The sequence below is a fragment of the Scyliorhinus canicula genome, chromosome 18, assembly GCF_902713615.1.
Source record: "Scyliorhinus canicula chromosome 18, sScyCan1.1, whole genome shotgun sequence".
NCBI lineage: Eukaryota > Metazoa > Chordata > Chondrichthyes > Carcharhiniformes > Scyliorhinidae > Scyliorhinus > Scyliorhinus canicula.
The window spans coordinates 100,747,406-100,819,494 of NC_052163.1; the positions used below are offsets into that span (position 1 = coordinate 100,747,406).

Here is a 72,089-nt window from a genome sequence, read left to right on the forward strand (position 1 = left end):
GACTGCAGGCACGGAGCCAATGTGTGGTTCACCTAGCGATCCAGTACTTACTCCCAAGATATGAGAAATGTTCCGCAGTTCAACCAGATCCTGCCATTTCACTTTGAGCAGATCATGCCAATCACCAACATGGAAATGTATCTTGCAGTGGCAGTGAAACTATCTGCCTAGGGAAGAGCTTCACTTTACACAACACCTTCTCGTCGGGACATCCCAAGATAATTAACAGACGGTCAGTTACTTTTGATTGCTTTTTGGTCCTGTTTTTATGTTAGCGAACAGACCAACTTGCACACAGCAATTCACAAACAGCAGATGAATTGCCTTTGATGGCCTGAGCCCAAAGAGGGATGGTAGGCCAAGACAGCAGACTTGTTTTCCCTCAAACTGTGCCCGTGAGATATTCTACATCCAACTAAACATATGGAACCCCAGAAAACTGAATTTCAGACAAAGAGACATCCAGACTCGAAACGTCAGCTCCCTTCCCTCTCAGTAGATGCTAGATCATAGAATTTACAGTGCAGAAAGAGGCCATTCAGCCCATCGAGTCTGCACCGGCCCTTGGAAAGAGCACCCTATTTGAGCCCATGCCTCCACCCTATCCCCGTCACCTCACCTGTCCTTTATGGACATTAAGGGGCAATTTAGCACGGCTAACCCACCTAACCTGCACATCGTTTGACTGTGGGAGGAAACCAGAGCACCTGGAGGAAACCCACGCAGACATGGGGAGAACGTGCAGACTCCACACAGGCAGTCACCTGAGGCCGGGATTGAACCCGGGTCCCTGGAGCTGTGATGCAGCAGTGCTAACCGCTGTGCCACCGTGCCCCCCATGACCTGCTGTCAGAGCAGCTGAGATTGTGCAGCATTTTGTCTTTGTTGTAGATGTAACTTCAGTTTCCTTCCTCGAGTGTTTCCAACAATGCAGCAGTCCGGCAGTAACGCGTTGGTGTTGCCTAGATTTTGGGGTGCTTGAATCCATAACGTTTTAACACAGGAGCTAAGATGTTGAACCAATGTTTGCTCCAATCCTGAAAACACCAAACAAATGGTGGTGGTGGGACAAAGATGAAAGGAGAAACAACCCATCTTGGAGTCTCTCGGTAAATGAGCCAGCAGCTCAGAACTGAACCCTGCTTTTGTTGTTTCCTGAAATATGGTGGGTGCTGCCTGAAGACGTTACAAAACGGTTGCCTGAGGCTCCATGATGCCATCCACCATCCAGTCAAGCACTGCAGCTTTTACTGAGACCAGATGCAGTGAAGTATCAGGTCACAGATGATCCTTCCAGTCACTGGATGTGCCAACTCTTTGGTGCACAGTAGCTGCAGTTTTGCTCGCAAAAGTCAATGGACCTGTTGCAATGTAGCCATGTAGGCACATGCAGATATGGATGGTAACATCCTGGCAGAGATGGTGTATCCTGCCACACTAGCTGTGGCTAACCCCTGGCATGTAGTACCACCAAAATCATGATGTACAGTGACGGTGTGCTTCCAAAGCAATCAGTCAGGCATTGATGCCTTAGCGCTGTCACCTAACTGTCACAGGAGCCTGTGAATGCACTAAATATTTACTACCAGGTGGACCCACTGTGACTACCAGGATAGCAGAATGGAACTTTTTATTTGTCCATCAATTGTTAAGTTTCCAGCATCCTGCCCAGCCTGACATCCCTCTTTAGAAATACCTCATGGAGGGTTTCATAGAACCCGTACAGAGCAGAAGAAAGCCATTCGGCCCGTTGAGTCTGTACCGACCCTCTGAAAGAACATTCTACCCTGGCCCACTCTCCCCTGCCCTGTAACCCCGTAACCCTACCTAACCTGGACAATAAGGGGCAATTAAGCATGGCCAATCCACCTAACCTGCACAGTTTTGGATTTCTGTTGGGAAACCCTTCTGTGCCCGTAACGGTGTTTAACTAATTTAAGTGTTTTACAAACTTTCTCATTCACTTTAAGGGAATGAATTTGCCTCCTAAACATTGTGTTGTGCTCCTTGCAGCCTTTGTACATGAAGAGAGTCTGCGGAGTTAGATGTAAAATTGCTTACGGGCACAGTTTGAGGGACAAGAAGTCTGCTGTCCTGGCCTACGTCCCTTCGTGGACTTCAGATCACCAAAGGCAATTCATCTGCTGTTTGTGAATTGCTGTACGCAAATTGATTTGTTCCCTCACATAAAAATAATGACATAAAAAAGCAATCAAAAATAACTCACTGTTTGTAATATAGACAGCAGCTCTTCTGCGCACACATATTACAGAGCACAATTCCAATAGTGGAATTGCGTCGCAGAGAAATATTGACCAATGGTTAGAATGTATTGTCAGCGAAAGTTGATGTATTTTTTTGATGTCTCCCATCATGCTACTCCACAGTTAACAGCCTGTTTATGGTCTACAAGGACAAAAACATTATACAAGCAGAGACTCAGCACAAAGGTCATACTGTGACTGAGGGGACATTACTAATTGCCACATGTACAATTAGCAACCTAGCACAAGTATCTCAACAGCATGTTTATACTTTTAAAAACAAATATATATGAAAATATTTTTGATAGAAAAACCTTCAAAAAAACGGCACATGAGTGGAGTTGCTGAGTAACTCATGCTGAGGGGCCCAGATATCAGGCAACACCCACTCTACGAAGTTTACGAATAACTGACAGCAACGTATAAAAATAAAACAAGCTGTAACTTGCGGCCTCTGCAACAATTAAAGGTTATAAAATGCATTGACGTTTTAAAAATCTTGGGAGGACTGCTGTGAGTGCGAGGTGCAGTTACGTCATAAATACGTCCAAAAGGAACTTGTTCACACAACCCCGCTACACGTAGTGAGAGCAGTTCACTCTCTGCTGGTTTGAGGTCTGATCAGTCGATTCTCCCAAATAACGTACAGGACATTCCCACGCAGAAATGAACAGGCAGAGCACAGGCTAATTCCTGAGTGAGGAAGATGTGGGTGATTGGCAACTGGTCCCCATGCAAGGTGAATGTTGGAGGCATTCGGCTGTTCATTACTGGGTTTTAACCTAACCGGGGTGGGGGGTAGGGGGACGGGGGGACAGGTTTTGCCCCCTTTCCCCCAAAATCATTTGTTCCAAAGGCCCCTGATTTTCTTATAGCGACGGGATTAGATGTAGCTGATTGAGTTATGCTAGCAGGAAGCTGGTTATGCTTCCTTTATGATTAGGAGTCAGAGAGGATGTGGTCCTGGAGACAAGAGACCAGCATTGATCATCGCAAAATCCTGGAGGAGGAATATCCTACAGCACCTAATTCATTTCTGATCCTCCAATATGCGTGGAACAACACAATACTCGGTCTTCAGCTCCGCTATGGTTGTTCAGGTGAGGGTTCCAGCACCTGTGACTATTTTAGGACAAATCTTTGGTGCAGTGGGTCAGGCTATCTCACAAGAGCCTGGGCTTAAATCTAACCCAGACCAGTGAGGTAAAACCAACATCTTGTAAGGATCTTTCCACAACATGAGATTAGGCAGAAAAGATGTTCTAAAGTTTAATGGGGACATTCAGAAATGCTCAAAGTCTGATGCTAAATTAACAGTTTTAGTTAGAAAGTCAGAGAGGATGCAGACCTGGAGACAAGAGACACCACGGATCAACATTGATCATGTGTAACGACAATAATCTCTCCCTCAATGTCAGCAAAACTAAAGAGCTGGTCATTGACTTCAGGAAGCGAAGTATCGTATACACCCCTGTCTGCATTAACGGGGCTGAGGTGGAGATGGTTAGCAGTTTCAAATTCCTAGATGTGTACATCACCAACAATCCGTCCTGGTCCACCCACGTCGACGCTACGACCAAGAAAGCACAGCAGCGCCTATACCTTCTCAGGAAACTAATGAAATTCAGCATGTCCAGACTGACTCTTACCAGCTTTTACAGGCGCACCATAGAAAGCATCCTATCTGGCTGTATCACAGCCTGGTATGGCAACTGCTTGGCCCAAGACCGCAAGAAACTACAGAGAGTCGTGAACACGCCTCCCATCCATTGACTCTAACTACACCTCAGGCAGCCTTGTGAGAGCGAGCAGCATAACCAAAGAGCCCTCCCACCCGGATTACTCACTCTTCCAACTTCTTCCATCGGGCAAGAGATTAAAAAAAGTCTGAGAACACACACGAGCAAATTCAAAAACCACTTCTTCCCCGTTGTTACCAGACTCCGAAACGGCCCTCCTATCGACTGATCTGATCTGTTTACACATCTCCTGTAAGCTTCACCCGTTGCCTGTCCCTATGTATTTACATTGTGTATGTCCTGCGTTGTTTTGTTCCATGTATGGAACGATCAGTCTGGACTGCACACAGTGCAATACTTTTCACTGTACCTAGGTACACGTGACAATAAACAAATCCAAATCCAAAGGCAAGAAGGAAGATTTCAGGCTGGAGCAGCGGGCTATAGGACTAAGACCAGAGGGAACACTGCACTCGTCATCAGGTTCAAAGGTTCAATTGCGAAACTTAAATCTGAGACGTTGACTCGTGCCGTGAACATGGTAAAAGGATTAAGCTGCAAGAGTCATGTGAATTTCTGTGTTGGGAGTCATATAGAATTGGGAACAGCTGCTGTGGCCCATCACCATTTCCTTCAAATATTCTATCCCTAACAAAATCACCAAAGCCTTCAATACCAAATGTGTGCGCTCACTTTCACAATATATTCTTGATCCTCTAACCTCCTGGAGATCATCACCTGCCTTTGTTCTCAGGTAAGCCATGTTAAAGCATGTAAATGGCATTAATCATGGGGTGGCACTGGGTCCTCTCGACCCAGAAAGGCTCCTACTTCAATTAAAATTAGATTACTGCTGGTGTCCACAATCTCGGCATTTAGTTGGGACACCATTTATTACAGGGAATGAAGGAGAGGAGTTGGACGTCCCACCTGCTCTTCAGGTTGAGAGGAGTGGCTCTTCCTGGTTGCCTGGATGCTGAAGAGGGTGTTTCCTCGTGTGGGGGAGTCCAGGACCAGAGGGCATAATCTCAGAATAAGGGGGTGGCCCATTTAAGACAGAGATGAGGAGGAATTTCCTTTCAGAAAGTAGTGAATCTGTGGAATTCTTTACCGCAGGGATGCAGAGGCTGGGTCCTTAAGCATGTTCAAGGCTGAGGTAATCAGTAAGTGAATCAAGGGTTGTAGGGATAAAGCGGGAAAGTGGGGTTGAGGATTATATCAGATCAGCCTTGACCTCATTGAATGGCAGAGCAGACTGGATGGGCCGAATTGCCTACTTTTGCTCATGACGTTGTTACCATAGGTCTGTATTATTCCGGTGGTGAGGGGAGTGTGGAGTCAGTCATATTAGATGTTATAAAATGTAAGAATCACTTTGCAAAGACAACACCGCCCTCTGTTGTTCAATTGACAGAATGCCAGACAAATTACTTTTTGAAAATTAAAGGGCCCAATTTAACCAAACTTGATCATTCTCCCATAGCGTGGGCGTTTAACGTGTTTCCCAGCATTCGCAGCACCAAGATACACCCTGCTAATGTCTATCCAGTCAAATATGGGGCCTCAGCGGGGTATGCACTCCCGAGGCCGCACTCAGCCCCGTTTTCTGCACTGAGCAGCTCCGCTCGCCAGAACTCAGTGCAGCGAGATTGGGATGCCATTTTTAAATGGTGCCCCAATCTCTCGAGATCCCGAACCACCCCCAAACCCCACCTCACTATAAAGGGGTCCCCAGGTCCTTCTGCACCCCCCCCCCCCCCCCCCCCCCCGCACACACACACCACGCAGTGCACCCCCGTCGCAATCACCACTCTGCCAGATTGGCACCTTCGCAGTGCCAGCATTCCACCCTGGCAGTGATCCTGCCAGCCAGCATTGCCAACATGGCAGTGCCAGGCGGGCACCTGGGTGGCACTGTCAGGGTGCCCAGGTGGCACCAGCAGTGGCAGATTGCCACCCTGCCCTGTGGGCAAGTACCTGGGGCCTCCAATCCCCGGTAGACCCCCACATGTGCTGTTCAATTTGGTTCCCATTTGTGGAGATCTCGGGCTCGCCCGAGGTCTCCGAGGTAATGGGGATAGATCCCAACGCCTTGGTTACCTCAGGGAACTGCACATCGCTAGTCTCGCTCAAATGTGCAGATTTGCTAAAAAAGTTATCCCACCAATGGGCATCTTGCGAGATCGCGTTACATCTTGCAAGGCATAGCGAACTGGGTAGGTCCCAGAACGGGGGTCTCCCGCCATGTACTGGAACGTTGCACCACCACGTGCTGCTTTTTGGGTGCAGTGTGACTGGTAAGTTGCGCCCGAAATATCAAATCTTCAATGTGCCTCAAAGCAGGTAAAATGACCCTGCAGTTTCTCCCCTTTGCTTAGCAAATATAATCAAATAATCGGTCAGTATATTTATATCAATCCAAATTCTAAACATTGATTACATTTGGTTGAAGTATTTTATCTTTTGTCAATTTTCTCCCATGTCTACCTCCTCAGCGATAGGTACTGGTTCCTTGACAGAGATTGTTTCTACAAGTTACAGATCACCTTCCACTATCTCTCTCGTGTCCAGATTAATTCAGGAGGTTATTTACTATTTGAGATGGAATAACACAGACGTGCTCTCCTGCTTTGACACACAATGTCTACCTCCTCAGCGATAGGTACTGGCTCCTTGACAGAGATTGTTTCTACAAGTTACAGATCACCTTCCACTATCTCTCTTGTGTCCAGATTAATATCAGGAGGTTATTTACTATTTGAGATGGAATAATACAGACGTGCTCTCCTGCTTTGGCACACAATGTCTACACAACACACTCTTAGTCATAGAATCAATACAGTGCAGGAGGAGGCCATTTGGCCCATTGGATCTGCACCGACCCTCTGCACCCACTCCCCCACCCTATCCCCATATCCTCACCGAACCCTTTTTTGGGGGTGCACTATGGGGCAATATAGCGTGGCCAAACCTCCGGACCTGCATCTTCAGACTGTGGGGGGAACCGGAGCATCAGGAGGAAATCCATGCAGACACGGAGAGAGAGTGCAAACTCCACACAGTCACCCAAGACCGGAATTGAACCCAGGACCCTGGCATTGTGAGACAGCAGTACTAACTACTGTGCCACCAATGTCCTCGATGATATTCCCTTTTCTAATTTGGGGTACTGAGGCCAACTATAACTTGGTATTGCCTGCCACCCAGCTGAAACCGATTCATTCAGCACATACAGGGTAACAAATTGGGACTTTCCTGATGTCTCCTCTCCCACTGAATTATATCTGCCTGTTCGATGAGCCAACATATCTTACTGGCACTGAAACCCAGGCCTCCAACAGTCCTCACCAGCAAATACACAGCTAAATTTTATTTCAGCAAACTTCTTAATAATCTCCCTACATTAAAGTCTAAACCATTGATATATAATCCCAAAATGGCAAGGCACCTAGTACTAATCTCTATGGAACTCCACTCCTGTCACAAAAACACCAATCAACCATTATCCTTCATTTCCTGCCACTGAACCAATTTTGGATCAAACCTGCCACTTTCCCTTATCTCTCATGAACTTTATTTTTTCTGTCTGTCACGTGGGACAAAGCACAGAGTCACAGAATTGTTGCAGCAGAGGAGGCCATTTGGCCCATTGTGTCTCTGCCCACTCTCAAAATGAGCACTGCACCTAATGTCATTCCCAATGCCTTCTCTCCATTACCCTGTCCATTCGTCCTTTCCAAATAATCCAATTCCCTCCTGAATGCCTCAATTGAGCCTACTTATAGAATCATAGAATTTACAGTGCAGAAGGAGGCCATTCAGCCCATCGAGTCTGCACCGGCCTTTGGAAATAGCACCCTATCTAAGCCCATACCCCCACCCTATCCCCGTAACACCCCTAACCTTTTTTTTTTGGACACTAAGGGCAATTTAGCATAGCCCATCCCAATCCACCTAACCTGCACATCTTTGGACTTCAACCGCACTCTCAGACAGCGCAGTCCAGATCTACTCGTTGCCTGAAAACCATTTCTCCTCATGTCTCCATTGCTTTGTTTGCCAATTTACTTAAGTATGTCTCCTCTCATTCTCGATACTTCCATCAATGGGAACAGTTTTTCCCTAACCAGACCCCTCATGATTTTTAAAAAATATAAATTTAGAGTACCCAATTCATTTTTTCCAATTAAGGGGCAATTTAGCATGGCCAATCCACCTACCCTGCACATTTTTGGGTTGTGGGGGCGAAACCCACGCAAACACGGGGAGAGTGTGCAAACTGCATACGGACAGTGACCCAGAGCTGGGATCGAACATGGGACCTCGGCGCTGTGAGGCCACAGTGCTAACCACTGCGCCACCGTGCTGCCCTGACCCCTCATGATTTTGAATATCTCTGTCAAACCTCTCCTCCAAGATCATTCCTAACTTCACCTCTCCATCCATGTAACTAAAGTTACACATCTCTAATAATAGTCTCTAATTCCACTCCAAGCTCCACACCATCTTGACTTGGAAATATATTCCCGTTCCTTCACTGTGGCTGAGTCAAAACCCTGGAAACTCCCTCGCTAACAGCACAGTGGGTGTGCCTACACCACATGGACTGCACCGCCACCTTGTCAAGGGCAATTAGGGATGGGCAATAAATGCCAGCCTATCCAGCAATGCACACATCCCCTCAATTAATTTTTAAAAAATTGATATGGACAAATCATTCACCTGCAGGCACATAAGGAGACCATATTATTGGTCTCACTGAGTAATCCCAAGGAATATCAGAGAAGTGATTGAAATTTTAATGAAATGAGAGAATACTGTTCACTGGATGAATAATAGTGCATAAAACCTATCTTCACCTCAGTCAACATCAGAAAGAATCCACACTCTAAATGGAAATATTCTTTCTGACATGTGATAAGTTAAAATTTTCATCGAATGAAATTAAGGCTCAAATGATTGTATGTGCAGCTTCTGATACACAGTTGAAACAAAGGAATTTGGAAAGAAGATGAAAATATGGAAAAGCCCATCATCTGGAAAGTTTGGGAAAATTCTATAATCATTGGGCAGGATTTCCCGGTCGCCGACGCCGAAATCGCGTTCGTCGATTGGCCAGAGAATCACAGTTACCGACCAAATCGGGGCGGCGCCGCTTTCGGGATGCTTCGCCCCCTCAAAAGTGGTGTCCGCGAAGATGCGTGGTCTCATCCTTCGGGAACTCTGCCTGGCGGCTGCGGACTCAGTCCAGTGCCGCCACAGTAGGGGGAGGGCCGATTCACGGGCAGGGGGGACTTTATCAGGGGCTGGAGGCACTGTGGGGGGCTGGTCCAGGGTAGGCAAGCCGGCCAAAAGGGAGGGGCACTATTTTGTGAGCCGGGTGCGCGAGGGGCCGCTGCAGGCCGCCGCCGTGCGCATGCATGGACACGGACCCCGCAATTCTCCAGGCTGTATCGGCAGCTAGAGCTGGGTGCTCTACGCTGCCGGCATGCTAGCCCCCAGCCAAACGGAGGATCGTTGGCCGTTTTACACCATTTTGTCTGTCGTAAAACGCCACAGTTCACACGCCGGCATGGGGAAAGAATCTCAATATCGGCCCCAAATATCTGATCTTGAGAGAAAGTGCAAACCCCACACTTGAGGCCGGATTTGAATCCGGGTCCCTGACGCTGTGAGTCAGCAGTGCTAACCACTGTGCCGCCCCATATGTAGCACCCAGGAGACCAGCATGGCAAAAGACATCAAAACAGCCCAAGGGAACCAGGAGAGAACGTCCGAGGAGGAGCAAACTCTGCTCTGTAGACAGTGAAAAAAATTGCCCTTAAGACTAGAGCACTTCAACCCAACTTAAAGGTACAGTGAAAGACTGGGTGTGGAAGTCCCAAAGAGATTTCAAAATTGTGGCTGACTAGCAGGCCCAGAGCTGATTCACCTGCGCTGTGACGAACTGTGATAACACTGCTCTTTGATGGGGAGGAACTGTGATAACACTGCTCTTTGATGGGGAGGAAGTTGACGGTCAAGATCTACGGCAGTGTCACGTCAGAAGAAAAAAAATCAGCCAGCCCAGTAACCAGTATCCTGGCAGTGGAGACAGTGAATTTGCAGGGACAGCCAGGTCCGAAGGTCCTCGGATGATTGAAATACACAATTCAGATGGGTGGAGAAGCAATAACCTTGGGCTAACTTGGAAAGCTTGAAAAGCAACACCAGGGTGTGATAGGCAAGAGCACAGTGACCCAGGGACTGAGACGGGGTGAGCAAGGACGATGATGGATAGGAATGGCTACCGGAAAGAGGAATTCAACATGGAGCTCCCATCGCTGGTGATAGTTGGAGTATCTTGCCAAGCTTTCAGCCCGGCACACAAAACCGGGCTGAATTTGCCTCTTAACAGCTGTGGCAATGAAAGTCCAAACCAACACTCATATGCTGGGCAATTTCCACTATGCCTCTCTGGTATAAAATGGGAGAGTCGATGGAATAGGAAATTGTGTGTGTGTGTCTGTGTGCGTGTGTGTGTCTGTGTGCATGTGTCTGTGTGTTGGGGGGGGGGGGGGGGGAAGAGAATGTGGGTTATTTATTCATTATTGCTGGTTCTATGTACCAACCACCCCCGCCCCCACACATACACTCAACTCCCCCAAGAACAATTTTACTTCTTTTTATAGAATCGGAGATTTTTCTTTTGCTGGATTCTGCTTCTTGATTAAGTTGATGCAGACTCCACCATTTTTGCATATTTTAGTATTGATTACTGGGCTCAGCTCTCGTTTTCCAGTTACTGGGAGCCTACTTCAACTGGTCAGTTGACTGCTCCTGCCGAGGTCTTAGCAAGGCCAGCCCACCTTACTGTGCACTGGCATAACCTCAAAATCACAAGTATTTGGGGGTCATGATATCAAAGGGAACAACTATGTTTGATCATCCCAATTTGCGTTCTTATTTTTGAGGGAAGTGTTTTAAGAATAAAATGTGCACAGAATATGAAACGGAATTCAGTTGAGGGAACATAGGGACAGGGATGTGTTCCAATCGCCAACTCTCAATGCTAGGTAGAGAGCCTCAGAGAATGTTTGTTGCTGGAATGTGCAGATCAAGTTTAGCTTGCTGCCTGACACACTGTAAAAGGAGATTATTCCAGCATCAAAATCCACAAACACTCCCACGCGAGAGGATATTCGAACAGTTAGATCTGTGATATTTCCACTGTGCTGGGCTAAAACGGAGCAGGACCCTGATAAGTAGCTCCACAAATTATTGCTGCTCCCTGAGCACACAATCCAGGACTTACTGCTCTCCCCCAGCAAACACTCTTTATCCCGACCCTTCCGCTTTATGCTGCCATAGCAGACCCCAACTGCCCATTTGCCGCGGACGCCTGCAATCTCCACCTCCCAATAAGAGCGACCACCGTTGATTTCTTCAGAGCAGAGCACCTGCCCCCAGCTGTCAAATCTCTTGCGACTGGCAGGATAGGGCTGTCTGAACTGGGATCCAGACGCTACCCTCTTATCGTCTGACAGAATGACACTACGATGAGCGGTGTCCACATCTAGAGTTGGTGTCTGTCCATCTGTGAATAAAGCAACGTGTGAGTGAATACCTTGTCCTCAGCTATGAAGCTCTTCCTATATCAATGCCAATTCGCTTGCTTTTAACAGCTGTCTCAAGTGCACTTATAGTCGCTTCAGCTTTTGCTGTTTATGAGCTAAATTTGCTTTATACAGCTTTAATGCATAACTTACAGGAAGCAGGATAAGACAATGCTTGTAGATTTGGTGTGGTTTACACTGATATAGTCAAAGGCCCAGAAGGATGAAAACCCATGCTGGGCACAAGTGCTTGAATGCAACGAAGTAAGCAGGGTCAGGCGTAGGTCAGTGAATTTAAATACTGCCCACACCGCATCTCAAACCATGGCAGAACTACGGTTAGTACTGCTGCCTCATAGCACCAGGATTCCGGATTTGATTCTGGCCTTGGGTGACTGTGTGGCGTTTGCACTTTCTCCCAATGTCTGCGTGGGTTTCCACAGAGTGCTTCAGTTTCCTTCCATAGCCCAAAGCGGCGTGGGTTAGGTGGATTGGCCAAGATCAATGCATGGGATTACAGGGATAGGGAAATAGATCGGGCTTAGGTCGGGTGCTCTTTCGGGGGGGGGGGGTCAGTGCAGACTCGGTGGGCCAAATGGCCTCGTTCTGCACTGTAGGGATTCTATGGATCTATGGAACATGCCAGCTCTGGGGGAAGGAAACATACAAACGTTGCGGAGCTCCTTCTCCAGAAAGAGGATAAGGCTGTCCTCATTGGCTTTCTGAGTAAGGGAATGAAAAATCCCAAGCTGAATCCCAGTCCTAGACCCCCAGCTGTGCCACATTTCTCATTCCAGTGGCTGCATGCTTGCTTCCACTCATCACCGTAGCCCAATGTATCCCAGGCCAAGCCACAGAAACCTCCAGCCTGGCAAGCCTCTACTTTGACAACACCATCTCCTATCACATAAACCTTGTCTGTGGTTCCACGGCAACAAGGCCCAATGGAAAATCCCGTGAAAGACCAGGATCCTGTGCACTCAGTTGTTAGCTTCATTTGCAGCCCCTCTGCTACAGCTCCGTCTGTGCTACAGCAAGACTTGATTGGAAGTTTCCAGGCCTTCTGGAAATCTAAATAAATCATGTCCACTGGTTCTCCTTTGTCAAACTTCCTTGTTACCTCCTCAGAGAACTGTAACAGACAACCCTAATGGTTTTAGTGCAGCAAGCTGTTTCAGCTTGATATGCGAGGTGCCCTGAGTTACAGTTTTAATTAGATGGACACTTTTATTGGAAAACCTTGATGCAGTTTGGTTAGTGACACAGTGGAGTAAAACAGGATGGACAGCGTTGTACTTACACACTGTGGCCATTATGTCTCGATCCCTCTCGAGCTGGGAAACCGCTTCGTACTGTTTCTGTACCCAGTTGATCTTATCCGTCGTTATCTTATTGACATCGGGAGGAGGTGGCTGTGGTGCCAGCGGTTCAGATGCTTCTTTAATTCTACAGAAAATGTGTAGGCCACGTTAAATTACATGTAGCGTTGCTGCTTAAATAAAAACAAATCTACTGCACAGTAAATGATAATGGTCTCTCCTGGAAAATGAGCCTATTACAATAGACTGGCAGATATAATGAACTGTTACATTTAAAGTGAAAGGGTTCGCAGTGAAGGAACATCCAACCTACACCTAAGGCTGAAATCAAGAAGAGAAATGGATCAGTCGGCGCAATAAGACCATAAGACATAGGAGCAGAATTAGGCCACTTGGCCCATCGAGTCTGCTCCGCCATTTAATCATGGCTGATATTTTCTCATCCCCATTCTCCTGCCTTCTCCCCATAACCCGTATTCCCCTTATTATTCAAGAACCTATCCATCTCTGTCTTAAAGACACTCAGTTAATTGGCCCCACAGCCTTCTGCGGCAAAAGGTTTCACAGATACACCACCCTCTGGCTGAAGAAATTCCTCCTCATCTCTGTTTTAAAGGATCGTCCCTTTCATCTGAGATGGTGTCCTCTGGTTCTAGTTTTTGCTACAAGTGGAAATATCCTCTCCATGTCCACTCTATCCAGGCCTCACAGTATTTTGTAAGTTTCAATAAAATCCCCTCTCATCCTTCTAAACTCCAACCGGTACAGACCCAGAGTCCTCAAACATTCATCATACGACATGTTCTTCATTCCAGGGATCATTCTTGTGAACCTCCTCTGGACCCTTTCCAAGGCCAGCACATCCTTCCTTAGATACGGGGCCCAAAACTGCTCACAATACTCCAAATGGGGTCTGACCAGAGCCTAATGCAGCCTCAGAAGTACATCCCTGGTCTTGTATTCTAGCCTTCTTGACATGAATGCTAACATTGCATTTGCCTTCTTAACTGCTGACTGAACCTGCACATTAACCTTAAGAGAATCGTGAAAAAGGACTCCCAAGTCCCTTTGGGCTTCTGATTTCCGAAGCATTTCCCCATTTAGAAAATAGTCTATGCCTAAATTCCTCCTTCCAAAGTGCATAACCTCACACTCTTCCACATTGTATTTCATTTGCCACTTCATTGCCCACTCTCCTAGCTTGTCCAAGTCCTTCTGCAGCCCCCTTGCTTCCTCAATACTACCTGTCCCTCTACAGATCTTTGTATCATCTGCAAACTTAGCAACAGTGCCTTCAGTACATTCTTCCAGATCATTAATGTATATTGTGAAAAGTTGTGGTCCCAGCACCAGAGGCACACCACTAGTCACCAGCTGCCATCCTGAAAAAGACCCCTTTATCCCCACTCTCTGCCTTCTGCCAGTCAGCCAATCCTCTATCCATGCCAGGATCTTTCCCTGAACACCATGGGCTCTTAACTTATTTAACAGTCTTCGATGCGTCATCTTGTCAAAGGCCTTCTGGAAATCTAAATAAATCACGTCCACTGGTTCACCTTTGTCAAACTGCCTTGTTACCTCTTCAAAGAACTCCAACAGATTTGTCAGACACGACCTCCCTTTGACAAAGCCGTGCTGACTCAGTCCTATTTTACCATGCACTTCCAAGTACTTTGCGATCTCATCTTTAATAACAGACTCTAAAATCTTACCAATAACCAAAGTCAGGCTAACCAGCCTATAATTTCCCGTCTTCTGCCTCTCTCCCTTCTTAAACAGTGGTGTTGCATTAGCCACCTTCCAGTCCTCTGGGACCCTTCCTGCCTCCAGTGATTCCTGAAAGATCATCACTAATGCTTCCACAATTTCCTCAACTATCTCTTTTAGGACCCTGGGGTGAAGTCCATCCGGTCCAGATGACTTATTCACCTTCAGACCTTTCAGCTTCCCCAGAACCTTCTCCTTAGTAATGGTCACTGCACTCACCTCTGCCCCCTGGTTCTCCTGGAGCTCTGGCATCCCACTGGTGTCTTCCACTATGAAGACTGATGCAAAGTAACTATTCAGTTTGTCTGCCATTTCGTTGTTTCCTATTACTTGTCCAGCCACATATTCCAGTGGTGCAATGTCTATTTTTGCCTCTCTCTTACCTTTTATACATTGAAAAAAATCTCTTCCTATCTTCCTTTATATTACTATCTAGCTTGCACTCATATTTCATCTTCTTCGCCCTTTATTGCTGTTTAGTTGTTCTCTGCTCGCTTTTAAACACTTCCCAATCCTCTGGTTTCCCACTAATCCTCGCAACTTTATATGCTTTTTCTTTAGCTTTTATGCTGTCCTTGACATCCCTCGTCAGCCATGGATGCTTTCTCCTCCCGTTGGCATGTTTCCTCCTCCTTGGGATGAATTTCTGTTGTGCCTCTCTAATAACCCCCAAAAACTCCTGCCATTGCTGTTCCACTGTCTTCCCTGCTAGGCTCCTTTTCCAATCAAGTCTGGCCAGCTCCTCCCTCATGTCTTTGTAGTTACCCTCGTTTAATTGTAATACCATTATATCTGATTGCAGCTTCTCCCTCTCAAACTGCAGGGTAAATTCCATCATATTATGGTCACTGCTCCCTAAGGGTTCCTTCACCTTAAGTTCCCTAATCAAGTCTGCCTCATTACATATCACCAAATCCAGAATTGCCTGTTCCCTAGTAGGCTCTGTCACAAGCTGCTCCAAAAAAACATCTCTTAGACATTCCACAAATTCCATTTCTTGGGATCCACTATCACCCTGATTTTCCCAGTCCACCTGCATATTGAAGTCCCCCATGATTATTGTAATATTGCCTTTTTTACATGCCTTTTCTATCTCCTGATTTATTTTCTGCCCCACTTCCTGACTACTGCAGGGGGCCTGTACATAACTCCCATCAGGGTCTTTTTATCTTTGCGATTCCTCAACTCTACCCACAGAAATTCTATGCCTTCTGATCCTGTATCGCTCCTTTCTATCAATTTAACTTCATTCCTTACTAACAATGAAACCCCGCCCCCTTTACCCATCTGCCTGTCCTTTCGATAGGACGTATATCCTTGGATATTTAAATCACAGCCCTGATCCCCTTGCAGCACGTCTCTGTGATGCCCACAACATCGTATGGGCCAATTTCAATGTGCGCAACAAGCACATTTACCTTGTTCTGTATACTGCGTGCATTTAGGCACAACACCCTCAATCCTGGATTGACCACCTCCCTTTTCACACTCTCCTCAGTCACTGTACCCTGTACTGTGGCCCTTTTTGATTTTTGACGATGGCTTCTCTGCCTTACACTTTCCCCCTTACTGCTTTCCGTTTCTGGCCCCGTTTTACTTCCCTCCGACTTCCTGCATCGGTTCCCATCCCCCTGCCATAAGTAGCTACTCGAATGTTACTTTGAAGTGGGAGAGTAAAAGTCAATTGCTCCAGCAGAGGAATTTTCCTCCACTATCCTACCCAAAATCGAGAGGAATAGAGGGGGCAAAAAAATGTGAAATTGGCTGATGAGATCTACTATCTCACTTCATTCCTCCTGACTCGGTCAGGGTTATTATTGCTGCCCTGTCAACGTTTGCCACTTGTAGGCTCAGCAGAGGGTTTCAATGGATGACTGCGTCCAGGCTTTGGGTCCAACGACTGTTCAAAATTATTTTCAGCAAAGCCGTATTGGTACAAGCAAAAGGAATAACTGGAGATTTATTTTGATGTCCTGGCTTGTACTCCTCTCCTAACCCAACCACCAGAAAACAGATTATCTGTACATTTATTTTATTGCTTTTTGTAGGCCCTTCCTGTGCACAGACCAGCTGCTGTGTGTGCCTACCTGATCATTTCTGGAGATCTGCAATCCCAGGTATGGCACAAACTTGCCTAAACAGCTCTGCAACTCAACCACAGGCCAGGAATCAGAAATCAACCTCGAGTTGGGGTTTGGACAGGGAATTTAATGACTGGAGAAGGATTTGGGAGGACATAGCAGGAATATGCAATATCCAGACCAAATCACGAGGAGGCATTATTAATACGCCCGCAGGTTAAATTAATGTATGATTAGGGAGATGGACAGTGTGTGGGCATTCCTGAACATAAGACACAGGGGTCACTCACAAGAGTAGCAAGTAATGGTGAAATGTGTAAGGGGCTGAGCAAACTTGATTAATGAGGTGACTATGCACACATTCTGGTATAATTTAATCAGATGATTATACACACATTCACTCCTTGATTAGTAGCGTAATCTTGAAAATTCACGGGTCAATTTTAACTGTCCTCAGCAAACAGAAAATGTGCAGATCAGCTGTCCACTTCCTATTTGGTGGTACTGATAAACAGGGTGAATTTAGATGAACTCGTGTGCTTAGTTAATGGAGTGATTATACATCCATTCAGATCCCTGGAAAATGTATAATCAAATATGGCTTCTGGTGGCGGCTATGAGGTAAACATACGCATACATGTGGTGGTTCCGCCTTTTTTTTTGGCCCTTTCTGCCCGGTTGACAGATGATTTTTGGGAAGAAATTAGTGCAGTTTGTTTAGAATAAGATCCCCTCTTGCAAATTATGCCTTGTGGATCCAGTACAAGGCAGAAGTCGGGCAAGGGATCCGTGCCAGGTTCAGAAGGTCCTCGAGCCTCAGAAGGGAGAAAATGGCGGAGGTTTCTGTGGCACCGATGCCCCCTCAGTGGACGACTGAGAAGTTGGTGGACTTCTTAACAAGTGAATTTAAGAAGCAGCAACAAGTGGTTGCTGAGGATCTGATGAAGGTGACTGAGGGGTCGTGGCACCTATCTGACATCCTTGCTCAAGCTGGATCCACGGAAAGCGGTATAGGGAGCGCCAATCAAGAAGGTGGATGAGGCGCTCACCAGCCATAATGATCAGATTGTCTCTTTGGAGGCAGAGATGGTGTTTCAGGCGGAAGAGTGAGGGGAGGGCAATAAAGGCCAAAGTTGATGATCTGGAAAATGGCTCCAGATGGTAGAATTTAAGAATTGTTGGGCTGCCAGAGGGCTTGGAATGTACAAACGGCACGAGTTACATCTCTAATAGGTAGAGAGATGGAAGAGAGGATCTTTCCGACCCAGCCTGACCCTTCCTGCCCTTCTGGGCAGAAGCCCAGGTCAGGGGAGCCCACCACGGGAGATCGTTGTCAGATTCCGAAGATACCTGGACAAGATAAGATAGGCGAAGGACCACCGAGCTTGTAGATGGGAGGGCCATGCCACCAGAATATACCAGGACATTGGGGCAGAGCTGGCAAGAAGATGTGCGGCATTTAATAAGGCCAAGGTTGCGCTCTACAAAAGCAAAGTGCGATTTGGGATCATGCATCAGGCTCATCTTCGGGTCACCTACATGGACAGAGACGATTATTTCAATGCATCGGAGGAAGTGAATTACTTTGTTAATAGACACGGATTGGGGAGTGATCTGAAGTGCTCGAGGACTGTGGTCTTTACTGTTTGTTCATTGTTAAGCTCTTTTGTATCTGTATTTTTTGTGTGGAATTGTAAAGTGTGGGAGGATGTGGTGTTATGGGGCTTGTAGCTGGGTGAAATTGGAGATTGTTTATTGTATTGTTGGCGCTGTTTGGGGGAGAGAATTTGGATGTCGTTTTCCTCTCTTCCTATAATGTTTGGTATTGAAGTTGGGCACGGGTGGGGGGGGGGGGTGATTGTTGATTCAATATTTGAAAGACTTTGGGTGGGTTGGGTGGGATCTACTGGTCGTGTTGCACCTGAAAACCAGCGGGGTGCAGCACAATCTAACCTGGGATAAAGCTGGGAAGATGGAGAAGTAGAGGCTGGTGGATTCCATCCTTGAGGTAGACCACCAATACTCGGTTGCTTTTGGCAGAGAGAAAGAAATTGCAGATGGATTTCGATTTGTTGCCAATGGGGAAGGCAGTGAGCAAACTGCGTCGCTCGAGGGGGACTTTTTAATGAGTATGGGGAGAAGACCAGCCGTCTATTAGCTCACTAGCTGAGGGGACAGGCTGCCTGTCAGGCAATTGATCAGGGTCAGGACTTGGGTGGCAGGTTGGTTTCTGCCCCAGGAAAGGTTAATGAGGTGTTTGAGACCTTTTACCGAGGGCTATATAAGTCTGAACCTCCGGAAGAGGTTTTGATAATGTTACAGTTTTTGGATGGGTTGACCTTCCCGGAGGTGGAACCGGAGATGCTGATTGGGGAGGAGAAGATCATGAATTGTATTCGTTGGCACCGGGTCCGAATGGATTCCCTATTGCATATTATCAACAATGTGCCCATATGTTGGTTCCAGTTCTGCGGGATATGTTCCATAATCCTCTGTCCCAGCGGGTGTGGCCTGCCATGCTGATGCAGGCGTTGATTTCCTTGATTCTGGAAATGATGAGGTTCCCAAGGAGTGTGGGTCATACCAACCTATTTCCCTGCTAAATGCTGATGCTAAGTTGTTGGCTAAGGTGTTGGCAACTCGTTTGGAGCCCGGCCTGCCAGGGGTGATTTCCGAGGGGCAGGCAGGATTTGTTAAGGGCTGGCAGTTGTCGGTCAACATCGGAGATTGTTGAATGTGGTTTTGTTGTCCTTCGCATTGACCAAGCCAGAGGTGATTATTTCGATGGATGAGGACAAAGTGTTCGACAGGATTGAGTGGGGTTACCTCTTCGAGATGTTGGGGTGGTTTGGCTTTAGCCCAAAATTTATATCTTGGATTAGACTTTTGTACAGGCCCTCCACTGTGAGTGTCCGTATTAAAGCTCTGAGCTCAGGGTACTTGCAACTGAACAGGGGTTCAAGGTAAGAGTGCCCATTATCGTCGGTCTCAGGCCAATAGCAGCATCGGCAGGATTGATCACGCTAAATTCCACCTTCATTGAAAGAGTGTCCATTATCTCCGCTGTTGTGTGATTGAGCCAGTAACCATTGTGTCGAGGTAATTTACCAGTTGGAGTGGAATAGAGTATGGAGGGAGGGAACATTGGGTGTCCTTATATGTGAATGATTTGCTATTATACACCACGCACCTACTCTGCAATGTAGGGGAGATAATGGAGATTTCTCATACCAGCCTCCCTGAACAGATGCAGGAATGTGGCGACTAGGGGCTTTTCACAGTAACTTCATTGAAGCCTACTTGTGACAATAAGCATTTTATTTATTTATTAAGGGAGTTTAGCTCTTTTTCAGGGTATAAGCTAAACCTGGGCAAGAGTGATTTTTTTTCCAGTTCACACCCCCCCCCCCCCCCCCCCCCCCCCCCCCAACTCCTCCCGGGAGGGGAGGGGATCTGGGAGGCTACTGTTTTATCCGGCCAGGACTAGTTTCTGCTATCTGGGAATGGGATGTCCCATGATTGGTCCTCACTTGCCCAGTGTGGTGGATGGGGTGAAGGCTAATTTGAAGAGATGGGATGCCCTCCCTCTGACCCTGGCAGGATGAGTACAGTCGCTGAAGATGAATTTTCTCCCAAGCTTTCAGTTTCTGTTCCAGTGTCTCCCAGTCTTTCTTTCTAAGGCTTTCTTTGATATGGTCAATGAGTTAATATCTACTTTTGGTTGGGTGGGTCTTATCCATTCTGCAAATGGATCATCAGGGTGATTGGCACTACCTAATCTGCTGTAATGTTACTGGGTGGCAGACATCGAGAAGGCGCGATGGTGGGTTAAGGATCCGGACTCTATATGTGGGTGGATGGAGGAGGCTTTGTAGATAGGATTGAGTCTGAAGGCCCTTGTTACTGTCCCACTCCCCTTCTCTCCAGTGAAATTTTCGTCAAGCCTAGCGGCAACAGCCTCTTTGAAGATTTGGAATCAATTTCAGCAGCATTTTAAATTAGGATATATGTTGCTGTTGCCTCCAATTTGGGGAAACCATAGGTTTGTGCTGTCTGGCTTAGAATCAACATTCAGGGCATGGGAGGAGGAGGGGTTGGAGAGGTTTAGGGATAAGTTTCTGGAGGGTAGGTTTGTCGGTCGAGAGCAGATTTTGCAGAAGTTCGAGCTCCTGAGATACAACGTATTTAGATCCTTTCAGGTGCGTGATTTTGTATGTAAAGAGCTTCCTTTGTTTGTCCTGGTACTGACGTCCTTGCTTATGGATAGGGTCCTGTCCTTGGACAAGCTAGAGGAGGGAAGGATCTCAGACATTTATGAGCAGTTGCTGGTGAGGCACCACTGGAAGAAGAGGAAATGGGAGGATGTCTTTGAGGTGGGGGGGGGGGGGGGGGGGGGGGGGGGGGGATGTGGTATGGAGTGAGGCACTTCACCAGGTTAACTTTACCTTCTCGTGTGCAAGATTAAGTCTGATAAAGTTCAACGTGGTGCACAGGGTACACCTGACCAGGGGGCGTGTGAGTGGGTTCTTCTCAGGGGTGGCGGACAGGTGTGTGCGGTGCTCCAAGGGGCCAGTGAGCCACAGGCACATGTTCTCGTCCTGCCCCAAACTTGTTCATTTTTGGGTCTCTCTTTTTGAACCAATGTCAGGGATTCTGGGTGTTACGCTGGAGCCTTGGCCATTGGTGGTCATTTTTGGAGTGTTGGACTTGCCTGTGCTGCAGGCAGGACGACGGCAGATGTCTTGGCCTTCGACTTGCTCAGAGCCCGGAGGCGAGACTTGCTCGGGTGGAGGTCTCTGGTGTCGCCTAAGGCTTCGGCCTGGTTAGGGGACCTGGTGGAATTTCTGTACCGTGAGGAGACCAAGTATGCGATGAGGCAGTGGGTGGATGGGTTTTTCTCAACGTAGCAGCCGATCATTTTCTTTTCTGGGGAGCTGGTTACCGTCAGCTATTATGGGGGATGGGTGAGGGTTGGTCAATCTATTGAGGTCTTCTTTGCGGGCGGGGTAGACGGACTTGGGAGGGGTCCCACATTCTCCATGCGACATGATCATATTTTCCATTAATATGAATGTGGGTAAAACTGCAGGTTAGCAGGAGCCATTCAGAAGATTTAAATATTTCACCATTTTAAAGTGTGTTCAAAGTCACCTCGGGAAGAATCTATTTGATAAGCAGAGAAGGTAACAAATGCTTTATATCATTTGAGGAGATCTCTCTTCAGTTATTCATTGAATAAATAAAGAATTTGCATTTATGTAGGGACTTTCGTATTCTCATGTTGTTCCATGACATTTTGCAGCTAATAAAGTTAATTATAATTCAGTTAGTGTGATGTAGACCCTGAAGCAGCCTAATCGTACACCACAAAGTCGCATTAACAGCAATCAGGAAACAACAACTTAATCTACTTTGATGGGGTTGGTTCAGAGATAAATCTCAGTTAGGGCATGTTATGAACTCCGTGCCCCTCTTTAAATCGCAGCATGGCATTTTTTTTATCCCCCTCTCAAGGGAAATTATGGATGGGCAGTACATGCTGGCTTAGCCAGCAACGCCCACATCCCATGAATGACTTTTTTAAAAACCCAACCGGCAGCTTGGTTTAACACCTCATCTGAAAGGTAGCTCCTTCAACAATGCAGCACTCCCTCAGTACTCCACTGAAGTGACAATCAGGATACCTGGGGCTTAAACTCATGACAATCTGATCACTGCTGTCGAAGCTTTCTGTCTAGAACTCATCAAGGCAGAACGTGCGAGACTGCCAATCGTAAAGGCAACAACAATTTAGACTGCGTGAGAGGAGAGTGCGGACTGATTGGAAAGTGGATTCTCTGCTTCATCAACAATAACAATTTGCATTTATATAGTCTGTTTATAGTGTAGTAAGAAAGGTCTTAAGTCAGATCCAGAAATGAGGGTGTAGCCATTGAGTCAAGCTGAAACGATTATTTTAAAAGTCTAACATGTAATGTAGCACACACTGCAGCAGCAGAAACAGATAAAGGTGCATTTAAATTAAGGTCTGCACCATAGCTGCTGTAGTTTTAATCAATTTCAGTGAATTACAGCAAACTTAATTTCACTTACCTCAATCCCATTGAATTAAATCCCTGAAATAATGAGATAAAACAAATAATATGAATATTGTATAAGATATAAGTGCATTAAATATCAGTAATACTGTTGGAGAATAATTGCTGAGATTCATTTATATTCTATGGTAAACATTAACCAGGGCTTCTTGTGGATCTAATCATTGCAAAGCAAACAAACTTTTTAAAAAAACTTAAGAGTACCCAATTCTTTTTCCAATTAAGGGACAATTTAGCGTGGCCAATCCACCTAACCTGCACATAGACATAGACATAGAACAGTACAGCACAGAACAGGCCCTTCGGCCCTCGATGTTGTGCCGAGCAATGATCACCCTACTCAACCCACGTATCCACCCTATACCCATAGCCCAACAACCCCCCCCCACCCCCTTAACCTTACTTTTTTAGGACACTACGGGCAATTTAGCATGGCCAATCCACCTAACCCGCACATCTTTGGACTATGGGAGGAAACCGGAGCACCCGGAGGAAACCCACGCACACACGGGGAGGACGTGCAGACTCCACACAGACAGTGACCCAGCCGGGAACCGAACCTGGGACCCTGGAGCTGTGAAGCATTTATGCTAACCACCATGCTACCGTGCTGCCACATCTTCGGGTTGCGAGGGTGAGACCCACGCAGACACGGGGAGAATGTGCAAACTCCACACAGACAGTAACCCGGGGCCGGGATTGAACCTGGGACCTCGGCGCCGTGAGGCAGCAATGCTAAAATCACAGGTTGTTAGATCTTGTGAGGTGTCCCGAGCATCGTAAGTCTTGCGAGAGGCCTCTCACGAGATTAAATGGCCTTGTCACATCCCAGGTCGGACACGACGAGGCTGTTTGATTGGCCCAATATTTCTACTTGAAATGAAAGGTACGACAACGCCATCAGGCACTCATCTTCAGACAAGCCAATTAGTTGTTCTGAAAAGGGAGTGAGGAAGAATGCCCAAGCTGTGAGGAATCTCACTTTCTGTCAACACATTGTCAAAGAAAAACAAGGCTTCACACCAATGATATTCCAATAATTGCTGGCAGGAAATGATGTTCCTCACCACCAGTCAGTAGCGAGAAAATTGAGGATTTGATGTAGTTTGTTTTAGATCCCTTAGGTACCATGACAACCTTTTTTTTAAGTTGCTACCTCATTAAATCTTACACCAATGTGCACTCACTTTTAAACTTCTGGGAAAAGGAAATTTAGAACGGTTAACAGAATTTATTTTCCTTGAACTCTCCCTCTTAAGAATAGTGCCATATCTCAGCTACCCCCAACACCATGACAGTACAACACCATCACCCTTCCCCATTATCCTGGATTCTAAACTCTTTCTCCCCAGTCATTCCTCTCATTACAACCTCCTCCACATCCACCTCACCTACAGGCAGTGACCCCGCCTCTCCTAATGGTCTAAAACCATAAAACAATTTGCGATAGTCCAGACTCGACTATTTCAACATATTCCTGACTCTTCTCTCCCACATTCTCTCCTCCGTAAACTTGAGATCATCTAAAACTCTGTTGCCTGTGACTTAACTTTCAGTAAATCCCATTCCCTTATGAGCCTGTGCCCACCCACACTAGTTCCCACTCAAGCAACATCGTGATTTTGAAATCCTCAGCCTTATTTGCAAACTCTTCCAGGGCCTTGCCGCTCCCTAGCTCTGTAATCTCTTCCAGCCCCACAACCCTTCACGATATCTGTCCACCTCTAATTCTGGCCTCTTCAGTTTTAACTGCTCCATTATTGGTGGCCAAACCTTCAGATAACTAGGTCCCAAGCTCTGGATTACTTTCTCTACACCTCTCCGCCTCCCCCATCCTCCCTGAAGACACTCTTTCAAACCTATCTCATTGACCAACATTTTAGTCATCTGACCTAATGCCTCCTTATGAGGAGAGTGAGCAATGGGGAGGTGATGGCGTAGTGGTATTATAACTGGACTAGTTTTGTTTTGAATATTTGTGCATTCACATGCATACCACTGAATTCCGACACCAGTGGTTTGGGACAGTGTATGTATTTACTCCTTGTCCCTTCCCCAGTAGTTTGTTTTGTCCAAACATAATTGATCACTGCTACAATCCCTCAGTCCTTACCTTCCTCCTCTAGTAATATTTTTCCGATCATTTAATTCAACTGAGCCCTTGGTCTTCCAATTCCAGCTCACAGTCACTGCAGTTCATACCATTCTCCGGAAGCATTACAACGACTCACCAGACTGACTTCAACAGCATCTCCTAAACCTCATGACTTCTACCACTGAGGACAGGAGCAACAGTACCACAGGAACACAAATCACCCCCAAGTCCCCCTCCAAGATACACAACATCCTGACTCGGAGATGGATTGCCATTCCTATATCACTGCTGTGTGGAAATTCTGGGAGTCTAATCATCACTGTGGGATCATCAAGAGCCCAAGAACCGATGCACCCAAGAAAAGGTCCACAAGATAACTAGGAATGAACAATACGGTGGCCTTCCCGGGGAGGTGGTGGAGTAATGCTATTGTGACTGGACTAGTAAACCAGAGACCCAGAATACTGCAGGTTCAAATCCCATCACAGCAGTTGGTGAAATTTGAATTCAATTTTTTAAAAATCTGGATTTAAAGAAAAAAGTCTTGTCAAAGGTCATTCAAACTCATCTGATTCATGAATGTCCTTTATTCTGCCATATTTACCTGGCCTGGCTTACATGTGACACCAAGCCCACAGCAATGTGGTTCACTCTGAGTGCCCTAGCAAGCTACTCAGTTCAAGGGATAGGCAACAAATTCTGGACTTGCCAGTGATTCCCACATCCCATGAATATATTTTAAAGTGAGGTTTGATGTCATACTTTGCTTTATAGTGCTCCTGTGAAGCACCTTGGGAAGTTTCATTACATTTAAGGTGCTGTACAAGTATAAATTGTTGCTGGTGTTTTAGTCCTTTTCCCAATGCTCCCAGAGACAAGCTTGTCTGCTGCTCCCAATCCATGCTCGATTACTTACACATCCCCAAGGCACAACTCCCAGGGCTAAAAGACCCTACAGCACACCTTCCTGGAACTTTTAATATTCCCAAATTCTCCAATACCTTGCCAGCACTCCCACACTCCAATATCAACCCTTCCTTCCCAAAGCCTGCAACTTCCCCGCTCCCAAATTCCAGAAGTTCCCATTAATGACACCTCGGTTCCATGGCCTTTCCCCAATTCTCTAAAACTTCAACACTTCCTCTCACTGCTCCCATATCGCCAACACTCTCCCCAACCCAAACCTCCCCATGCACTGCCTATCTACCAGCAACCTGGAACATCTTCCTCTGAATTTTGATTGAAAAAAAGCTAAGACGTAAAATTCCACAGGTTAAAAAGAGTTCTCAACAGGAGAGGCTGCAGTATAAAACACGTTACCTGTATGAAAATCAGTTTGTCATTCTTCGTTAAGAGATCACTGAAATCAGACAGATCTTTCTCAAAGGCTTCCATTTTGTTTTCCAGTTCAAGAATCTGGGCATCGATTTCTCCAGTCACATGTCTCTGTACTTTGTCGAGGTATTTAAAAGCTTCTTTTTCTTCATTTTCAAAATACTTCCGTATTGCAGTACATTTCTCCTGAATTTGGATTTTGGTCTCCCTGATCAGAGTCTGTTAAATGGAAACACTCTGGTTATTACACTGCAGTTCACTCGACTGCAAGTTGTTTTACTGGCTGAATCTATACAGGCATTATCTACTTTAGTGCTTCGGAGAACATGAGTTGGATTCTCCAGCCCCCCTACCCTCCCTTGGAATACTGCTTCTGCTGACATTTTAATTTTCCTCAAGAATGTCGACGAACGGCTGCCACCTCCGGGTGAACCCAACCATTGACACTCTTAAGGCGAACTTTATCTTCTCGAGACTGAGAAACCCAGCCATGCCACTTACCCAGGTCTCTACACTTGGGGGCTTCGAGTCCCTCCACATTAATAAGATCTGTCTCCGGGCTACCAGGGAGGCAAAGGCCAAGACGTCAGCCTCTTTCGCCCTCTGAACTCCCCTCTCTCCGACACTCCAAAGATCGCTACCTCCGGACTCAGCACCACCCGTGTTTTTAGCACCTTGGACATCGCCTTAGCAAAATCCTGCCAAAACCCTCTAAGCTTCGGGCATGCCCAAAACATATGGACATGATTTGCTGGGCTTCCCGCACACCTCGCACACCTGTCCTCTACCCCGAAGAACTTACTCATCCCAGCCACTGTCATGTGTCCCACTTGCCCTTAAGCTCCTCCACCGGAGTTTCCTCCACCTCCGAAAGCTCCTGGTAAATATCCGATACATGCCCCTCTCCCAACCAGGTACTGGAAACTACTCTATCCTGTATCCCCCGTGGCAGCAGCAGTGGGAAGACCAGAACCTGCTTTCTCAAGAAGTCTTGCACATGCAAATACCTAAAACCATCCCTGCTGCAATTCAAATTTATCCTCCAAGGCTTTCAATCTGGGAAAGCTCCCGTCTATAAATAGATCCCCCATCCTTCTAATTCCTGCCCTTTGCCATCTCCGAAACCCACCATCCAGCCTACCCGATACAAACCGATGATTATTATAAATTGGTGTCCAAGACAATGCTCCCTCCACTCTCTTATATCTCCTCCATTGCCCCCAGATTCTCAGAGCCGCCACCACCACCGGACTTGTGGAGTATCGGGCAGGCGAGAATGGAAGAGATGTCATTATCAGTGGTCCCAAACTTGTGTCTTTACATGACACCATCTCCATCCGCTCCCACACCAACCCATCCCTGCTACCCACTTCCTAATCATGGCTATATTAGCTGCCCAGTAGTAATTGCAGAAGTTCGGGCAGTGCCAACCCACCCTCCCCCTGACTGTGCTCCAGCAACGTTTCTTCACTTGCAGGGAGGCACAGAAAGACAAACAAAAATCTGGGGAGGACCGTCATTTTCACGGTCTGTACCCTCCCCGCCAGTGATTGCGGGAGCATGTCACATCTCTCAAAATCCTGTTCCATTTGCTCTACCAGCCGGGATAGGTTTAACTTGTGCAGTGCCTCCCATTCCCGGGCCACCTGGATTCCCAGATACCGAAAGCTCCCTCCTACCATTCTAAGTGGCAGCTCTCCCAGTCTCTTCTCCTGTCCTCTTGCCTGGATCACGAACATCTCGCATTTCCCCATGTTCAACTTATACCCCGAAAATTTGCCAAATTCCCCCAGGATTTGCATTACTTCCCCCATCCCCTCCAATGGGTCTGAAATATACAAGAGCAGGTCATCTGCGTAAAGCGAGAACCAGTGCCCCCCCCCCCCCCCCCCCCGACCCAAAACCAGCCCTTTCCAGTTCATAGAGGCTCTTAACGCCATGGCCAATGGCTCTATGGGCAGAGCAAGCAGTAACAGGGAGAGGGGGCACCCTTGCCTCGTCCCTCGGTGTAGTTTAAAATACGCCGACCTCAGCCGGGTCGTACGCACACTCGCTACTGGTGCCTGATAGAGCAACCGCACCCAGTCAATAAAGCCCTCATCAAACCCAAACCTTCCCAGCGCCTCCCACAAGTAATTCCACTCCACCCGATCAAAAGCCTTCTCTGCATCCATCGCTACCACCACCTCGTCTCCTTTTTTTTTTTTGAAAATCTTTTTATTGGCTTTTCTCATATTTATAAACAGTTGTTACTTATATACATTATATTTTTCGTGCCCGCGCTAATTTGCTTTATTTTACAGAGAGGTTTGTTTTGTCCTTCATTTGACTAACTATGTATATTTTGCTGCCCTCTGGATCGGCCGATGATATCCCCCCCCCTTCCCCCCGCCCGCCCATTGGTTTCAGCACCCTTCCTCTTCTCTTGTGGTTGTTAAGGGGGATGGGAGTGCTGAAGTGGCCAGGGCCCGGAGGGTTGTTCCTTCGCAGGATGCCTCCTCCATTTGTACCCAATCTGTGTCTGGTTCTTGTACCCATCCCCTCACTTTTTCTGCTGTTGCTGCCCAGTGGTAGTATTGCAGGTTTGGTAGAGCCAGGCTCCCTGTGACTTTTCCTCTTTGAAGTGTCAGTTTGGGAATCCACACACACACACACACAAACGTCATGATTAGCCTGTCTATGTTTTGGAAAAAGGCCTTGGGGTTGAAGATCGGGATGGATCTAAACAGGGAGAGGAACCTTGGCAGTACGTTCATCTTGATCATCTGCACTCTTCCCGCCAGGGGGAGTGGGAGTGAGCCCCATCGTTGAACGTCTTTTCTTACTTCCTCCACCAGGCTGGTCAGGTTCCACTTGTGGATCAGCGTCCAGTCTCTGGCCATCTGGATCCCCAGGTAGCGGAATCTGTTCTGGGCCTTTTTGAATGGGAGCCCCTTCAGCTCTGTCCCTCCACCGGTTGGGTTCACTGGGAATGTCTCGGTTTTGCCCAGGTTAAGTTTGTAGCCCGAGAAGGTTCCAAACTCTTTCAGTATTTGCAGTATTGCCTTCAGTCCCTCCTGTGGATTTGAGACATAGAGGAGCAGGTCATCTGCATAGAGTGAGACTCTGTGCTCTCTGTCTCCTCTCCGGATTCCCTTCCAGCTTTTTGCATCCCGCAGGGCTAGCGCCAGGGGTTCGATCGCTAACGCGAACAAGAGTGTGAACATGGGCAGTCCTGTCTTATTCCTCTCTGTAGCTGGAAGTATTCAGAGCTGGTGGTGTTAGTTCGGACACCCGCTTTGGGAGCGTTGTACAGGAGCCTCACCCAGGCGGTGAATCCCGCTCCTAGCCCAAACCGTTCCAGTACCTCGAGGAGGTAGCTCCATTCAACTCTGTCAAAGGCCTTTTCCGCATTCAGGGAGACGATCACCTCTGATCTTCTCTCCCCCGGGGAGGGGGGTCATTATCATGTTCAGCAGCCGCCTGATGCTCGCTGTGAGTCGCCTACCCTTGACAAAGTCCGTTTGGTCCTCTGCGACCACCTCTGGTACGCAGCCCTCCAGCCTTTTGGCCAGGACCTTTGCGAGGATTTTCACATCCACATTCAGCAGTGAAATGGGTCTGTGTGATCCGCATTCCGTCAGGTAGAACATAGAACAGTACAGCACAGAACAGGCCCTTCGGCCCTCGATGTTGTGCCGAGCAATGATCACCCTACTCAAATCCTCGTACCCACCCTATACCCGTAACCCAACAACTCCCCCCCCCCCCCCCTTAACATGACACTACGGGCAATTTAGCATGGCCAATCCACCTAACCCGCACATCTTTAGACTGTGGGAGGAAACCGGAGCACCCGGAGGAAACCCACGCACACACGGGGAGGACGTGCAGACTCCACACAGACAGTGACCCAGCCGGGAATCGAACCTGGGACCCTGGAGCTGTGAAGCATTGATGCTAACCACCATGCTACCATGCTGCACGGAGTAGTCCGTTCCCGTGATCCCTGTCTTTATCTTTTCTGGGTATCAGTGAGATTGTGGCCTGCGCTAGCGTTGGGGGAAGGGTGCTCCCTGCCAGTGAGTCTGCAAACATGTTCCTTAGGTGCGGGGCCAGGACTGGTGTGAATTTTTTGTAGAAGTCCGCCGGGAACCCGTCGGGTCCCGGTGCCTTTCCCGCCTGCATGGAGCTGATACTCTCCATGATTTCTCCCAGGTCTATTGGTGCTTCAAGCTCCCCCAATCTGTCTTCCCCCACCATTGGCTGTTTCATCCCCGCGCCCCCATCGGAGGTGTACAGTCCCCGGTAGAAGGTCGCAAATGCCCGATTGACCTCCTTTGGTTCTGTTACCACTCTGCCTCTGCTATCCTTAACCTGCGCTATTTCCCTTGTGGCTTCCTGCTTTCTCAGATAGTGAGCCAATAGGCGGCCAGCCTTGTCTCCGTGTTTGTAGAAGGTTCCCCGTGTCTGGCGGAGTTGGTACACTGCTTTCCTAGCGGATAGCAGGTTAAAGTCCATTTGCAGCTTTTTCCTCTCTGTCAGCAGCTCTACGGTCGGGGCCTCGGAGTACTTTCTATCGATGTCCAGAATGGAGTCCACTAGCTGTTGCGTGGCCACCCTCTCTTTCCTTTCTCTGCTTGCCTTGTAGGTTATGATCGCTCCTCTGATCAGGGCCTTCAGTGCCTCCCAGAACGTGGAGGGTGAGACCTCCCCGTTTTGGTTGTTACTAATGTAATCGCCTATGGCCTGCGATATTTTTTGGGAGGAAGCCTTGTCGGCCTGGAGGTCCATGTCCAACCTCCATGTGGGGTGCTGGGCCCAGCCTGTCTCCAACCTCACATCCATATAATGTGGAGCGTGGTCGGAGATAACGATCACGGAGTAGTCCGTTCCCGTGATCCCTGGAAGCACCGATTTCCCCACTGCAATGAAGTCGATACGGGTGTATACCTTGTGCACCTGCGAAAAGAATGAGAACTCCTTTTCTCCCGGGTGCAGGAACCTCCATGGGTCCACCGCCCCCATCTGTTCCATGAAGGCCCCTAGCTCCCTAGCCATGCCCGGCGTTTTCCCCGTTCTGGGGTTTGATCGGTCGGTCAGTGGGTCCAACAAGACGTTAAAGTCGCCTCCCATAATCAGTCGGTGTGTCAAGGTCGGGGATTTCTGCCATGGTCTTCTTTATGAATTCTGAGTCGTCCCAGTTGGGAGCATACACATTTACCAGTACGACCGGTGCCCCTTCCAGGACACCGCTGAGCATGACATATCTTCCCCCTGGGTCCGTAACTGTCTTGGTTCCCGTAAACTTCGTCCTTTTGCGAATTAATATTGCTACCCCACTAGCCCTCGTCCCATAGCATGAGTGGTATGTCTGTCCCACCCAGCCCTTCCTTACCAGCAGTCGGTCCTTCTCCCTCAGGTGCGTCTCTTGTAGGTAGATTATGTCTGCTTTTAGGCTTCTTAGGTGGGCGAACACTCTGGATCTTTTCACTGGGCCGTTGAGTCCCCTTACATTCCAGGTAACAATCCTGGTGGGGGGTTTCTGACCCACCCCTGGTCCTGTGGGATCACCCATACTTACCTGGTGGACGCACCCCTGCACTCTGGGGTTTCCCTTTGCTAGGGGGCCGTCCAAAATGGCAGGGCCTCCGCTCTCACCATGGGGTCGGGCCCCAGCGCTCAAGGGTTTCCCTTTGCCCAGGGGGCACCCAATGTGGCCACCAGCTGTGTGTATGCCACACGGGTGCGCCCCTGCGCTCCAGCGTCTCCCTCCGCCTTGATGCCCTCTCGAGTGGCTATTTGCGGCACCCTCTTGGTTCCTCGCCCTGCTCCCTGCCCGCCGAGGCCTATGTCTGTACTGCTTCACTGTCTCACCGTTCTCTTTGCTTCTTTTGTTCTGCGTCCTCCCCCAGACTCCTCTACCCCCCTAGCCCCTGTCCCTTTGACCCCCCCCCCCCCGCGTTCTCCCCTCCCCTCCTTGTGCCAGATGCTCCCCCTCCCCTGAGAGGGGCGCCGTGGCCCTCCTTCCATCCTGCCCCCCCCCCCCGTGCTGGTCCTCCTCGCTAGTACGGTGGCCCTCCTCCCAGTATTATCCCAGTTCTAACCTTTCTCCTACTGGCCCTTGTCTCGCCCTCCTGTTTGCTTTTCTCACCCTCATTTCCCTCGCTCCACTCCACCCCCATTGCGTTGAGAGAGGAGACAAGCTCTGAGACAAGACAGCACAGTCCCGTGCAAGGCATAACACATGTGCACAGTTCATGAGTCCACTGTCCTTGTTTGCGGTCTGTCCTCCGCTCTTTGTTCTGGTTTTCCCTTCCTTTTCCATCCCCATGTCTTTCATTGTGGTTGCGTGTACTCCTCCCCCAGCTTGTCCGCTCTAACGCACTCATCAGCCGCCGCTGGGGTGTTAAATGACAGCTCTTTCCCCTCAAATGTTATCCAGAGTTTGGCCGAGTATATCATCCCAAATTTAACCTTGCCTTTGTGCAGTGCTGATTTTGCCTTGTTGAATTCAGCCCTTTTTTTGGCCAGGTCCGCCCCAATGTCCTGATACACCCTTATGGTCTTCCCTTCCCACGTGCTTTGTTTCATTTGCCGGGCCCATTTTAAGATTCTCTCCCAGTCTTGGAAACGGTGCAGCTTTGCAATAATTGCTCTGGGCTGGTCCCCGGCATTGGGCTTGGGTCGGAGTGACCTGTGCGCCCTGGGTTTGGGAATACCTCCTTTCCCACTAGCTTGCCCATCATTTGGGTGATGTAGCCTGTTGGGTCTCTGCCCTCTATCCCCTCTGGCAGGCCCACTACTTTAATGTTCTGCCATCTGGACCTATTTTCCTGGTCCTCCACTTTACCTCTTAGGCTCTCCTGGGCCGTTACTAACCACTTCACCTTGGCTTCTAGGGTTATCACCCTGTCGCTCTGGTCCGAGGCGGCCCTCTCCAACTCCAAAATTATTATTTTCTGCGCCTTCACTTCCCTTTCCAGGCCTTCGATGGTCTGCTGCATTGGGTAAGTCGTCTCCTTCATCATTGCTTGGAGCTCCGACCAGAGCGCCTCCTTTATGCTGGTCGCTGCATCCTGCTCACGCTCCGCTGCTTGGTCCGCCATCGTTTTCCCTTCGAGGCTCGCCTGTACCTCCGTCTCGTCTTGTGGGTCCGCCTGCCTGCGCGTCCGGCGCTCATACGCCTTACCCTTGCTACTGCTGCTGCTTGCGACTCGCTGTCCCTTCACCTTGGTGTTTTTCTTTCTTCCAGCCATCTGTCTGTCTCTCTCCCTTTCCCCGCTGCTGTTCCTTCTCCTGGGGTTGGTCTCACTTCCCCCGTTCCTCTGCTCTCGCTGCCTTGGGCTTCGGGTTTTCCCTTTTTCTTTGTTGGGGGGGGGGGGGGGGGGGGGGTGGTTACCTTTCTTTCTTTCTCTCTTTCCTTGTCTCTTTATTTATTTATTTACTTTTATTTTTCCTCCTTCTTCTTCTCTGCTCTTTTTTTTCCCCCTTCCTTCTCGCTTCTCAGGAGGGTTCGGGAGAGAAGTTCCTGGTGCGGACCGGAGTCCCTCTTTGTCTCGTCGCCCACCTCCTCTCCTTCTGAGAGCATCATAATAACTTTCAAAAGCCTTCGAACATTGGCCTTGAATTGCCTGCCCTTTACAAATCCCGTCTGGTCTTCCCCTATTACCCCCGGGGCATAGTCCTCTATCCTTGTGGCCAGTACCTTAGCCAGCAGTTTGGCGTCCACAGCTGCCTGTTTCTCAGTGGCACACCGACCGTGCGTGCCGGGATTCTCCACTCCCGCCGCTTGTCAGTAGGATTTACCTTTGGAGCCACCCCATGCCACCGGAAAACCCCCGGGCGGAGGTGCGCTGCCGGCAGAAACAGAGAATCGCAATGGCCGGAGAATTCCAGCCCATATTTCACGCTCATTTATTCTCACGTGTATTTTAATCTGATAGACAATGAACCTGAAAGGAAACAGCAGAGAACCAAGAGTCTGAGAAAGCATCACTTTTGGCTGAATTTACTGGAGCCCATTAGAACAGGCATGATGGTGGGGTGCTGGGAAAATTGGATAGGAGTACCCAGATCCAATTCCCAGCTTCAGGAAAACCATCCCCAATTAAGCCCAGGACACGAAGGGCTTGATGGAGGAATCCTGCCTATTAGCCACTTAAAGCCAATTAACCCTGAGTCCACCAGTACTTTGTGGGATTCAACAGGACTTGTATGGGTCTCTCATGGCTCCTGAAATGTCCCCAGCAAACTTTAATGGGTTTGCCAGAAGCCTACTTGGGGGCCCCTCATTGACTGGCACTCAGCGCCCGATCAAGGGATCCGGCATCGGAAAGCCACCTCGTATCCTTGCCACTGAACCCCTCGCCACCCCATCTCCAAGAACCCCATTCACCTGATTCCAGGGATCCAGTGTCGATCCTCGGAGCATTCTCAGCACCAACCATCACTCCTGGTGGCACTGTGAGCAATAGAGTTTATGGCCTCTGATTGGCCATTAACTGCTCTGAGAAGTGTCAAAGCATGATTATCAATCAAGTGCGTTCGGATTCTCTGACCGTGCGTTTCTACACATTAATTTTTTCCTGCAGGAATCAAGATTTTTCAATTTGGTGGCTTCCAGTGTTTCCACTTTTTAACAGTAAGAAGTCTTACAACACCAGGTTAAAGTCCAACATGTTTGTTTCAAACACTAGCTTTCAGAGCACTGCTCCTTCCTCAGGTGAAAGCTAGTGTTTGAAACAAACATGTTGGACTTTAACCTGGTGTTGTAAGACTTCTTACTGTGCTCACCCCAGTCCAACGCCGGCATCTCCACATCATGTCCACTTTTTAAATCAGGCACTTTACATTTTTCATTAAAAGAATTTTGGTCCCAATAACAAGGTTAACTTTGTGTAAACCTTGTGCTCTATTTGGTCTGACAGTACTTGAGCATGGAGTGTAGAAAGAATCTTACACTGTAGATAACCAATAATATATCAGACTCAATGATATTTGGTGGGACGGTGCAGAGGGAATTTAGTTTTGCATTTGAACTGGATAGTAAATTATTTACTTTGGAATGTAACCTGATCTGTGTCTGATAGAAAAGTATCAGACAGTGGGTATCAATCCTAGAACTGACAACTCTCATATGATTAGCCCCAAGCGTCCTCACTAAACAAAAGTCAATGTAAAAGAAGCATACCTGATCTGTTTAAGTAAAGAAACAGCCTGTGAATAGTGAAGGTCAATATTCAAACTAACCTGGGTGCTTTCCTTCTGTGTCTGGAGTTGGTCAAGGGCAGCTTGGATGGAGGTTGTATTTGATCTGACCTTTTCGATTTGTTGCTGCAAGTGGTCCTAAAAATCAATCAAAATAGTTACTGTAATCTGGCAATTGTAACAAAGGGAGAGAACCCAGAGAGAGAGAAATATAGGTGACACCGAATGGCATCTCTGAGATGGAGACAGTGAGGCTCGTGAGATAGATGAAGTCAGAGAATGAGAGGTAGAACTGAAGACAGACAAATTGAGGCGGCAGAGTGATAGAACTAAAAATAGGAATAACTAAATACACAAGATAACAGAGATGTGTAGTGACGTATAAAGAGATGCGTCTTGAGCTATAGAGGTGCATATTGAACAATGGATAGCTGCATATTGAGCTATTGTAAGGGCCCTTCCTGTTGTTTCCCTTATTTCACATTTCTTTTACCTTGTCGTTATCATTTTTGATCCATGGATATTTAACGAACATATACCTTTAAATCGAGCATAGGAAGTGAGGGACTCAAAAATTGCAAAATAATACACTGTGCTATTCAGGATTTTACTTTTGAACAGCAGAATGCAGACTTTCTGGCACCCGAGAGATCGGAGGGATTCAGTTCAATTGGTTGGCTGGTGGTCAATGAATTGGCTAAAGGCCGTATTCTGCCCGGCGACTGGCAGTGATTGGGTCCTGCCTGTGTCAGATGGTTTTCAGAGAATTCAGGAAGGGACTGTCGGACCCTGGATGCAGAGAGAAGGAGCTGCTGTCTATTTCTCTCTCCCTCCTTCCCTCTCTCGCTCTGTTTTCAGAAATGTTGCCTACCTGCTGTTTTTCTGAACCTGCAGAGAAATTCTTGGGACCTGGATGAATCTACAGTGAAAACCATTACAGGCTGAAAACAAAAACCTCCAACTGAAGGTCTAGACTGAAGAAAGGTGCACTGGAAGGCATCCATTTAAAAATAAGACTTTTATCCTATTTTTTTTCTTTACACCCCTCTTCCCCTCTGTGTTTGACTGCCTTGTGTGTGTGTGTGTGTGTAGAGGGTGGGGCAAGTTAAAGTGGGGTATTAGGAATTAGATAATAGTGAACCAGTTTTATTTGCTGCATGCTTAATTATAGTTATTGTTATTAATAAAAGTTAATTGTGCTTAAATTTACAAACCTGGTGACTGTAGTTATTGGGCAGCCAGAGACGAAAGACTTTGGTTATTTTCTATGAATTAGAGGGCAGCACGGTGGCACAGTGGTTAGCATCGCTGCTTCATGGCGTCGCGGACCCAGGTTTGATCTCGGCCCCGGGTCACTGTCTGTGTGTGGTTTGCACATTCTCTCCGTGTCTACGTGGATCTCACCCCGACAAGCCAAAGATGTGTAGGGTAGGTGGATTGGCCACGCTAAATTGTCCCTTAATTGGAATTTTAAAAAAAATTCTAAGAGTTTATTGTTAATTTCAATTGTGTTGCGACTCCGGGTCAAGAGGGGCTGGAACTGACAGTGGCCTATCCCAGGAGCTCGTAACACTATAGAGGGTTGCATATTGAGTGGTAGGGAGATGCGTATTGCTCGATATAGAGAGATGCATAATGATCTACAGGGAGATGCGTATTGATCATCAAACAGATGCATATTGAGCGATACAGAGATGCATACTGACCTATAGAGGTATATTCAGCAATATAAATGCATATTGAGTGACATGCATACTGACTTATAGACCTGAGAGATGTATACTGACCTATACAGAGATGCATCATAAGCTATAGAGAGGTGTGTAATGAGCTATAGAGAGAAGCGTACTGAGCTACAGAGATGTATATTGATTTGATTTGATTTGATTTATTATTGTCACATGTATTAGTATACAGTGATAAGTATTGTTTCTTGCATGCTGTACAAACAATGCATACCGTACATAGGGAAGGAAGGAGTGACTGCAGAATATAATGTTACAGTTGTAGCAAGGTGTAGAGAAAAGATCAACTTAATACGAGGTAGGTCCATTCAAAAGTCTGATGGCAGGAGGGAAGAAGCTGTTCTTGAGTCGGTTGGTACGTGACCTCAAACTTTGGTATCTTTTTCCTGACGGAAGAAGGTGGAAGAGAGTATGTCTGGGGTGCGTGGGGTCCTTAATTATGCTGGCTGCCTTTCCGAGACAGCGGGAATTATAGATAGATTGAGATCTATATCTATCTATAGATAGATTGAGCTATAGAGAGAAGCATACTGAGCTACAGAGAGATGCATATTGAGCTACAGAGAGCAGTGTTAGCGACAAAATAATATACATGTTATTAAAAAGATGTTCTAGGTTAAAAGCAGCACATGGGGAGTGGAAAACCGGTAGGCAAAGGGTTCAATTGTTGGATCAGCCGGAAACCTTAACGAAAACCTGCACTCAGGATAACTTAATCATTTTACAGGACATTACAATAATAATGGGGAACCCATGTCACAAGACTATGGCCCCAGTTTGTCTGCAAGAGATTCATTGTTCTACCCAGAGCAGGGAATACAAACCCATTAACGGCCTCAACAAGGTCTAACGACATTATTTCAGAAAGAAGTGTTACAACATCAGGTTAAAGTCCAACAGTTTTGTTTCAAACACTAGCTTTCGGAGCACTACTCCTTCCTCCGGTGAATTCACCTGAGGAAGGAGCAGTGCTCCGAAAGCTAGTGTTTGAAACAAACCTGTTGGACTTTAACCTGGTGTCAGACTTCTTACTATGCTCACCCCAGTCCAACACCGGCATCTCCGCATCATAACATTATTTAAGTAACTTGTAAAAACCCACTGGATGAGTAAATCGGTTTACCATTCAGGGGCTCAGGAAACATCTCTACTGATCAGATTGTATTGTATGAAACTGATGGATGACATCACTGCTTATCTGTAACTGTGAACAAACGTAAAATATATATGCATGAGAGAGATGCATATTGAGCTACAGAGAGAAGCGTACTGAGCTAGAGAGAGTTGCATATTGAGCTATTAAGAGAAGCGTGCTGAGCTACAGAGAGATGCATATTGAGCTATAGAGAGAAGCATACTGAGCAATAGAGAGATGCATATTGAGCTATAGAGAGATGCATATTGAGCTATGTAGAGAAGCGTACTGAGCTACAGAGAGAAGCATACTGAGCTACAGAGAGATGCATACTGAGCTACAGAGAGATGCATACTGAGCTACAGAGAGATGCATACTGAGCTACAGAGAGATGCATACTGAGCTACAGAGAGATGCATATTGAGCTACAGAGAGAAGCATACTGAGCTACAGAGAGAAGCGTACTGAGCTACAGAGAGATGCATACTGAGCTACAGAGAGATGCATACTGAGCTACAGAGAAGCATACTGAGCTACAGACAGATGCATACTCAGCTACAGAGAGAAGCGTACTGAGCTACAGAGAGATGCATTCTGAGCTACAGAGAGATGCATACTGAGCTACAGAGAGATGCTTATTGAGCTACAGAGAGACGCATATTGAGCTGTAGAGGGAACCATACTGAGCTGCAGAGAGATGCTTATTGAGCTATAGAGAGAAGCGTACTGAGCTAGAGATAGATGCATATTGAGCTACAGGGAGAAACGTACTGAGCTACAGAGAAATGCACATTGAGCTGTAGAGAGAAGCGTACTGAGCTACAGAGAGATGCATATTGAGCTATAGAGAGAAGCATACTGAGTGACAGAGAGATGCATATTGAGCTGTACAGGGAAGCGTACTGAGCTACAGAGAGATGCATATTGAGCTATAGAGAGAAGCGTACTGAGCTCGAGGGGGATGCATATTGAGCTATGGAGAGAGGCATACTGAGCTACAGAGAGATGCATATTGAGCTATAGAGAGAAGCGTACTGAGCTACAGAGAGATGCATATTGAGCTGCAGAGAGAAGCATACTGAGCTACAGAGAGATGCATATTGAGCTGTAGAGAGAAGCGTACTGAGCTTCAGAGAGATGCATATTGAGCTATAGAGAGAAGCGTACTGAGCTAGAGAGAGATGCATATTGAGCTATAGAGAGAAGCGTACTGAGCTACAGAGAGATGCATATTGAGCTGTAGAGAGAAGCGTACTGAGCTACAGAGAGATGCATATTGAGCTGTAGAGAGAAGGGTGCTGAGCTACAGAGAGATGCATATTGAGCTGTAGAGAGAAACATACTGACCTAGAGAGAGATGTATATTGAGCTACAGAGAGAAGCGTACTGAGCTACAGAGAGATGCATATTGAGCTGTAGAGAGAAGCGTACTGAGCTACAGGGAGATGTATGTTGAGCTATAAAGAGAAGCATACTGAGCTATAGAGAGATGCATATTGAGCTATAGAGAGAAGCCTACTGAGCTACAGAGAGATGCATATTGAGCTGTAGAGAGAAGCGTACTGAGCTACAGAGAGATGCATACTGAGCTACAGAAAGAAGCATACTGAGCTACAGAGAGATGCATATTGAGCTGCAGAGAGAAGCGTACTGAGCTACAGAAAGAAGCATACTGAGCTACAGAGAGATGCATACTGAGCAACAGAGAGATGCATATTGAGCTATAGAGAGAAGCATACTGAGCTACAGAGAGATGCATATTGAGCTATAGAGAGAAGCATACTGAGCTACAGAGAGATGCATATTGAGCTGTAGAGAGAAGCGTACTGAGCTACAGGGAGATGCATATTGAGCTTTAGCAGGGGTGGGCAAACTTTTCCGTGCAAGGGCCGCATACAGAAATTCACAATTTTAAAGGGCCGCATAGTATATTAATTAATAGTCCCGGTTGTAACCAATTAGCCTGCGGCATATACCTCAGCGCTTCCCCCGGCGGCATCCTGCCTTTAGCCCTCTTTTTGTCTACTTTTCAAAAATGGCGCTTCACCCGGTTATGATTCTGGGCGCCTCATATAGAACATAGAACAGTACAGCACAGAACAGGCCCTTCGGCCCTCGATGTTGTGCCGAGCAATGATCACCCTACTCAAGTCTACGTATCCACCCTATACCAGTAACCCAACAGCCCCCCCCCATTAACCTTATATAAAAAAATAAAAAATTTTTTTAATGACTTGATCTTGGTGGGCCGCATAAACACCTTTCGTGGGCCGCATGCAGCCCGCGGGCAGTAGTTTGCCCACCCCTGAGCTATAGAGAGAAGCATACTGACCTAGAGAGAGATGTATATTGAGCTGTAGAGGGACGTGTAGAGCTACAGAGAGATGGATATTGAGCTATGGAGAGAAGCGTACTGACCTACAGAGAGATGCATATTGAGCTGTAGAGAGAAGCGTACTGAGCTACAGAGAGCTGCATATTGAGCTATAGAGAGAAGTGTACTGAGCTAGAGAGGGATGCATATTGAGCTGCAGAGAGAAGCGTACTGAGCTACAGAGAGTTGCATATTGAGCTATATAGAGAAGCGTACTGAGCTACAGAGAGATGCATATTGAGCTATAGAGAGAAGCGTACTGAGCTACAGAGAGATGCATATTGAGCTATGGAGAGAAGCGTACCGAGCTACAGAGAGATGCATGTTGAGCTATGGAGAGAAGCATACTGAGCTACAGGCAGATGCATATTGAGCTATAGAGAGAAGCGTACTGAGCTAGAGAGAGATGTATATTGATATATAGAGAGAAGCATACTGAGCTACAGAGAGATGCATATTGAGCTGTAGAGAGAAGCGTACGGAGCTACAGAGAGATGCATATTGAGCTATAGAGAGAAGAGTACTGAGCTACAGAGAGGTGCATATTGAGCTATAGAGAGAAGCGTACTGAGCTACAGAGAGATGCATATTGAGCTATAGAGAGAAGCGTACTGAGCTACAGAGAGATGCATATTGAGCTGTAGAGGGAACCGTACTGAGCTACAGAGAGATGCTTATTGAGCTACAGAGAGATGCATATTGAGCTGTAGAGGGAACCATACTGAGCTACAGAGAGATGCTTATTGAGCTATAGAGAGAAGTGTACTGAGCTAGAGAGAGATGCATATTGAGCTACAGAGAGAAACGTACTGAGCTACAGAGAGATGCACATTGAGCTGTAGAGAGAAGCGTACTGAGCTACAGAGAGATGCATATTGAGCTATAGAGAGAAGCGACTGAGCTCGAGGGAGATGCATATTGAGCTATGGAGAGAGGCATACTGAGCTACAGAGAGATGCATATTGAGCTATAGAGAGAAACGTACTGAGGTACAGAGAGATGCATATTGAGCTATGGAGAGAAGCGACTGAGCAACAGAGAGATGCATATTGAGCTATAGAGAGAAGCGACTGAGCTCGAGGGAGATGCATATTGAGCTATGGAGAGAAGCGTACTGAGCTACAGGGAGATGCATATTGAGCTGTAGAGAGAAGCGTACTGAGCTACAGAGAGATGCATATTGAGCTATGGAGGGAAGCGTACTTAGCTACAGAGAGATGTATATTCAGCTATAGAGAGAAGCGTACTGAGCTACAGAGAGATGCATATTGAGCTATGGAGAGAAGCATACTGAGCTACAGAGAGATGCATATTGAGCTATGGAGAGAAGCGTACTGAGCTACAGAGAGATGCATATTCAGCTATAGAGAGAAGCGTACTGAGGTACAGAGAGATGCATATTGAGCTATGGAGAGAAGCGTACTGAGCTACAGAGAGATGCATATTGAGCTATAGAGAGAAGGGTACTGAGCTACAGAGAGATGCGTATTGATGCCTAATGATTGAGAGAAAAAAATATTGAGCTGTAGAAAGATGAATATTGAGCTATAGTGAGAGGTGTATTGAGTGACAGAAAGATGCATACTGAGCTATAGGGAGATAGATGTTGATCTATCGATAGCTGCATTCTGAATGATCGAGAGATGCATATTGTGTGACAGAGATGCGCAATGAGCTATAGAAAGGTGTGTATGGAGTTATAGAGAGATGCATATCGAGTGACAGATGCACATTGAGTTAGAGACAGAAGCATATTGAGCTATAGAAAGATGTGTGTGAACTACAGTGATGTGTATTGAGGTATATGCAAATTGAGCTATGAGTATGCACTTTGAGCAATTGAGATGAATATTGAGTGATAGATGTGTATAGATCTATAGAGCAATAGTAAGATGTGTATTGAGCAATAGAGATGTGTATTGAGCTGTAGACAGATGCATTTTAAGCAATAGTGAAATGTGTATTGAGTAATAGAGATGTGAGTTGAGCAATAGAGAAATGTGTTTTGAGCAAGAGAGATGTGTATTGAGGTATAGAGATGCATAATGAGCAATAGAGAAATGTGTATTGAGCAATAGAGATGCATATTGAGCAATAGAGAGATGTGTATTGAGCTGTAGAGAGATGTGTATTGAGCAACAGAGAGATGTGTATTGAGCAACAAAGAGATGTGTATTGAGCAATAGAGAGAAGTGCATTGAGCAATAGAGAGATGTGTATTGAGCTATATAGAGATGTGTGTTGAGCAACAAAGAGATGTGTATTGAGCAATAGAGAGAAGTGTATTGAGCAATAAAGAGATGTGTATTGAACAACAGAGAGATGTGTACTCAGCAACAGAGAGATGTGTATTGAGCAATAGAGAGATGTGTATCGGGCTTTAGATGCGTAGTGAGCTATAGGCAGCATGGTGGCACAGTGGTTAGCACTGCTGCCTCACAGCACCAGGGACCCGGGCTCAATTCCAGCCTTGGGTCACAGTCGAAGTGGAGTTTGTACGTTCTCCCCTTGTCTGCGTGGGTTTTCTCAGGATGCTCTGGTTTCCTCCCACTGTCCAAAGATAGGCAGGTTAGGTGGATTGGCCATGCTAAATTGCCCCTTAAGTGTCCAAAAGGTTAGGTGGGGTTATTAGGTTACGGGGATAGGGTGGAGGGTGGGCCTAGATGAGGTGCTTTATCAGAAGGTCGGTGCAGACACGATGGGTCAAATGGCCTCTTTCTGTGCTGTGGCGATTCTATGATTCAATAGAGCGTATTGAGCAACAGAGAGATGTGTATTGAGCAACAGAGAGATGTGTATTGAGCAATAGAGAGATGTGTATTGAGCAATAGAGAGATGTGTATTGAGCAATAGATAGCTTGATACATAGTACTACTAATAATAATCTTTATTGTCACAAGTAGGCTTGCATTAACACTGAAATAAAGTTACTGTGAAAATCCCCTAGTTGCCACACTCCGGCGCCTGTTCGGATACACAGAGGGAGAATTCAGAATGTCCAATTCACCTAACAGCATGTCTTTCGGGACTTGTGGGAGGAAGCCCCTGAAGGAAACCCATGCAGACACGGGGAGAACATCCAGACTGTGCACAGATAGTGACCCAAGCTGGGAATGGAACCTGGGACCCAGGCGCTGTGAAGCAACAGTGCTATCCACTGTGTTACCGTGCCACCCTATTGAGTAATAGGGATGCATATTGAGCTATAGAGAGATGCATATTAAACATAGAAACATACAAAATAGGAGCAGCAGGCCATTCGGCCCTTCGAGTTTGCTCCGCCATTCATTATGATCATGGCTGATCATCAAGTTCAATACACTGATCCTGCCTTCCCCTCATATCCCTTAGTCCCAAGAGCTATATCTACTTCCTTCTTGAAATTACACAAAGTTTTGGCCTCAATTAATTTCTGTGGTAGCGAATTCCACAGATTCGCCACTCTTTGGGTGCAGAGATTTCTTGTATTGAGCTACAAAAAGATGCATATTGAGCAATTTAGAGATGTGTATTGATATTTAGAGATTCATTTTGAGCTTTAGAAGATACATATTGAGCTATATAGAGATGCCTATTCAGAGACAGAGAAATGCCTATTCAGAGACCTAGGGATGCGTATTGAGCTTTGGAAGATGTATATTGGGCTGTAGAAAGATATATAATGAGCTATAGAGAAACGCGTATTGAGCTGCAGAAAGATGCATACTGAGCTATAGGAAGATGCGTACTGAGCGATGCATACTGATCTATATTGTATGACAGAGAGATACGTATTGAGATATAGAAAGATGCATACTGAGCTATAGAGAGATGTATATTGAGCTATAGAGAGATGCAAATTCAGCTATAAAGAGATGCATATTCACCTATAGAGATGCATATTGTCAGCGAGATGCGATCCTTATTGAGCTATAGAGATGCATTTTGAGTTATAGAGAGATGCATTTTGAGCTAGAGAGATGCATAATGAACGATAGAGAGATGCATATTGAAATATAGAGAGATGCATATTGAACAATAAGGAGATGTCTGTTGAACTATAGACAAGCTTTTTGAGATATAGCAAGATGCCTATTGAACAACAGTGTTGCATACTGAAGCAGGGAGCACGGTAGCATAGAGGTTAGCACTATGGCTTCACAGTGCCAGGTTCTCAGGTTTGATTCCCGGCTTGGGTCACTGTCTGTGCGTGTCTGCGTGGGTTTCCTCCGGGTGCTCCGATTTCTTCCGACAAGTCCCGACAGACGTGTTATTAGGTAATGTAGACATTCTGAATTCTCCCTCTGTGTACCGAACAGGTGCCGGAATGTGGTGACTAGGGGCTTTTCACAGTAACTTCATTGCAGTGTTAATGTAAGCCTACTCGTGACAATAAAGATTATTATTATTATGGAGGACTGCATATTGAGCTTTGCCGATTTTGAAATCGACCTATAGAGTTGGGTATCGAGCTACAGAGAGTTTGCTATTGAGCCACAGAAAGGTTGGTATTCAGTTTTAGAATGTTCAGTCTTCAGCAATAGAGAGATGCATGCTGAGCGATGCATATTCAATGATAGAGCGATACATATTGAGTGACAGGGAGATGCACATTGAGTTATAGAGAGATGGGTATTCACAGAATACCTACAGTGCAGAAGAAGGCCATGAGGCTTATCGAGTCTTCACCAACCCTGTGAAAGAACCTCCATGCCTCCACCCTATCCCCATCACCCAGTAATCCCACCTAACTTATTGGACACTAGGGGCAATTTAACAAGGCCAATCGACCTAACCTGCACATCTTTGGACTGTGGGAAGAAACGGGAGCACCTGGAGGAAACCCACGCAGACACTGGAAGAGCATTCAAACTCCACACAGATCGTCACCCAATATCGGAATTGAACCGGATCCCAAGCGCTGTGAGGCAGCCATACTAACCTCTGTGATCTACAGAGATACATATTGAGCAATAGAAACATATTGAGCTATAAAAAGAAACGTATTTAGGGATGTCTATTGAGTGATAGAGAGATGCATATTGAGCTATAGAGATTCATATGGATCGTCAGAGAGATACATATTGAGCAATAGAGAAATGCATATTGAGCTTTAGAGAGTTGCTTATTGAGCTATAAAGAGATACATATTGAATTATAGAAAGATGCATATTGAACTGTAAAGAAATGCCTTTTTAGTTACAGAAAGAAGCATATTGAGCAACAGAGATGCGTAATGAGAAAGTGAGGTGCGTACTGAGCTATAGAAAAATTAATATTAAACGATGGTCAGATGTGGATTGAGCTATAGGGAGATGCGCAGTGAGCTATAGAAAGGTGCATATTGAATTATGGCGATGCATACAGAGCTATAGGGTGCAGCGGATTGAGCCATCAAGTGATGCATATTGAATGATAGAGAGATACATATTGAGTGATAGAGAGATGCATATTGAGCAAGTTAGATGCATATTGAGCGAAAAAGATCATATTGTGCAAGAGAGATGCGTTTTGAGCTGTAGAAAGATGCATATTGAGCAAGTTAGATGCATATTGAGCAAAAAAGATCATATTGTGCAAGAGAGATGCTTTTTGAGCTATAGAAAGATGCATATTGAGCAACAGCGATATCATATTGAGCGGCAGAGAGATGCATATTGAATGATAGAGAGATGCATGTTGAATAATATAGACATGCCTATTGAGCTATGGACAAATGTACTGAGCTATAGAAAGATGCATATTGAGCTGTAGAGATATGACCTGTGGTGTGGAGAGATGGATATTGAGCTTTGGGACTTCCGGAGACGGCCATGGAGTAGGTGGTTGAACATTTGGCAGCTCCCGCTCAAGGCGGTTTTTCCGATCCTTTTCCCTGTATGTTTGGCAGATGTTTTGGTGGAAAAAGGTGTAGAGGTGGTGAAGCAAAGTTAAATTCCACTGGTAGTGCCAGTGGATGGATTCATGGACCAGAAGTGGGTTGAGAAGGAAGGAGCTGTTGGAGCAAGAAACTCTTCATGCCAGAGGTAGATGGCGAAGGGTAAAGGGTCGACCCTACCAGCTCAATGGTCGACGGAGCAGTAGGTGGACTTCCTCAATGAGAGGTTTAGCCAGCAGAGGAGGCTCAGAAGGACCTGGCAAACGTGATAGACCCGCGGAAAGCGGGGATCGAGCGGGTGGATGCGATTCTGCAGGTTGATAGGAGGTACTCGGAGGCCCCGGTGGCAGGTTTGTTAATAATAATAATAATAATAATAATAATCGCTTATTGTCACAAGTAGGCTTCAATGAAGTTACTGTGAAAAGCCCCTAGTCACCAAATTCCAGCGCCTGTTTGGGGAGGCCGGTACGGGAATTGAACCCATGCTGCTGGCCTTGTTCTGCGTCACAAGCTAGCTGTTTAGCCCACTGTGCTAAACCAGCCCCAGCTAAACCAGTTCCTGTTGAAGGAGCAGCAGAAGTTCCAGATGGAGTTCGGGTTGGTGTCAATGGGGAAGGCAGTGGAGCAGCTTGGGGCAGTTACGGAAGGCCAGGGGGTCAGTGTATGAATATGGGGAGAAGGCAAGTAGGATGCTGGCTCACCAACTGAGGAAGCAGGAGGCGGTGAGGGAGATCGGTAAGGTGAAAGATGGGAGGGGAAGAACAGTTCTGGACCCGGTGGGGGTGACTAGGGCTTTCAAGGAATTTTATAAGAGGCTCTATGAATCGGAGCCCCCAACCAGGGGAGGGAATGTGGCGATTCCTAGACGGGTTGGAGTTCCCCAAGATGGAGGAGGACCTGATAGATAGGTTGTGGCCCACATTGGATAGGTGGAGGTAATGGAGAATATGGGAGTGATGCAGGCAGGGAAGGCCCCGGGCCCGGATCGGTTCCCGGTAGAATTGTACAAGATGTTTTCTGGGGATCTGGGGCCCTAGCTGGTAAGGGCATACAATGAGGCGAGGGATATGGGGGAACCTCCCCCTACATTATCGCAGACTTCAATATCCTTAATTTTGAAGAAGGATAAGGACCCAGAGCAGCGTGGGTCCAACCTCCTGATATCGCTGCTGAGTGTGGATGCCAAACCTGGCCTCGCGGATTGAGGACTGAGTGCTGTGGGTGATAGAGGAGAACCAGACGGGGTTTGTAAAGGGGAGGCATCTGTCAGCTAATGTTAGACGGTTATTAACGTGATAATGATGCCCCCGAAGGGACAGGATGTGGAGGTCCTTTGGACACAGAGAAGGCGTTTGATCAGGTGGAACGGGAGTATCTGTGATAAGTGCTGGGACAGTTCGGGCAGCGGTTTGTGGACTGGGTTGGTTGCTTTAACGGGTGTCCGTAGCGAGTGCAAGGATGAATCGGGTGAGCTCTGGGTATATCAGTCTACACCGTGGGACAAGGCAGAGGTGCCCACTCTCCCCGTTGCTTTTTACCTTGCTGATAGAGTTACTGGCAATGACGCTTAGAACGTCAAGTAGTTGGAGAAGGATAGTGCAGGGGTGTGGAGCACAGGGTCTCACTATAGGCAGACGATCTGCTGCTTTACATATCGGATCCACTGGAGGTTTTGGGGGAATTATAAATATTTTAGAGGAATTTGACTGTTTTCCAAATATAAGTTAAACATGGGGAAGAGTGAGGTCTTTCCGATCCAGGCAAGGGGGCAGGAGAAGAGGTTAGGCAAGCTGCCGTTTAAAGTGGTGGGGGCGAGCTTTAGGTATTCGGGCATCCAACTGGCGCAGGGATGAGAACAACTACATGAACTGAATTTGGCGCGGTTGGTGGAACAGATGAGGGGGGCTTTAAGAGGTGGGACGTGCTCCCGTTGTCGCTGGCAGGGCGCATGCAGACAGTGAAAATGACGGTACTCCCGAAGCTGTTATTTGTTTTCCAGAACCACCCGATCTTCATTCCAAAGTCTTTTTTCAGGAAAATTAATGCTCTGATTTTGGGTTTGTGTGGGCGGGGAAATCTCCACGGGTAAAGAAGGTGCTGTTGGGACGGGGACGCTGGGCATGGGGGGGCGGGCCTTGCCAAATATAAGGAGTTAAGATTGGGCAGCAAATATAGCCATGGCAGCCTCTTGTAAGGGCACAACTTAGGGGCATTGTTGACGCCGCTTTTGCCACAGGGGCTGGTTTAGCTCACACAGCTAAATCACTGGCTTTTAAAGCAGACCAAGCAGGCCAGCAGCACGGTTCGATTCCCGTACCAGCCCCCCCGGACAGGCGCCGGAATGTGGCGACTAGGGGCTTTTCACAGTAACTTCATTGAAGCCTACTCGTGACAATAAGCGATTTTCATTTCATTTTCATTTCATTCTCGCCGGCCAATTGCTCCACAAGTCCCGTGGTGGTGGCAGCCCTGAGGGTGTGGGGACGGCGCTAGCAACATCTGAGGCTGGAGGGTGCCTCGGTGTGGGCACCAATCTGCGAGAATCATAGATTGTACGGGGGGGGGGTTGGATGCGAGGTTTCTAGGGTGGCGGCGGGCAGGGATTGAGTGGTTTGGGGACATTTTTGTCGGGAGCAGCTTTTCGAGTTTAGAGGAATTAGAAGAGGAGTATGAGCTGCCCAGTGAGAATGGGTTCCAATACCTACAGGTGCGGGATTATGTGAGGAAGCAGGTGCCATCCTTTCCCAACCTGCCATCCCCGGGGCTGCAGGACAAGGTGATATCGAAAGCAGGAGTGGGTGAGGGTAAGGTATCCGAGGCTTACAAGGAGTTAATGGACTAGGGCTTCCGGTGGCGACCATGACTTGCTCGGTCGCGTTCACGGCAGCTCCCGCCGAGATCGGGATTTCGGGCCGCTAAACGGGGCGGGGGCGGCACTTGGGAGGCGGAGACCGGTGTGGGAACGGACGTTGGAGAGGTTCCCCCCGCTGCTGTATGGTGGGAACCAGGAGTGGGGCCGTCAGATGTGCAATTGCGGGAAAGAAGGCTGAGAAGGTCCGAGGAAACAAAATGGCGGCCGGAGTGGATTGAGAGGTGTGGACAGAGTGGGCCAGAGAGCAGCAGGAATTTCTGAGAAGCTGCTTCACAGAATTAAAAACGGAGATGCTGGCCCCCATGAAGGCCTCTATGGAGAAGATTGTGGAGGTCCAGAAGGCACAGGAAGGTGGCGGAGAATGAGGATGAGATCCTGGGCCTGGCGGTGAAGGTGGAGGCGCACGAGACCTTACATAAGAGATGGCAGGAGAGGCTGGATGACCTCGAGTACAGGTCTCGGAGCCATAATCTGCGAATCCTGGGCCTTCCTGAAGGTGCGGAAGGGGCGGAAGCGAGCACGTATGTGACCGTAATGTTGGGACACTGATGGGCGCGGGGACCTTTCCGCGGCCCTTGGAACTGGATGGGACGCATAGAAAGCCGAGGGTGAACGAGCCACCGAGGGCGATGGTGATAAGATTCCACCGTTTTGCAGACCGGGAGCATGTCCTGCGGTGGATGAAGAAAGAGCAGAGCAGCAAGTGGGAGAATGGCGAGATCCGCATTTACCAGGACTTGGGAGCTGACATGGCGAGGAGGCGTGCGGGTTTCAACCAGGCCAAGGCGGTCCTCCACAGCAAAGAAGTGAAGGTTGGGCTCCTGTATCCGGCGAGACTCTGGGTAACATACCAGGACACGCATCATTACTTTGATACCTGGGGGTTGACCTGGGGTAAGATGGCGGGTTGAGCATAAGTTTGATTGCCTGTCTGCTCCAGTTTGTTTGTTGTTTTTTTATTCTCCTTGTGTTTTGTTCCAGGGGGCGGGAATCACCCGGGTCATGTTGTCCCGGGAGGGTCCCGGATGGCACTTGCCCCTTTACCCTGCGGGGGAGGGGGGGGGCTGGATGGCCCGAAGGAGGTGACAAGACTAAGGTCGGGGGATAGAGGTGGAAGCGGCCGGGGTCAGCATGGGTGAGCTGACCTACGGAAGCGCAATGGGGGGGGGGAAATCAGAGCTAAGCGGATGCTTGGCAGAGGGGAGGGATGCGGGGGATTGGGGGGGGGGGCGGGGGAAGGGGTGCTGCTTTGCTGACTGAAGGGGAGCCAGTTGAGGGGAATGGATGGAGTCGGGCTGGGGGGCCGCCGAGGGGAGGGCTGGAGTGAGCGGGAGGCGCGGGCACATGGCTGGCCGAAAAAGGGAGATGGCTAGTCGCAGGGCAGGGGTGGTGGTCAACCCCCCCGACCAGGCTGATCACGTGGAACGTGAGGAGCCTGAATGGGCCGGTCAAGAGGTCTCGCGTGTTCTCGCACTTAAAGGGGTTGAAGGCGGACGTGGCCATGTTGTAGGAGACGCACTTAAAGCTCGCTGACCAGACGAGGTTAAGCAGAGGATGGGTAGGCCAGGTGTTTCACTCGGAGTTTGACTCAAAGACCAGAGGGGTGGCAATTTTGGTTGGTAAACGAGTGGCGTTTGAGGCGGGGAGCATCGTGGCAGACAAGGGGGGGTAGGTACATAATGGTGAGTGGCAAGCTGCAGGGGGGCCGAGTCATGTTAGTGAATGTGTATGCCCCGAACTGGGATGATGCGGACTTCATGAGGCACGTTGGGTAGGATCCCGGACTTGGAGTCAAGTAACTCGATTATGGGAGGGGTCTTGGACCTTTCCAAGTCCAGGTCGGGAAAGAGGCTAGTGGCAGCCAGGGCCCTGTGGGAGTTCATGGACCAGATGTGGGGGCGTGGACCCGTGGAGATATGCGCGGCCAAGGGCGAAGGAGTTCTCCTTTCTCTCCCACGTCCATAAAGTCTATTCACGGATAGACTTCTTCGCGAATTGTCTTCTTTGTGTTTTGCAGGGTGTTAATCCCGAGGCTGGAGGGGGTTGAGTATTCGGCCATTGCGGTCTCGGACCATGCCCCGCATTGGGTGGACCTGCGACTAGGGGGGAGCGGGGGCAGCGCCCTCTCTGGAGACTGGATGTGGGGCTGCTGGCGGATGAAGATGTGTGTGGGCGGATAAGGAGGAGCATCGAGAACTATGTGGGAGCGAATGACACAGAGAAGATAATAGTGGCAGTGGTTTGGGAGGCTTTGAAGGCGGTCATTAAGGGGGAGTTAATTTCTATTAGGTCCCACAGGGAGGAGAGGCGAAGAGGGAGAGGCTAGTGGGAGAGATACTTAGGGTGGACAGGACGTTCGCGGAAGCCCCGGGGGGGGGGGGGGGGGGGGGGGGGGGGGGGCTGCTAAACGAGCGCTGGAAACTGCAGGCAGAGTTCGATTTGCTGACCACGGGGAAGGCGGGAGGCACAGATGAGGAAAGTGAAAGGGGCAGTCTACGAGTATGGGGAGAAAGCCAGTAGGATGCTGGCGCACCAATTGCGCAGGAGGGAGGCGGCTAGGGAGATTGGGGCAGTGCGGGATAAGGAAGGCAACATGGTGTTGAGCCCAGAGAGAGTCAACAAAGTCTTCAGGGAGTTCTACAGAAAGCTGTACGAGTCGGAACCCCCGTGGGGAGGGGAAGGGATGAAGCAATTTATGGACCGATTGAGGTTCCCAAGGGTGGACGAGGAGCGGGTGGAGGGACTGGGGGCTCCGATTGAGTTGGAGGAGGTAGTTAAGGGGCTGGCAAGCATGCAGTCGGGCAAGGCCCCTGGCTTCCCTGTAGAATTTTATAAGAAGTTCTCGGAGCTACTGAGCCCACTCCTGCTAAGAACCTTTAATGAGGCAAAGGAGAGAGGGTCCCTCCCCCCGACGATGTCGCAGGTATTGATTTCGCTCATTTTGAAGAAGGAGAAGGATCCGCTCCAATATGTCGATATCGCTCCCGAATGTAGACGCTAAATTGTTGGCAAAAATTCTGGCCACCAGAATAGAGGTGAACCCGGGAGTGATCGAGGAAGACCAGACGGGTTTCTTCAAGGGCAGGCAATTGAACACAAATCTGAGGAGGCTCCTGAACATTATCATGATGTCCTCGGAGTGGGGGGATGCGGACGTAGTGGCTGCAATGGATGCAGAGAAGGCCTTTGACAGGCTGGAGTGGGAGTACCTGTGGGATGCGTTAAGCGTTAAGTTTGGCGAGGGATTTATAAGGTGGGTCAAGCTCCTTATCAGGCCCCTGTAGCGAGTGTGTCCATGAACCGGCTGAGGTTGGATTATTTCAGGCTGCATCGGGGGACGAGGCAGGGGTGCCCCCTGTCCCCATTGCTGTTTGCCCTGGCAATTGAGCCGTTGGCCATAGCGCTCAGGACTTCAAGGGACTGGGGGGGCTGGTGCCGGGGGGGGGGGGGGGGGGGGGGGGAGGAGCACCGGGTCTCCCTTTAGTCACCTGTTGTACATTTCGGACCCGCTGGAGGGGATGGGGGAGGTCATGCGGATCCTAAAGGACTTTGAGAGATTTTCGGGGTACAAGTTGAACGTGGGGAAGAGTGAGCAGTTCGTGGTCCACGCTAGGGGCCAGGAGGAGAGACTGGGGAAGCTCCCGCTCAAGATAGTGGAGAGGAGTTTTCGGTACTTGGGGATACAAGTGGCTAGGAACTGGGATGCACTCAACTTAACCCGGCTGGTGGAGCAGATGGAGGGAGATTTTAAAAGGTGGGACATGCTCCCGCTTTCCCTGGCGGGACGGGTGCAGTCTGTGAAGATGACGGTTCTCCCCAGGTTCCTCTTCGTTTTTCAGTGCCTCCCCAAGTCCTTTTTTAAGCGGGTGAATAGGATTGTTACAGGATTTGTGTGGGCGAATAAAACCCCGCGAGTTACAAGGGCATTCTTGGAGCGTAGTCGGGAGGGGGAGGACTGGCTCTGGCGAAATTCTGCAGTGATTATTGGGCGGCCAATGTGGCCATGATTAGGAAGTGGATGATGGAGGAGGGGGCGGCATGGGGCCGGCTGGAGGCAGCGTCATGCAGAGGCACCAGCCTAGGAGCACTAGTCAGGGCGCCGCTGCCGTTCTCGCCGGCGCGATACACCACAAGTCCGGTGGTGACGGTGGCACTGAGGATTTGGGGGCAGTGGAGAAGGCAGTGGCATAGGCAGGAGGAGGGGGCCTCAGTGTGGACCCCGATACGGAATAACCACAGATTTGCTCCGGGTAGGATAGATGGGGGGTTTCAAGGCTGGTATGGGCAGGCATTAGAAGAATGGGGGACCTGTTTATAGACGGGACTCCAGTGCAGGCGCTGGAGGAGAAGTTCGGCCTGCCCCGGGGAATGCGTTCAGGTACCTCCAGGTTCGGGACTTTCTTAAAAAGCAGCTGGGGACATTTCCGCTGCTGCCCCCACGTAGGATACAGGACAGGATAGTGTCTGGTATCTGGGTAGGGGAGGGGAAGGTGTCGGACTATATCAGGAGCTGCAGGAGGTGGCGGAAGCCCCAGTGGAGGAACTGAAGGGCAAGTGGAAGGAGGAGCTGGGCGTGGAGCTGGATGAGGGCCTGTGGGCTGATGCCCTGGGCAGGGTAAATTCCTCCTCATCATGTGCCAGGCTCAGCTTAATTCAGTTTAAGGTGGTGCATCGGGCTCACATGACGACGGCGAGAATGAGTAAGTTCTTCGGGGTGGAAGGCAGCTGTGCGAGATGTTCAGGTAGTCCGGCGAACCATGCCCATATGTTTTGGGTTTGCCCGGCGCTTAAAGAATTCTGGCAGGACTTTGCGAGGGTTATGTCCAGGATTTTGGACACTCGGGTGCAGGCGAGTCCAACAATAGTGATCTTTGGGGTGTCAGAGGATCCGGGAGTGCAGGAAGCGAAAGAGGCTGAGATGTTGGCCTTTGCCTCCCTGGTAGCCCAGAGATGGATCTTGTTAATGTGGAGAGACTCAAACCCCCGAGCGTGGAGACCTGGGTTAGTGACATGGCTGGGTTCCTCAGCCTGGAGAGAATAAAGTTTGCCTTGAGAGGGTCCTTGATGGGTTCCCCCGGCCGTGGCAACCTTTCCTTGACTTTCTAGGGGAGCAGTAAAGTGTCAGCAGCAGCAGCATCCCGGGAGGGAGGGGGGCTCAGGTTGGGGGGGGGGGGGGGGGGGGGGGAATCGTCGATATAATGTGAACTTTGTTTTGTATAAAGATAACACCCACCTTGTTTTGTTTAATAGTTCTCCTTTATTTTTGTTATGTAAAAACGTTAGTTGGAAAAAGCTTTAATAAAAACATTTATTTAAAAAAAAGGAGTTAATGGACTAGAAGGAAGCCCCAATAGAAGTTAAACCGGAAGTGGAAGGATGAGCTTGGGGAGGGGGGGGGGTTGTGGGAGGAGGCTTTGAGCAGGGTGAACGCCTTATTCAATTCACGGTCGTGCATAGGGCACATATGACGATGGCCAGGATGAACACATTCTTTGAGGGGGTGGAGGATAGTTGTGGACAGTGCGCGGGGAGGCCTGTGAACCATTTCAACATGTTTTGGGCATGTCTGAAGCTGAATGGGTTCTGGCAGAGATTCGCAAATGTTATGTCTGAGGTGCAGGGCAGCACGGTGGAGCAGTGGGTTAGCACTGCGGCCTCACGGCGCTGAGGTCCCAGGTTCGATCCCGGCTCTGGGTCACTGTCTGTGTGGAGTTTGCACATTCTCCCTGTGTTTGCGTAGGTTTCACCCCACAACCCAAAAATGTGCAAGCTGGTTGGATTGGCCACACTAAATTGCCCCTCAACAAAAAATTTTTAAATAAAAATTTTAAAAATGTCTGAGGTGCTGAAGGTGAAGGTGAGACATGGCGGTATTCGGAGTGTCGGAAGACCCAGGAGTCCATATGGCGAGAGAGGACGATGTCTTGGCCTTTGCCTCCCTGGTAGCCTGGAGATGGGTTTTGTTGGAGTGGCGGGACTTGGGGATGCTGAAGCCGGGGATGTGGGTGAGCAACTTGGTGGAGTTCTTTAGGCTGGAAAAAATTAAGTTCCCCTTGAGATGGTCAGTGGATGGGTTTACCTAGAGATGGGAGCCATTTATCGACTTCTTCAAGGACAGTTACGATGTCAGTAGGGGGGGGGGGGGGGGGGGGGGGGGGGGGGGGATAGAGGGGTTAAAATGGGGGAGACAGGATGGGTGGAGGGGAACGGCAGGGAGGGTGAGGTGGTTGGGTGCTATTATTTGTTATGAAGTTTCCTGGTTGTTCTTATTCCATTTTTGGTTGTGTTTAATGTATATAGAAGTACCTTAATAAAAACATTTTTTGGTTAAATCTTGAGCTTTGGCGAATTTGGAATCAAGCTCTATAGATGAGTATTGAGATATAGAGAGATTGATATCGAGCTATAGAAAGTTTGGAATGGAGTTGTAGAGTTGGGTATTGAGCTATAGAGTTGGGTATCAAGCAATAGAGAGATCTGTATTGAGCTATAGAGAGTTGACTATGGGGCTACAGAGAGATGCATATTGAGCTATAGTGATGAGTAACTGAGGTATAGAGGGATGGGTATTGAACTATATATAGCATGATGCATATTGAAGAAATAACATAGTCCAAAATATTGTTACTCTTCCAGTTGTTTCTAGGGTGAACATCAGCAATGACTAACACCCTGGAGGAATTTATATTTCACAGAACAACCAATGCAAAAGTAATTAACGTCAGAGCTACGAATATCTTTAAAAAGATGATGCCTTTCCCTTTGCTGCCCCCGTGGGGGTAAGGGATAGGGTGCTTTCGGAGGTGTGGGTCGGGGATGGGAAGGTGTCTGACATCTACCAGGTGATGCAGGAGGTGGAGGAGGTGTCGGTAGAGGAGCTGAAGGATAAGTGGGAGGTGGAGCTGGGGGAGCAGATTGAGGAGGGGACATGGGCGAATGCCCTGGGGAGGGTGAACTCCTCCTCTTCATGTGCGAGGCTTAGCCTCATCCAGTTCAAGGTACTGCACAGGGCTCATATGTCCGGGACGAGGATGAGCAGGTTTTTTGGGGGTGAGGACAGGTGCATTAGGTGTTCAGGGAGCCCAGCGAACCATGCCCATATGTTTTGGGCATGCCCGGCACTGGGGGAATTCTGGCAGGGGGTGGCGAGGACGGTGTCGAGGGTGATAGGGTCCAGGGTCAAGCCAGCTGGGGACTCGCAATATTTGGGGTTGGGGTGGAGCCGGGAGTGCAGGAGGCGAAAGAGGCCGGTGTTTTGGCCTTTGCGTCCCTAGTAGCCCGGCGGAGGATCTTGTTGCAATGGAAAGATGCGAGACCCCCAAGCGTGGAGACCTGGATCAATGACATGGCGGGATTCATTAAGCTGGAGAAGGTCAAATTCGCCCTGAGGGGGTCGGTACAAGGGCTCTTTAGGCGGTGGCAGACTTTCCTCGACTTTCTGGCTCAACGATAGGGAACTAGGTCAGCAGCAGTGGCTACCCGGGGGGGGAGGGGGGGAAGGTGGGGGGGTTCAGGGGGTATTGTTTATGTTAATTTAACTTATTTTTAATTTATTTTGTTGTTCATCAGGTTTGGGGGGGCTCGTTTTATGCGTTGTTACAGGTCCGGGGGGGTGTTTATTATTGTTATTATTATTGTTTTGTTGTTATACATTTTTCAAAAATTTCAATTAAAATTATTTTTTTTTTTTTAAAAGATGCCTTGTCAGAAGCTGCCTGACATTCTCTGTATTGCCCCAATCTTCTGTTGTTATTTCAGATTCCCAGCATCTGCAATATTTTGTTTTTGTGGTGTTTTTTTTAAAGAAGACCTAATCACTTACGGCATATGTGTGATCTAGCTTCGGGCCAGGTGGGACACAGCTTGCAAATTGGTAAATGAAGGGATGCAACCCCAGGAATAATACCAAAATTGTTAGGTAGGTAGAGGTGCAAAAAGCAACAAAACAAAAACGAGCAGAGAACAAGAAGGGTTTGAACAAAGGAAATGCTCCAGGGAAAGTGGCTTTTCCCAGAATGTGTCCCTGTATACCAGAACCTAATAATCAGCAACTCCCCTTATACACAGGATATATATTTTGGAGACAGGTTACATATTCAAAAACAGCTTCTTTCCCGCTGTTACCAGACTCGTAAACAACCCTCTTATGGACTGATCTGATTAATACTACACTCCTGTATGCTTCACCCGATGCCGGTGTCTATGTATTTACATTATGTACCTTGCATTGCCCTATTACGTATTTTCTTTTCACGTACTAAATGATCTGTTTGAGCTGGACATAGAAAAATACTTTTCACTGTACCTTGTTACACATGACAATAAACAAATCTAATCCAAGGTTATGAAGGCTAGGGGATTCAGCACTGCACGTCTGCAGCATCTTTTTTATGGGCGGTACAGTAGCACAGTGGATAACACTGTTGCTTCACAGCTCCAGGGTCCTAGGTTTGATTCCCGGCTTGGGTCACTGTCTGTGTGGAGTCTGCTTGTGTTCTCCCCGTGTCTGTGTGGGTTTCCTCCGGGTGCTCCGGTTTCCTCCCACAAGTCCCAAAAGACGGGCTGTTAGGTAATTTAGACATTCTGAATTCTCCCTCTGTGTACCCGAACAGGCGCCGGAGTGTGACAACTGGGGGCTTTTCACAGTAACTTCATTGCAGTGTTAAAGTAAGCTTACTCATGACAATAAAGTTTATTATAAAGTGTTGGGTCGTTTTACCGTGTTTAAGGCCCTAGATAAACTCATGTTGCTGTTTGCATCAGAATTGTTTACCACAGGAGGGAAAAAGGAGAAATGTCAGGAATTAAAAGCCCCCCCCCCCCCCCCCAAGTGTGCAATTATATTACTGAGGTAGGATTTGACTGGAAATCTGAATTCCATGCATGAGATTCCTGCTGAATGCTCCCGGGGTCCAGGAGAGGTGTAAACTTGCTTAAATCAGCATTATTTGCTAACTTTTCAAACTTGCTTGTTTGAATTTTATTCTGGCGATGGTGAATCCCACAGGTTTGCGGCGCACACGGGCAAATGCGCACACTCACCTGATGAAGGAGCTGCGCTCCGAAAGCTGGCGATTCCAAAATAAAACCTGTTGGACTTTAACCTGGTGTTGTAAGACTTCTTACTGTGCCCACCCCAGTCCAACGCCGGAAATAAAGATGCTCGAGATAGTGTTTAACAAAAGAAAAAAAACATACCCTCAGCTCCTGTTCCCCCTCGCTGATACTGACACAGTTGTGGTTCTTGTGTTTGCCCACGACAGGGCAGAGACAGCAGATGCACACTTTGTCATCCTTGCAGTAAATCTCCAGCAGTTTCTTGTGCTCTATGCACTTCCATGTGGACATGTCTGCAGTGGGGTCAATGAGTGGGTGGTTTTTAAACACAGCATTCTCCCTGTGGTGTTTGAGGTGCTTGGAGCACATCGAGGCTTCGCATTTCAGGCAGGTTTTGACAGCTGTCAGCTTCTTCCTGGTGCAGTAGTTACAGGGTAAAGCAACCGGGGTCCCGTTCACTGCCTGGTATTTCAGGGCGATGTTGGCCAGCTTGAAATTCCTCTTCAGAACAGGCCTCTCGCTGTAATTTGCTCGGCACTCCGGGCAGGAGTAAGTGCCTGACTCTGGGTCCCTCCAGGACTCCTCAATGCAAGCTCGGCAAAAGCTGTGCTTACAGTTCAGTATCACCGGGTCGGTGTAGATTTGGAGGCAGACAGGGCAGGTTAGCTCTTCCTCCAGCCACTCCGGGGGCAGAGCAGCCGCCATCGCCTTACCAGGAAGAATAGAAACTGAAACTGAAACCGTGGCACTCCTGGCACGGAACATAACCGCCTCGGAGAGACCATTGCAAACGAGGGAGAGGACAGTTTTTATTTCAAAGCGGAGCCTCTGTTATCTCAATTGCAATTTCATCCAGTGTTTCAAATTGGGGCATTTTCTTTCTCGCAGACAATGAAAGGCGTCGCTTTCTTCAAAACGGTGACTGTGCCTGGAATGAATAAGGCTGGTTGTACTCCCAGTCTCCCCTGTTTGTGTGAACAGAGCGAGCACAGTCACTGCCTATCCATCTGACTGTGTATTTTTGAAAAGATTTCAGTGCCTTGCCAAAGTCCCCTGGTGGGTGCAGGCAAATCAGGACCGATCTGTTGAATCATTAGCAACAACAAAAGCTTTCATTTAAAAAAAGGCGAGTCCCACCCTAACCGTGCAAATCAAACCTGATTCCTAACTGACTCCAGTCAAGCTTCCTGGCCAAAAAAGGCTTCACTTCTATATATATTTTAGCAGAATGCCAGCAGGAATCTCTCCTGCTCTTGCTCTTTGACCAACCCCCTGCAACATCTTCAAAGGGCAGTTAGCAGAAGGTTTCCCCTAACCAGACAGAAGCAGAACTGTACCCAGTTCATTTATAATCCTCATTGATCCTCAGCCTTTTCCATAGGATCCTTACAGTACAAGAAGGAGGCCATTTGGCCCATCGAGTCTGCACTGACCCTCTGAAAGAACACGCTACCTCGGCCCACTCCCCCGTCCCATCCCCACACCCCACCTAATCTGCACATTTCTGGACACTATTCACAACGTCCTACGCTCTTGCTCATGTATTTGTTTTGTTTCGCCCCTTGTTCCGCACTGTAACCGGGCTGGTTTAGCACAGGGCTAAATCGCTGGCTTTGAAAGCAGACCAAGGCAGGCCAGAAGCACGGTTCAATTCCCGTACCAGCCTCCCCGAACAGGTGCCAGAATGTGTCGACTAGGGGCTTTTCACAGTAACTTCATTTGAAGCCTACTTGTGACAATAAGCGATTTTCATTTCATTTCACTGTTTGTCAATGTACTATTTGTCAATGTTCTCTGTCGATTATTCTTTTTTGTCTATTATGTACGTACTGTGTATGTTCCCTGGGCCGCAGAAAAATACTTTTCACTGTACTTCGGTACATGTGACAATAAATCAAATCAAATCACTCAGGGGACATTATAGCATGGCCAATCCACCTAACCTGCAAATCATTGGACTGTGGGAGGAAGCCACATATGAGGAATGTACATGCTAAATAGAACATAGGAGCAGGTGTGGGCAAATCAGCCCTTCGAGCCAGCTCCGCCATTAAATACAATCATGGCTAATCTCCTCTAGGCCTCAGATCCACCTTCCTGCCCACTCCCCGTAACCCTTCATCCCACTACTAATTAAAAACCAATTTAGCTCCTTAAATTTGTTTAGTAAAAGTAATGTCGCCATAGTCCCAGATGACCATCGGCTGCTTTCTCCTTTGAGGGGAGAGCTGACTGGTGGTGATTTAAAAAAATATTTTTTTCCAATTAAGGGGCAATTTAGTGTGGCCAATCCACCTATCCTGCACATCTTTGGGTTATGGGGGTGAGACACATGCAGATAAAGGGAGAATGTGCAAACTCCATATGCACAGTGACTCGGGGTCAGGATTGAATCCAGGCCCTCAGTGCCATGAGGCAGCAGTGGACTGGTGGTGATTTAACCTGAGGATCGCCACAGCTCAGGCAAGGGGCATGATTGAGAAGGCGGGGCCTTCATGAATAACCTCAGCCGGTACAGGAATCAAACCCATGCTGTTGGCTTCACACCGCATCAGCAACCAGTTGTCCAATTGAGCTAAACCAGCCCCCAGTTAAATGTATTTAATGTTCAGGTGTCCACTACACCCTGGGTAGACAATTCCATAGATTTACGACCCTTTGAGTGAAGCAATTTCTCCTCACTTCTGTTTTAAGTCTGCCACCCCTTAACCTAATACTATGGCCCCTTGTTCTAGAATGTCCAGTAAGGGGATTGATGCACAATCAATGGACACGAAACGTAGATAAAGTCCGAACGATAGGCTTTAATACACAAGAATTGTATTCGGCAGCAGATGTACAGAAGGCCGACTGCCGGGAAACACAGGTTTTTATATCCCGCCTCGTAGGCGGAGCTACCTACTTCTCAACCAATCGACTGAGAGGCACATGACATACCTGGGCCAATGGGCAGCGAGTCCTCTGCACCAATGGCAGCTCACACTTCCAGGTACCGTAATACCCCTAGTCATACTACCACAGGGATACATCTGCTCTAGATCTACCCTGTCAATCCCCTTTGTGGTGATATGCCTCTGGGCTGTATCACAGTTGGATGGTGTGCGACATCCAAACAGCAGGTGGCGGTACGGGCCCACCATGCGGTCTCTAGACCAAGGTCATGTGACCTGTGACTCACATATAAAGGGAGACACATCCGGCTATCTTCAGAAGAAGATTGAGAGGGTAATAAGAAGTACATGTGAATGGTCAGTGTTCGGTGCAACTTCCAGAGTAGTTAACAGGCTCCATGATAACATGCTTTGCATCAGATTGCTATTGTACCACACGAGACTCAATAAAATGTTATGGTTTGGACAAGTCAAAGTGTTTGGTGAGTTCCTTTGTGAAGTACAAAGGACCAAATACAACACCATTTAGCATCTATATACCTCAATTAGATCGTCTCTCATTCTTCTAAAACCCCGCGAATATAGGCCCAAACTGCTTAATCTCTCTTCATAAGACAAGTCCTTCATCCCTGGAATCAATCTAGTGACCCTTCTCTGAATTACCTCTAATGCATTTACATCCTTCAAGGGGACCAAAACTGTGTGCAATACTCCAGATGAGGTCTCACCAATGCCCTATACAGTTGCAACAGCTCTTCCCTACTTTTATACTCTATTCCATTAGGAATGAATGTCAAAATTCTGTTTGCCTTCCTTATTAACTTCCGCATCTGCAAACTAACTCTCTGCAATTCGTGCACAAGGGCACCCAGGTGCCCATGCAGCAACATATTTTGAAGTTATCTTTTTATTCCTCTGACCAAAGTGGATAACCTCACATTTATCTTTGTTAAATTCCATGTCAAATTTTGGCCCACTCTGTAAGTTATCCGTATCCATTAGTATTGTTTTATTTCCTCTTTGCAACTTACTTTCCCACCTATTTTAGTGTTGTAATTTATTTTGGCTATTGTACATTTTATCCCTGCATCCAAGTCATTAATATAGATTGTAAATAGTTGGGGTCCGTGGATCGAACCCTGTGGTACACTACTAGTTACATCTTGTTAACTAGAAAAATACCCATTCATCCCCTCTTAACTTTCTGTTGGTTGGCAAATCCTCTATCCAAGCTAATGAATTACCCCAGACCCTGTGGGGTCTTACTTTGTGTTGTATACCGTATACCGTAAATGGCAAAACCCTTAGGAATTTGGAAGTCAGAGAGACCTGGGTGTGCAGGTCCACAGATCTTTGAAAGTGGAAACACAAGTGGACAAGGTAGTCAGGAAAGCATACCGAATGTTTGCCTTCATTGGATGGGACATTGACTATAAAAACTGGCAAGTCATGCTACAGTTGTATAGAACGTTGGTAAGGCCGCACTTGGAATATTGCGCACAATTCTGGTCACCACACTACCAGATGGATCTGGAGGTTTTGGAGAGGGTGCAGAAGAGGTTTACCTGAATTTTGCCTGGTCGGGAGGGTGTTAGCTATGTGGAAAAGCTGAATAAACTCGGACTGTTTTCATTAGAAAGATGGAGGGTGAGGGGTGACCTGATGGAGGTCTACAAGATTATGAGGGGCACGGATAGAGTGGATGGCAGGCACTTTTTCCCAGGGTGGAGGGGTCAGTCACCAGGGGGCATAGGTTTAAGGTCCATGGAGCAAAGTTTAGAGGAGATGTGCGAGGCAAGTTTTTTTACACAGAGGGTGGTGAGTGCCTAGAATGCATAGCCAGGGAGGTTGTGGAAACAGATACATTAACGGCATTCAAAAGGCATCTCGACAAATACATGGATAGGATGGGTATAGAGGGATACGGCACAAGGAAGTACTAAGGATTTTGGCCACGGTTGGTATCATGACTGGTACAGGCTTGAAGGGCCGAAGGGCCTGTTCCTGTGCTGTATTGTTCTTTGTTCTACATCTTTTCTGAGGCACCTTATCAAGTGCCTTCTGGAACTCTAGATGTACTACATCTACAGGACCATCATCATCTACTTTGCACCTTCAAAGAACTCCAGCAAATTAGTCAAGCACGATTTATCTTTCATGAAACCATGTTAACTCTGATGGATTATATTTTGAAGTTCCAAATGTTCTGTTACTACTTCCTTTTTGAAAAACTTGAGTACCCATTTCTTTTTTTCCAATTAAGAGGCAATTTAGTGTGGGCAATCTATCAAGACTGCACATCTTTGGGTTGTGGGGGTAAGATCCATGCAAACACGGGGAGAATGTGCAAACTCCACATGGACAGTGACCCGGGGCTGGGATCGAACCCGGGTCCTCAGTGCCGTGAGGCAACAGTGCTAACCACTGCGCCACTGATCCACCCACTGTTACTGCTTCCTTAATAATGGATTCCAACAGTTTCGCAATGACAGGCATTAAACTGATTGGTCTATAGCTTCCTACTTTCTGCCTTTCTCCCCTATTGAATAGGGACATACATTAGCCTTTTCCCAATCCACTGCAACCATTCCAGAATCCAGCGAATTTTGGAATATTATAACCAATGCCTCCACTATCTCTGCTGCTGCATCTTAGGCCCTGGGGACTTGACTGTCTTTAATCCCAATAGTTTGCTCAGTATCGTTTCCCTAGTGATGGGAATAGAAAAAGCAGTATGCTGTAGCTAGGGCTGAACAATCTCACAAACAACAAATGTTTGCAAGCTTGCCGTATTTTGTAAATAGTAGTGGCTCAATGATGATGGAGCTCAGAATGTGTTTGCAAAAGACAAGGCTGAAGCATTTGTAACTATCTTCAGCCAGTGATTCTGAATGCATGGTCTTTCTGGGCCTCCTTCTGAGGACTCACCATTACTCAGACGTTTTCAGCCGATTCTGGCTAATTTCACCTGACATCAAGAAACATGCTGAGTTTAATGGCTCTAGCAAATTAAGGGGCAATTTAGCATGGCCAATCCACTAGCCTGCACATCTTTGGGTTGCGGAGGCGAAACCCACGCAAACACGGGGAGAATGTGCAAACTCCACACGGACAGTGACCCAGAGCCGCGATCGAACCTGTGACCTCGGCGCCATGAGACTGCAGTGCCAACCCACTGTGCCACCGTGCTGCCCAAAATTCAGTATTTTAAGAATAATAATCTTTATTAGTGTCACAGGTAGGTTTATATTAAATTGCAATGAAGTTACTGTGGAAATCCCCTAGTCGCCACATTCCGGCGCCTGTTCAGGTACACTGAGAGAATTCAGAATGTCCAATTCATCTAACAAGCATGTCTTTCGGGACTTGTGGGAGGAAACCGGAGCACCCAGAGAAAATCCACGCAGACACGGAGAGAACGTGCAGACTCCACACAGATAGTGACCCAAGCCGGGAATCGAACCCAGGTCCCTGCTGCTATGAAGTAATAGTGCTAACTACTGTGCTACTGTGCCACCCACAAACATGCTGAATTAATTATTGGATTACTTTTAGCTGATAGTAGGAGTCAATTCTAAATGTGTCTGCACTGGAGTGCTGCAGTAGAGTGGTTAAGTTGGAGGTTGGTGACTGAGGGAGTTTGGTGAGGAAGAAGCGAGCGGCGACCATGCTAAGTAGCACCTGGAAGCTGTGAAACTGATTGGGATAAAAGGGGACGGAGAGAGCGGCAGAGACAAAGCATAAAAGAGCGTAGGGAGAGCGGCAGAGACACAGGATAAATGAGCACAAGGAGAGCGGCGGAGAGACAGGCTTATATTAACACTGCAATTAAGTTACTGTGAAAAGCCCCTAGTTGCCTCATTCTGGTGCCTGTTCAGGTACACAGATGGAGAATTCAGAATGTCCAAATTACCTGACAGCACGTCTTTCGGGACTTGTGAGAAAACCGGAGCATCCAGAGGAAACCCAGGCAGAGGCAGGGAGAACATGCAGACTCCACACAGACAGTAACCCAAGTCGAAATCGAACCTGGGAGCCTGGAGCTGTGAAGCAACAGTGCTAACCACTGTGTTATCATGCTGCGCACTGAACTGATAACTGAATACCTCAAACATTTTCAGTTAATCAGGGAGAGCCAGCATGGTTTCATGACAGGTAGGTGAAGCCTGACAAATCTCACTTAATATTTTGAACAGGTGACTAAGGTAGCGGACAGGGGAATGTCTATGGATGATGTTTACATGGACTTCCAGAAGGCGTTTTATAAAGTCCCTCATAAGAGATTGTTAACTAAGATAGAAGCCCACGGAATTGAGGAAAGATTGCTGACATGGCTGGGAAATTGGTTGAGTTGCAGGCGACAGAATGTAGGAATAATGGGTAGGCACTCAAATTGGCAGGAAGTGATTAGTGGTATCCCACAGAGATCTGTGTTAGGGCCTCAATTGTTCACATAGTCATTAACCATTTGGATAATGGCATAGAACATCATATATCCAAATTTGCTGATGACACAAAGTTGGATGGCAGTTTAGATAGTGTAAATGACAGCATAAAATTATAACGGGATAGTGATAGACTAGGTGAATGGGCAAAATTGTGGCAGATGGATTTCAATGTAAGAAACTGTGAGGTTATCCATTTTGGACTAAAACGGGTTAGATCAGGGTTCTTTCTAGCTGTTATGAAGCTAAACTCAGTGGATGACTAAAGAGACCTAGGAGTTCAGGTGCACAGATCTTTAAAATGCCTTGAACAAATGCAGAAAATAATCAAGAAGGCTAACGGAATTCTGGCCTTTATATCTAGAGGACTGGAATATAAGGATGCAGAAGTCAAGCTGCAGCTTTACAAAACCCTGGTTAGACCCCACTCAGAGTACTGAGCAGATCTGGGCAGTACAGCTTAGGAAGGATAGTTTGGCCTTGGAGGGAGTGCAGCATAGGTTTACAAGAATTATACCGGGACTTCAGAGGTTAAGAGGAGAGATTATACAAATTAGGTCTGTGTTCTCTAGTATTTAGAAAGTAATGGGGTGATCTGATCAAAATCTTCAAGTTATTAACAGGAAAAGACTGTTTCCACTGGTTGGAGATTCTAGAAGTAGGGGGCATAGCCTAAAAATTGGGACCAGACCTTTCAGGAGAGATGTTAGGAAGCATTTCTAAACAAAAAGGATGGTAGAGGTTTGGAACTCTCATCTACAAATGACAATTGATGCTACATCAGTTGATATTGAGAAAGATATTTTTTTGTTAAGCAAAGGTATTAAGGAATATGGGCCAAAGACAAGTATATGGATTTAGGCAACAGATCAGCCCTGATCTAATTGAAAGTGGAAGCAGACTTGAGGGGCTGAATGGTCTCATGTTCCTATGTATTCTAAGTGATTCTGCAGGTCACCAATTTTACACACCCTAGTCTTGTATGTCATAGGCTATAGAATTGGAGCATTAAGCCCAACAGGCCACAGATGGTCTGAACGTTATTTATGTGGAACAAGAGAGGAATTTAAATACTACTGTCAATTGAATGCAAAGCCATTTGTGTAATTCTGTCCAGCATCTTCCCTGATAGTTTTCTGGACAAGTATTAATTCTGGGTTTTGATGAAACGCAAACTTGTGCTGTCTGACCAGATGAATATCCCTGCTTTTCTGTTTATATTTTTAATTTTCTGCAAGCAGTTTGAACAATCAAACTGGTTTACGGGGATAGGGTGCAGGTGTGGGCTTAGGTAGGGTGATTTTTCCATGGGCCGGTGCAGACTCAATGGGCTGACTGGCCTCTTTCTGCACTCTAAATTCTATGATCTATGATCTAATCAATGGCTTGCTCAGGGAGGAGTCAAATATTCAATTACAACCATCCTGTCGGGCAGTAAATGTTTATTTGACACCTCTATTTATTTCAGCAACCACCGTTATGAATGTTGTGACAAATTCAATACTGGGAAGTACCTATTTCTACATCATTTTGTCCAGGTCTACCTCCAAAGAATTAGGAGTTGCAACTTGCCTGCATTGCATACAGAGTCAGTCAGACTGAGGACATTGTGAATATGAGGCGAGTCAGAGAACTATATAGCTGCAAATAAGTGAAAATTGTATTGCAGGGGTTAATTTTATATTGAGGGCTAGTGTTTATTAAATGTCCATGGTTTATAGCTTGACTGCGAGTGTTTATGCTTCTTCATTCACCGGCAGCATGAAATATATACCAGTAAACCAAGTGTGAGTGCTAAAGGTTCACCATCCAATCATGGGTTACCAAAATATTGGGCAGGTAAAGCTATATTGTAATTCACACGGGTTCCAAGGCTCCTACAATGTGACCCTGAAGTTAAGGATATACCTTGTGTGGGGGAAGAGTTGGGGTTGACTCCTTGGCATCTACCACATTGGCAGTGTCTTTCAGGATTTAACAGCTTTGTCAGGGTGACTCCTAGAGTATGATAGTGCAGACAGCCTGGAACTGGGAGCACTCTTGTCCTGAGTCGTTGGCCCCAGCATTTGGTAAGGGAAAAGTGGGATCTGGAAGCATTGGGAGGGGTGACTCAAACTGTTGCAGCATTGTTAGCCAGGTCTGGCTACCTTCAGAGGCAATCTAGAGATCTAGCAACAGTGAGGTGACCTTAAATTCTGGGAATTCTTGGAGAATTCTCAAGATTTCTGGAGCTTCTAGTGTTTTTACAGTATTCCAACACAGATCAGTGTTCCCTGCAGCCACATTAAGCCATTCTTCATTGCAACGTTAGTACTGTCCACTGCTGTATCATCAGGGAGCTCAAACACAGATTGGGCAATTACTTTGCGTAGCATCTGCGTTCAGTCAAGAGTGTGACCCTGAGCTTCTGGGTACTTCTCTATTTAATCCCCTGTCCAACTCCTTCGCCTCCTGCTAATTCTACTAATCAAGTTCAACGGAAGTTTGAGGAACAATATTTCAAATTTCACTTTAGAGTCTCTGAACTCAACATAGGTCTACTTCAGATCTTCACTGTGTGGTTTTCCTCCGGTGGTGTGCCGGTTTCCTCCCACAGTCCAAAGATGTGCAGATTAGGTGGATTGGCCATGATCAACGTGAAGGGTTATGGGGATAGGTCAGGGGGATGGACCTAAGAAGAGTGTTCCTTCAGTGAGTCTTCCAAGCAGACTTGATGGGCCAAATGGTCTGGTGGTAATGGCTCTGCTATTGCCATTTTCACATCTCTGGAGCCATTTTATTTTTACATTCCTTTTATCAGTTATTCTCTTGTCTATTAGACCTTCCCTTTTGTTCTTTCCTCCCTTCACCCTCTTCCCCACCTCAGTACTTGCTTTAAAACCTGTTACGTCCCCAACTTCTTCCAGTTCCAATGAAAGGTTGTCGACCTGAAACATTAACCAAATGCTGGAAAATGCTCAGCAGGTCGGACAGAATACTAACACAAGGTCACCAGCCTGAAATGTTAACTCTTTGTTCTCTCCCCACAAATACTGCCAGATCTGCTGAATGTTTCCAGAATTCTGGGGTTTAGTCCCAATTTGCAAAATTTTACTTTTGTTTTAGTGCACTTTGCTTTGTATGTTACAAAAGAGATTTAAAACCCCTTTGGATTTACCAATCTGTTCAATCATGTACATTCTGTGAAATAGATCAGCTGCTTGATTTTACCTTGGTCGCACTAGAATATTCGTTAGGTCCACTTTTTGGAAGATTAAAGAGGGAATACGAGGGCTTGTACAAAGATTACAGTATTTAATTTATATAACAAAAAAGATCATATTCATACACCCCCAAATTACACTAATTGAAAGTAAACTCTTGATTAGGAGGGAGGTGGATAAGGCAGATCCCCAAATCTGCATTAGGCCCACAGTCACCAGTATTATTATCAAATATGTTTGAATTATATTTGTCAATATAAATGATATTGAATATATCATTTCAATATAGGGCCTCAGGTTCTAGACAGATCTTATGCATCTTCACTTGGGTCTCCAAAATCTGCATGTTTCATACCACACAGGCATTCATACCACACAGGCATAAATAAGGCACTAAGTTCCAAGCAAGATAAAAACTTGGAGCGAGAAGAGATTACAAATTACTTGGAAGGTGCAAGTCTTGGTGGCGTAGAGGAACAAAGGGATCTTGGAATACAAATACATCAATCACGAAAAGTTGTACCAGGATAGCAAGGCCACAGAACAAACCAAGCACTAGGTTTTCATAGATTTCATAGAATTTACAGTGCAGAAGGAGGCCATTCGGCCCATCGAGTCTGCACCGGCTCTTAGAAAGAGCACCCTACCCAAGCCCACACCTCCACCCTATCCCCATAACCCAGCAACCCCACCCAACACTAAGGGCAATTTTGGACACTAAGGGCAATTTAGCATGGCCAGTCCACCTAACCTGCACATCTTTGGACTGTGGGATAAACCGGAGCACCCGGAGGAAACCCACGCACACACGGGGAGAACATGCAGACTCCGCACAGACAGTGACCCAAGCCGGGAATCGAACCTGGGACCCTGGAGCTGTGAACCAATTGTGCTAACCACAATGCTACTGTGTTTTATTTCTAGAGCATTCTGAAGAAGTCACATTTGATTCAAAGTGTTAACTGTTTCTCTCTCCTCAGATGCTGCCACACCTGCTGAGTATTTCCAGCACTTACTTTTTTAAATTTTATTTGTAAAAAGAGGCATGTAACCAAAAATTAGGAAAGCTATGCTAAACCTGCACTGAGCCCTGGTTGGACCACATACTGTATGCACTTCTGGTCACATTCCAAAAAGGATATTGAGGCACTGGAGAGGGTGGTGCAGGGCAGATTTACAAGGACGCTGCCAGAAATGTCTGGGTGTACATATCAGGAAAGGATTGCCGGGCTGGCTCTTAAAGTCTGATGAGTGACCTGATCTAGATCTTTAAAATTATGAAAGGTTTTGATAGAGTGGATTCAGAGAGAATGTCTTCTCGTGTGCAAAAGTGTGCAACTGGACACCATCATTAAAACACCGCCACCAAAGAATCCAACTAGAAATTTATAAGAATCTTCTTCACCCCCAAAAGTGGTAAGAATGAGGAAGTTGCTACTACAGGGAGTGGCTGAAGCAAACAGTATAGGTGCACTTGAAAGGGAAAATAGACACGCATGTGAGGGAGAAGGAAATAGTTGGTTACAACGGTACATTTGGATGAGAAAAGACAGGAATAGGTTCAAGTGGAGCATAAACACGGGCATAGGCCGAATGGCCTGTTTCTGTGATGCATATCTAAGACATGGAATCCAATATTATTTTTAGAATCAAAGTGCATTCTTATATCACCAACACCGTATTATTTTCTTATCTATTCACTTTGTTTTCATGTCTCTCCAAAAATACATTGCACAGCTCTGTGGAAGCCTGGTCCCATCTTTGCTGAGCAGTATTCCGCATCAAAGTCTTCAATAATCTTCTCTTCAGATTGCTATTCATTTGTCCAGTCAATATCCTTTCCAGTGAAAACAAAGTTCCTGTTATAATCCCAACTCTTACTTTGTCACATCTACAACCTCCAGACATTTAACATGTTTAAAGTTTATTAAAATGCTCACTCTTACACCTGTAATTCTAGAAACATTCATAACTTTGGTCTTGCCCGCTCTAACCTTCATTTCATAATCCACTCCTGCAGCATTCAGGTTATATATTAACAATTGTAGCTCAGTTGTGGCATTTGCTAGAAGGTTTTGCCATCAGTATCTGACAACTTTCATTTGCACCACGACTTACTATGCAGGAATGAGGTGATCCTTCAGCCCCTCGCACCTGTTCCACACCATTCCATGAGGCCACAGCTGATCAGTAGTAGCCCAGCAATATCCAACTGCTTTGGCTCCATATCACTTTACATGCATGGCAAGCAAAAATCTATCGATCTCTGATTCAAATTACAAATTGAGTGAGCATCAACTTCTTTTTTGGGAGAACATTCCATGGTTCTACCATCCTTTGACTGAAGAAGTGCTTCCCAACTTCTCTCCTGAACTGACTGACGCTGGTTGTGAGGTTATGTTCCCTTGGCTCAGCCAACCCCACCAGCAGAAAGTGCACATTGTGTATCCTAACAACTCTTTTTTTAAATTCTACAAATCTCAATCAAATCACCCCTTTGCCTTCTGCGCTCGAGAGAATACAAGACTAGTTTATGGAATCTTTTCTCATGATCTAACCCTTGGAGCTCTGGTACTGTTGTTGCGAATTTGCATTGCCCCCCCTTCCCAGGGTCCAGATGTGCCTAATCATGGGTTTCTAAATAAATAAAAAACTCCCCATGCCAACTTTATATTTTGGCACTTTATAACTCAGGTTATAAAAGCTAACATTCAATTATCCTGTTTTCATTTTTTTTAATACCGTGTGTAGATCAGGTTTGTTCAGTGTGTGGCCTGTCAACCGGATGTGGCCCAGCAGAGGCAGTTTCAAAATGCCAATAGGTGGAGTGGAAAATTCTGAAAGAAACTGCTCTTCCAATCACATGCTGTTCCTCTCCCAAGTTTGTGATTGGAGGGGGACAAACACTGACAGCAGCGGGTACCATGTTGCATGGGGAAGGAGGCTACTGTGGCAGGATAAGGGAGGCTGCCATGCCAGGCGGGGGAGGAGGCAGTTCTGCTGTACCTGGCTAGGTGGGGGAGAG

At 47.3% G+C, this 72,089-nt stretch overlaps 1 protein-coding gene across 1 annotated transcript; it reads right to left on the reverse strand.

The window, feature by feature from the left end:
- Window positions 1-10,573: 10,573 nt before the first annotated feature.
- LOC119953559 (E3 ubiquitin/ISG15 ligase TRIM25-like) lies at window positions 10,574-59,259 on the reverse strand. The gene is made up of 6 exons (XM_038777946.1): window positions 58,667-59,259; window positions 35,525-35,620; window positions 26,279-26,512; window positions 22,859-22,881; window positions 12,899-13,044; window positions 10,574-11,579 (listed from the first exon to the last, which is right to left on the reverse strand). The coding sequence occupies exons 1-6, from the start codon at window positions 59,228-59,230 to the stop codon at window positions 11,002-11,004; spliced, it is 1,641 nt and encodes a 546-aa protein (XP_038633874.1). The 5' UTR covers window positions 59,231-59,259; the 3' UTR covers window positions 10,574-11,001.
- Window positions 59,260-72,089: the final 12,830 nt, after the last annotated feature.

What these genes read in the sequence shown, in the direction of transcription:
- LOC119953559 (XM_038777946.1), bottom strand. Translation starts at nt 59,230, where the DNA reads ATGGCGGCTGCTCTGCCCCCGGAGTGGCTGGAGGAAGAGCTAACCTGC. An exon ending in ACAAACTGATTTTCATACAG is followed by an intron (nt 22,882 to 26,278) that starts GTAACGTGTTTT and finishes TCATTATTTCAG; the next exon opens with GGATTTAATTCAATGGGATT. An exon ending in TTTAATTCAATGGGATTGAG is followed by an intron (nt 13,045 to 22,858) that starts GTAAGTGAAATT and finishes CATTTTCTGTAG; the next exon opens with AATTAAAGAAGCATCTGAAC.